This window comes from Lactuca saligna, chromosome 6 (assembly GCF_052625555.1).
Source record: "Lactuca saligna cultivar CGN05327 chromosome 6, ASM5262555v1, whole genome shotgun sequence".
Taxonomy (NCBI): domain Eukaryota; kingdom Viridiplantae; phylum Streptophyta; class Magnoliopsida; order Asterales; family Asteraceae; genus Lactuca; species Lactuca saligna.
The window spans coordinates 21,469,236-21,541,033 of record NC_136422.1 but is presented as its reverse complement, the minus strand read 5'-3'; the positions used below and the strand labels follow the sequence as shown (position 1 = coordinate 21,541,033).

Sequence of the window (71,798 nt, the reverse complement as noted above, 5' to 3'; positions counted from 1 at the left end):
ATGAGTTAGGTTAATTCTTTGTTCACTACTAGCTACAAGAAACACATGTAGGAAAGCACACACGTATCGCATCATTACTTCAGAAGCGAGAAAATCAATTGAAACTTTGGGAAGTTTAAAAAAACGCATCGATTTCTTTGTTGATTGTGTGGATATTAATAATGGCTATTGACTCGTCTCCAATCCTAGATACCAACGGTCTCAATCTTTGAATAAAATCAATCAATTATAGAGGTTTAACACTCATACTTTCGATTTATTTCTTCTTTCTTCTCGAAAATCATAAGCAAAACATACTTACAACCTTCTTAAATAATAGCATTGAGTTCTTACAATCGTAAAATCTTTCTTTTTGTTTATTGAAAATCATATTTTAGAGCTCCAAGTTTCAAAATCATAAGGTAAAGGATTTTCTTATTTTTATTTTTTCGTTCTTTTTTTTTGTAATCTGATTAATGGTTTATTTTTTATGTTTCTTATTTTTTTTTTTTTTTGAAGGGACATATAAATTAAACTTGAAAATCAAAAGGACTAAAGAACAAAGTCAAATTCGAAAATTAGAAGGAATATATTCAATTTCTGGTAAGCTTTTTTGTTTTAAATTTTTGATTCTTTGATTCAAATTCTAATAAGCTTCTTGAAAATCAAACTTTGAAGGTAAAACCAAATTAGATTCAATTCATGGTTCATTTTTTTAAAATATCTGATTCTTTGATTTTAAAAGCTTCAGAGGTTTCAAAATCATAAAGTAAATGATTTTTTGATTTTGTTGATGATTCATTTTTCTAGTTCAGTTGTTCACTTTTGTTTTATTATTTTAGTTCTTTTTAAAAGGACTGTAACATTCAATTAACGATAAATAAATAGAATAAAATAAATAAAAATAAGGATAATAATAATACATTAATAAATAAATAATAAGCCCTAAATCCTCGAGATGTATTTTATATTTTATCTTATTTTAGCCCTAAATCTGTAATAATTTATCAGTGTTAGCGTCAAGGAGTTACATGATATAATTTCCATAATTTAGGGTATGCAGTGTAACATTAAGACTTAAATTGTAATGAAATACGTGTAGCAAGGGTTGTTTGGTAATTATTAGGTTTAAATGGGAAGGATTTATGGGTCAGGGGGCTAATCTTGTACAAATGGAATCAAGTTTAGATGGAGTCAGGTTTTAAACCCGTCACCACTTTTCCCTCACCCCTCGTCGCATGCACTACACCCTAACCCTAAAACTCCAGCCGTCGCCACCTTATCTCTCCCATCCCAACACCGCCATCCCCATCGTTGAAACAGCATCGCTGTGCTCCTGCTGTCAGCGACAACGAGGACCACCGATGAAGGAAACAACCATGATTACAATGTGTGAGTCAGGAAGATCGAGAACACGAAGTTGCAACTGTCACCTCCCTCCGGTAACGACGCAATTGCAACGCTCGTAGATCCGGGCTAGTCAATTTAGAGATAATAGGGGTCGAAAACGAATTTTTGACAAAAGATTATTTAGAATAAATAATTTTAACCAGGTTTTAGAATATATCTCAAGGGTTCCGTACATATAAAGAGCACCGAAATCCGAGTTATAACGAAGAAGTTATTGTTGGATTAGTGTCTAAGTCCATAACTATTTTGGTATGTACTTGACCCGATGGTGCATGGTCCTTTTGGGTTGCCTTCACCATAGCAACTTGATTGGAGAAATGAATAAAGAGAGAAAGGATAATATGATTTATTAATATGTTATAGGAATAATATATTAAAGGAGAAATCATATTTGTTTAATTAATATTGGTCAATAATTAATTAAGAATTAGTTTTGTGATCAAATGTAATTAATTAAACTAGAGGGGCTGATTTTTAATTATGTGATAGTTACAAAATAAGGTAAGGATTATCTTATTTATATGGTGGACGAATTTAAGGTTGGAAAGCCTTAGAATTCGAGTATGATAAGGATTCAAGGATTATCTTATTGGTTGCTTAATGGATAATCAACTAGATAAGGATAATGACTGAAACCCTATCTCTACACCTATATAAACACCCCTAGGGTCATGAATTCGGGTATCCCTTCCCAAGAGGTCCTAGATACGAATTCTAACCTCTCACCTCTCTCTTTATACCTTCTCCACTTGCTTATGGTGTTTGTGAGCCATTAGAGGAGTGACACTTGTGACTCTAAGCATTCCAAAGTCAATACAAGGAGTTTTGGGGTTGTTATTGCTACATAACAATCAAGGTATGATCTTAAACCTAATTACATATTAATATGATTACTTGTATGCTAGAATTAGGGTTTATAGTATTGGATTCAAAGCATGTACAATAGAGAAACCTAGATCCAAGCATTAGGGTTTGTATGAGCACATAGGATGTCTTATGACCAAAACTCATCAGTGGTATCAGAGCCTAGCTTGGTTTCAATTGTATTGATGCATTGTATAACTGGAAAATCGTTTTTTGGGCTTTATGGCTGAGAAACTCGGCGAGTACCACAATGTACTCGGCGAGTACAGTGTGGTACTCGGCGAGTTCGAGCGTCAGATAATGCTTATCTCGAGATTTCTTGCTGTTTTGCATTTGGATAGTTACCTTTGTTGGAATAGTGTCTAAGGCTATAACTATATTCGGTGGTGCATGGTCCTTTTGGGTTGCCTTCACCATAGCAACTTGAAGGATGATTTATTAAGAGAGAGTAAATATTATAAGGAATAATATTTAGCTATTTGATTAATATAAGTCATAAATTAATTGGTATTAATTTGGTGACTTAAAGAGATTAATTAAATAAGAGGGTATAAACTGTCAATTGTTTGATAGTTAGACTTTAGACTGTAAATCCATTAGGATATACCTTGGACGGATTCTAAGAGCTTTAGGATAGCTCAAATCGTCCATAGGGTTATCTATGGAATGGATTTAGATAGCCTTAAGAGAAGATTATCCAATTAGGGTTTAGGGTGAAACCCTTAAGGAGTCTAATAGTATAAATAGACCCTATGGATGAAGGAATTCGACACACACAACCTAAAGCAAGGAACCTCTGGTCGAATTCCTCCCCTCTCCTCTCTCCTAAATCATCTTGCTTGCTATTGGTGTTTGTAAGCCATTAGAGGAGTGACAATTGTGACTCTAGAAGCTCCAAGACGAACAAGATCAACAAGGAATTCAAAGGTATGATTCTAGATCTGTTTTAATATTGTTGTTTAACCTAATTAGCCATTAGAAGTCTTGGATTCAAAAGCATGTTTATTAGAAAGCCTAGATCCAAGCAATAGGGTTTTGCATGCGCACATAGGAAAGTTCTTATGGCTAAAACCCATCAGTGGTATCAGAGCCTAGATTGGTTTTCTTTAAATTGTTGCTTGAATAACTGAAACAAACCTGCAAAATTCGATTTTTTGGGTTTTGAGTCACTGACTCAGCGAGTTCCAAGGTGGACTCGTCGAGTAGGCCTGACTCGGCGAGTCCCCTTGTGCACTCGGCGAGTCCAGGCATCAGGAATGGCCAGATTCGGGATTTTTTCATAATTATCTTATGGAAACTTACCTTAATCATATTAGATCAATCTAAATCCGATTTTTTTGATAAATATGACTATTATCTTGATCTAATTAAAGATATTTATCATCTAATAAAATATTTAATTTCCTTATATGATAATAATTAATTATTTTGGTAATTATCTTCAAAGAAATCAAGATAAATCAAATAAAGATAATTAGAATATTAATTGTTAATTGGAATTATTTGTTATTTGATCCTTCATGTTTTAAATGTTTAAAACCTACCCTAAAGTTTTGAAATTTATATTTGTGATTAAAAGTTTTAATTTAGACAACTTAAATTTCAAACCCTAGATTTTGAAAAGTTTAAAATGCAACCCTATACTTATATGATATTACTAGAATAATATATATATGTATAACTAAATGCTAGTCTTACCACTAGTAGGCCTCATTCACGAAGCCGATCTATAAGGTGGGTATAAGGTTGCGGCCTATAAAATGGCGCTTAATGGGTGTACACTCACACCCACCGCTTGCTTGATTGGTGGAGGGTCGTTAGCCGAACGGGTAGGATAGGGCAACCTCATCCTCTCATTAAAAGTATAATAAGAAATACGAAGTAACTAAACTTTCTTTTAAAATTTCCCAATCTTAGTTACTTTAGGAAAAGTGAATTGATGCAATCCCATGAAATTACACTTTGCACCTTGCTAAGATGTTAGTGGAGCGTGTGTGGTTTACCGGCACACTAATTGGTTCTAAGCGAAGGTGGCAAAGGGTGATTCATTGTTCATCATAGTTCGATGGAGCGTGTGTGGTTTACCGGCACATCGAATAGGTGATCGTTACAATGAAGGCACCATGTGAATTTGCATGGTAATTCACACCCGCTTTGTGATCCTCGGCATCCCAGTCACAAACAAGAGGGGCATATCGAGATTTAAACATGCCATTGAATAGTTCAATGAATCTCATCCGAACCTAGGAATTCTCAAAAACACTTAGGACTAATAGTTTAAGTTTTGTGATGGAGAATTAGTGAATCGCCATTCACTTACCTTCAATTTATTTGCATGTTAGATTACGGCATCCCTTTTTCTAGTATGTAAATGTTATTGTTGGATCCTAGCCCTAATTTTTCTTATTGGGTGATAATTAGGGATTCTTATTCTAATCGATCTTTGTCCTTTCTATAGATGTCAAACGCAAACAACGCTGCTGCTAGTTCTTTCACGTTGATGAGCCTTTGCCAAAAGGTCACCTTCGATGGAACGAACTTTGGCGAATGGATAAGATACATTCGCACCATTGCTCGCTATGAGGATAAAGAGTATGTCCTCGACGAGAAGCTCGATAAAATCAACCCCGAAGTTGCTACTCCCGAAGAAATCACCGCCTTTGAAACTCATGAGCGAGATGCAACGAAGGTACATTGCATCATGATCGCCACCATGAACTCCGAATTCCAAAAGTCCTACGAGGACATGTATCCATACGAGATGCATCAAGACTTGTTGGAGAGGTACCACCAAAACGCGAGACAAGAGCGTTACGAGATTTTCACTAACATGATTTCCGCTAAGATGGGTCATGGAGAATCTCTTACCGTGCACTTGCAAAAGATGCAAAGGTATGTCGACCGCCTTCGCAAGTTAAATGTTGACTTCGGCGAAGACATGGCGATCGACATGGTGCTTCACTCTTTGCCTCCGATGTACAACCAATTTAGGATGACCTACCACATGAACAAAGAGGAGGTCACTCTAAAAAAACTCCAAGGTCTCTTGAGGGTTGCTGAGAGCAACTTCAAGGACAAGTCTGTTGCACCAACTCCCAATCCATCCGCTGCTCCTGTCTTGGCTATTGGTCAAGGGAAGGGAAAGAAGAGGAAAGCTTCTTCAAATAACTATCGAAAGGTGAAAGCCCGAGATGGTTCCTCTTCTAGTGGGACCAAAGTTGATCCCTCTAAGCCTTGCTCTAACCCGAAGGAGGCAGAGTGCCACCACTGCCACAAGATAGGACATTGGAAGAGAAGCTGTCCGGATTACCTGCAAGCCATCAAGGAAGGAAAGATCAAGCCATCTTTCGCAGGTATATATGCAATCAAATCTAACGATTCTAATCATGCTATTTCTTGGGTTCTTGACACCGATTGTGGTTATCACATTTGTTCTAATGTCCAGGGACTAAGAAGAAGTAGGGATATGGAGCAAGGAAGGATCAATCTAATCATGGGGAACAGAAGATCGTCGCCTGTGACCAAGATTGGAGTGTATTCTTTAGTGCTTAAGAATAGTTTAGTTTTAGATTTGAACAATTGTTGCTATTCGCCAGAAATGGCTAGAAACATCATTTCATTTCATGGTTTATATAGACAAGGATTTAGATTTTCTTTTAATAATGAGAATGGTTCTATTTTGGCTTATCTAAATGGTGTCTTTTACTTTGAAGCTATACCATGTAATGGAATATATGAAACTGTTATGATTGTTGATAACTTAGGAAATGATGTTTTGAATATTGATTCTTCCACTAGTATGGATAAAGCATCCTTGTGGCATTGTCGTCTTGGACATGTCAACAAGAAACGCATTGCCCAACTCCAAAAGGATGGAGTGTTGGAGTCATTCGACCTTAGGGAAGATGACACATGCGAGTCTTGTTTACTTGGAAAGATGACTAAGTCACCCTTCACGAGTACTTGTGAAAGGGGTGAGGGGCTATTGGACCTAATACATACCGATGTATGTGGACCCTTTAGATCAACCACGAAGGATGGGAACCGCTTCTATGTGACTTTTACCGATGATTATAGTAGATATGGGTATATCTATTTAATCAAGCAAAAGTCAGAAACCTTTGAAAAGTTCAAAGAATTCAAGAATGAAGTGGAGAATCAACTGGGCAGGAAAATCAAGATGCTTCGATCCGATCGAGGAGGAGAGTACCTAAGTCTTGAATTCCACGATTATCTCAAGGAGTGTGGAATAGTTTCGCAATTGACGCCTCCTAGGACACCGCAGTTGAATGGTGTGGCAGAAAGGCGTAATCGAACCTTATTGGATATGGTTCGCTCTATGATGAGTCGTGCTTCACTACCTATCTTCTTTTGGGGGTATGCCTTAGAGACTGCCGCCCATATCCTTAACCGAGTCCCTACTAAGAAGGTTGCCAAAACACCTTACGAGATGTGGACGGGGAAAGCTCCCTCGTTGGCACATATCAAGGTTTGGGGTTGCGAGGCTTTCGTAAGACGAGATACTCACGACAAGCTTGAACCTCGAAGTGAGCGATGTATTTTCATCGGCTACCCGCAAACTTCCTTTGGATATCTCTTCTATAGACCGAAAGATAATGTTATCTTTGTTGCGAGGAGAGGAGTTTTCCGAGAGCGAGAACTCATGAGCCAAGGAGACAGTGGGAGGCAAATCGAACTTGAAGAGATTCAAGAAGCGATAGATGAAGGAACCTCTACCGCTGGCATTCAACCCGAGGAGGAAACTCCGGTTGAACCGATTGACGAATCCTTACCTCTTAGACGTTCCGATAGAGTTAGAGTTCAACCCCAGTTTTATGGTTTTCATATTACCACCGAAGGGGACACGTATATTAGTGATGGTACACTAGTAAATCTTGATGAACCTAATAGCTATAAGGAAGCCATGGCAGGCCCGGAGTCTGCGAAATGGAAAGAGGCGATGGATAGCGAGATCCAATCCATGTACGATAACCAAGTTTGGAATTTGGTTGATTACGTGCCCGAACGTAAGACCGTAGGGTGCAAGTGGATCTTCAAGAAGAAGACCGACGTGGATGGGAACGTACACACATATAAAGCGCGATTGGTTGCGAAGGGCTTTACTCAAACTCCCGGAGTTGACTATGATGAGACCTTCTCACCAGTTGTGAAGATTAAATCTATTAGAGTGATGCTAGCAATTGCCGCATTTCATGATTATGAGATTTGGCAAATGGATGTCAAGACCGCTTTCCTTAACGGAAAGTTGGCTGAGGATGTTTACATGGCTCAGCCAGAGGGGTTTGTGGATCCGAAGCATCCGAATAGAGTGTGTAAGCTTGAGAAGTCCATTTATGGACTTAAGCAAGCGTCTCGCAGATGGAATCTTTGCTTTGATGAGAAAGTCAAAGAGTTTGGATTTGTACGAAGAGAAGACGAATCTTGTGTATATGTCAAAGCCAGTGGGAGTATAGTAAGCTTCCTCGTTCTATATGTCGATGACATATTACTCGTAGGAAACGACATCCCGACTCTGCAGGAGGTTAAGTCCTGGCTCGGGAAGTGCTTCGCTATGAAGGACCTCGGAGAGGCTTCTTACATTTTGGGAATAAGGATAGTAAGAGATAGAAGTAAGAAACTAATTGGACTTAGTCAGAATACTTACTTGGAGAAGGTACTAAAACGTTTTAGTATGGAAAACTCAAAGAAGGGAGAACTACCGATACAAGGAAATGCCAAGTTGAGTAAGACTCAAAGTCCGAGTACCGAAGCTGAGATAGCAGAAATGAGCCGAGTACCATACGCTTCCGCAGTTGGCTCAATCATGTACGCTATGACTTGTACTCGCCCTGATGTAGCCTTCGCTTTGAGCATGGTTAGCAGATATCAAGGGAACCCTGGCAAAGCACATTGGATTACGGTGAAGAACATCCTTAAGTACCTTCGGAGGACGAAAGAATGGTTCTTAGTCCTTGGAGGGAGTGATGACTTGAAGGTGCGAGGGTATAGTGACGCCAGCTTTCAGACCGATAGGGACAATTACCGTTCGCAGTCGGGCTGGGTCTTTACCCTAAATGGAGGAGCAGTGACATGGAAAAGTTCCAAGCAGGAAACCATAGCTGATTCAACGTGCGAATCAGAGTACATCACAGTGAGCGAAGCGTCGAAGGAGGCAATATGGCTGAAGAACTTCATCGGTGATCTTGGAGTTGTGCCGGCCATAAAGGAGCCCATGGAGATTTTCTGTGATAACGAAGGTGCGGTTGCCTTGACCAAGGAACCGAGGGATCATGGTAGATCTCGACATATCGACAGAAAATATCACTTCATTAGACATCGTGTAGAAGAAGGACAACTCGTAGTGAAGAGGATATCATCAGAAGATAACCCAGCAGATCCGCTTATGAAGGGACTGAGTAGGGTTAAGCACTTGCAGCATGCTAGGAGTATTGGGCTGAAGGATGATATTAGTATAGATTAGATAGTATTAGAAACGTATAATAGATAAATGTAATTAACATTTGATGATTAAATAAAGGAGTTTTATTTATGAGTAAAGTTACTGTCACATGTTAGTTGTTTAACTATTGTTTCACTTTGCATGTTTTGACTTCCAGAATAATTGAGTTTATTAGGAATAATCGAATTATTCAAATGGTCCACAATCGTTCATATGTTGGGAGTAGGTATGAATGAAGATTGTCATGAATTGGTGTGTAGAATGTCTAAATGGTGTTAGACATAGCAAGGGTTGCTGCAACGTTCATGAGTGCTTATGAACTGGTTTTGAGCATTGGAATAAACCCGCGCTTGCTGGAATCACCTTATGGAATACGATATAAAAGGTGATCGCAAGACGATAATATCATATGGTCTTAAAACCTAGATATATGGTTTATTATTTGTTAATTGATTGTGCATTGATAATGCGAAAACGCATCAGTAACTTGATGTTATAAAACGCATTGTTGTGTATAGTTGGTTAATGAATAAGTAAATGCATATAAGTCGAAGTTTATCTGTAAATTTTATCCTAAGAGGATAGAAGAGATATCTTGGCCACTCGATGATTTGATTTGACTTATGTGCCGGGCCCGGTCAGAACTGAATTGATGTGTTCGATTAAGTTCTATGTCAAATAAATCGGAGATCGAGAAATCTAAATGCTAGACTAACCATTCCATAGGATTGTCAGCATGATATCTAACAGAGGACTGTACGATCCCTTATCTAAAGGACAAGATTGATTAGATCAGAGTTGACAGCGTCTTTGAGAGCTACGATTGCAAACCGTATAGTACTTGTATAGTTACTAGACTTATCCAAGTGGGAGACTGTTGGAATAGTGTCTAAGGCTATAACTATATTTGGTGGTGCATGGTCCTTTTGGGTTGCCTTCACCATAGCAACTTGAAGGATGATTTATTAAGAGAGAGTAAATATTATAAGGAATAATATTTAGCTATTTGATTAATATAAGTCATAAATTAATTGGTATTAATTTGGTGACTTAAAGAGATTAATTAAATAAGAGGGTATAAACTGTCAATAGTTTGATAGTTAGACTTTAGACTGTAAATCCATTAGGATATACCTTGGACAGATTCTAAGAGCTTTAGGATAGCTCAAATCGTCCATAGGGTTATCTATGGAATGGATTTGGATAGCCTTAAGAGAAGATTATCCAATTAGGGTTTAGGGTGAAACCCTTAAGGAGTCTAATAGTATAAATAGACCCTATGGATGAGGGAATTTGACACACACAACCTAAAGCAAGGAACCTCTGGTCGAATTCCTCCCTTCTCCTCTCTCCTAAATCATCTTGCTTGCTATTGTGTTTGTAAGCCATTAGAGGAGTGACAATTGTGACTCTAGAAGCTCCAAGACGAACAAGATCAACAAGGAATTCAAAGGTATGATTCTAGATCTGTTTTAATATTGTAGTTTAACCTAATTAGCCATTAGAAGTCTTGGATTCAAAAGCATGTTTATTAGAAAGCCTAGATCCAAGCAATAGGGTTTTGCATACGCACATAGGAAAGTTCTTATGGCTAAAACCCATCAACCTTATCATGTTAGATCAATATAAATCCGATTTTATGATATATATGACTATATTCTTGATCTAATTAAAGATAATTATCAATTAACAAGATAATTATTTCCTTATAAGATAATTGATTAATTATTTTGAGTAAATTGATAAATTGTTTTGCAAGAAATCATTAAATAAATCAAATATGGATAATTATATGATTAAATGTTAATTTAAAATTATTTGTTATTTGATCCTTGTTGTTATGAAAGATTTCATATTTCCCCCTTTAGGTTTTATAGTTTAAATTTGAACCCAAAAGTCTTGGAGTTTTGAAATTTAAATAGTTAAAACCCTAATGTTTTGAAAAAGGTTTCAAAATTTGCCCTCAAGTTTTGGAATTTAAAAGTTGATTAAAGGTTTAATTAGAAATGTTAAATTCTAAAACCCTAGAAATGTTTTGAAAAGTTCAAATCACACCCTTATGGTTTTATTAATTAATTAAGGAGTATAATTAAAAGAGATTTAACAAATCCATAAAGGTTTAGGTTAACCTTTTAATTGAATTAAAAGTGTAATTGTTAAAGTTAACCATATAGTATTTTAAAAGTATAAAATACACCCTATACTATATATAACATTAAAAGTCTAATATTATATATATGTATGAGTAAAAGTCAGTCTTACCGTTAGTAGGCCTCATTCACGAAGCTGGTCTATAAGGGGTGTTTAAGGAAATTGCCTATAAAATGGCGATTGAATGGGTATCCACTCTTACCCACCGCACTCTTGACTAGTGGAGGGTCGTTAGCCGAACGGGTAGGATAGGACGAAACCTTCCATTATAAGTATAATGAAATACAAAGTAACTAAATGTTTTTCAAATTCCCAATCTTAGTTACTTAGGCAAAAGTGAATTGATGCAATTCCATGAAATTACACTTTGTGCCCTTGCGAAGACGTTAGTGGAGCGTGTGTGGTTTACCGGCACACTAAATGGTTCTAAGCAAAGGTAGCAAAGGGTGACTCAATGTTTGTCATAGTTCGGTGGAGCGTGTGTGGTTTACCGGCACATCGAATAGGTGATTGTAACATGTGAGGGCACCATGTAGTTTGCATGGTTATTCACACCTGCTTTGTGATCCTCGGCATCCCAGTCACAAACTAGAGGGACATATCGAGATTTAAACATGCCATTGAAAGTTCAATGAATCTCAAAGGATCTAGGAGTTTTCATAGATTTAAAACTTAAATTTCTTTTTCGTTTTTCATGGTGGAAATTAGTGAATCATCATTCACTTACCTTCAAATGTTCTGCAATTTGGGTTACGGCATCCCTCTCCCGAGTTGTAGGATATTGTGTTGGGTCCTAGCCTTGGAATTTCATTTGGGTGATTTACCAAGGACTCAATCAATCAACTAACTTGAATTCGTTTTTCTCCCGATGTCAAAGTTCGACAACTATGGTCTTCTCAATCCCGTGGAACAAGCATTCCACATGAAAATGATATTCCACGATTCGATCGAGGAACAAGAAATCATGCTTCACTTCCTCCTCCTCCTCTAATTATTCTCCCTAACCCACAAGATTGTAAAATTGAAAAGTTCAATATCACTCAAGCCCTTTTGGAAAGTAAACATAAAGAGGGCAAGTCGGTGTGTGCACACGTCTTAGGGATGAAGTCACACATTGATAGGTTAAGAATGATGGGATCCATTGTCGGTGAAGAGATGGCTGTTGATTGGGTTCTTCAGTCACTTCCTAACTCGTATAGTGAGTTCGTAAGAGAGTACTATATGATGAACCACGACGTGACACTTATAGATCTCACCTACATGCTTATTGCTGCTGAATCAACAATGGTTTGGCGCAATAGAAAAGCAAAGTTGATTGGTGAATCTGCCTTCAAGACCTCTATGAATATAGACAATGGCAATGAAAGACATGCAATGATCAAAAAGTTTGATCATAAGAGAAAGGCGATGTCTGAAGTAGTTCCATGTGTTGTTCCAAATGAGTCAATTTGCTTTTATTGCCAAGAGAAGGGGCATTGGAGACGAAGTTGCCCTATTTACCTAAGAGATCTAAGAGATGGGAGAGTCAAAAGTATGACTACGCTTTAGGTAAGAATCCACTATCTAACTCCATTAAGTTCCTATTCATTGATTCTTAATACATGATGTGATAAGATTACATTTGAATGTTGTGTAGGATCGGTGAAAAGAAAGGAAGCTTGATAAGAGAGCAAGATGAATCTAATCACAAGAGATGGATCTCGATCTCATGGACTTGAAGATTGGATTTTGAGCTTAGATAGTTATGATAGAGTTGTTAGAAATTTTCTTTTTACATAGTTTTCAATAGATTGTGCATTGTAAGGACAAATGCTTTTCCGCTGCTTTTATAAATAAAATAAATTTTGTTTGACTTATTTATTTATTTGTTTACTTCCTTGCAATGAAATCGTTATGTGAAAATTGATGTTTGCATATTTCTACAACGAATGGATATGATTCTTAGTTATGTTATTTATGGAAACATCGAGAATTTACCAAATAGGGAGAGTTTCTCATCGCCCAAAGTTTCAATTGGACAGAAATTTGGAATCACGCAACTTGGTTGCATGATGAATGAGAAACTTCATATTTGGAAATTAGACTAATTCATTGACAAAGTATCAAGTGAAGGATTAGGAGATCGAGTACACAAAGTTGTGTGTTGATCAAGTTCACCATAAGAGTAACAAATATATTCGTCATGATTTACTAAAGGCTTAGTAAATATGATTACACTTACAAGATTAAGTGTAATTTTGAATTGATTAAAGGGTTTAGATCAATAGCAAAACGAATAAGAAGAATCAAGTAGGCAGAAAGATAAGAGTTTCTCCATTCTAAGAAGAAGGGAGAGTAGCTTTTATGCTTTATGATAGGTCTTAATGATTTAGAACCATATCTCAATTGATCCTCTAAGTGAGTCTTGGTACAATTGTATGTCCAAGAAGAGGAATCAAAGATTGAAGAAATGGTCAAATCAAGAAGTCAATCATACTTCATTCCAAAACAAGTCTTAAAGTCAAGATTGTGACATTGAGTGAATAGTATTAAGAAGGTTTATAACATTCATCAATTGTGGAAAGTTGTGATGTCTTGGATAAGACAAAGACCAACTAAGACCATTTTATGAAGTGTTTTGATAAAAGCTACACTAACTCTTGAATATTTGGTTGTCAACAAATGTTTATTGACAAGAGAATCTTATATGTCAAGGAGTCAGTGGGAGTCTTAATGGTCTTGAAAGGTTTCAAGAACAAATCAAATAAACCTTATTGATTATCACTAGCACACGAGTTGAGGTTTACAACCTATCGTGAAGACATTATTTTGTTTCTGTGCCAATCCAATCGAGTTAATTATGCATGTGAGTCCTATGAGTTCTCATTTGAATGCATAAAAGGCAAGGACCTTGATCGATGGAAAGTACATTGATAGGAAAAGGTGAGCTACTTAACTACTTGGAAAACGTGGTGGGCAGTTGTGCTACCATAAGGCAAGAAAATCAAGATTAAGGAAGTTCGATCCATATGAGTTTGAATTTGTTGTAAACTTTGGTTTTAACAAATTCACATGGATAGGAACACATACACCGTTTAAATCTAAGTGTCATAAGATTTCCTCCTTCATGAAAATGATTGTGAGGAAATGCTTTCACTAAGAAAGATTTTAAAAGATAGTGATTGTAAAATTGCATTCTCAAATTCAATCATGGTTACGGCATCCCTTTCCATAATTTGAATTGTGAGGTTTGGCAATTAGTCTTAATTGTTAAGACACACATATGAACTATCTAAGGCAAAAGTGTATAAGTTCAAGAAGCCTTGATAAAGATTATCAAAGCACTAAGTATTAGAAACATGAACTTAAGAAATTCAATAAGTATTGTTTTTCTGAAAGTTAAGATGTTTATGAATACATGTCAAAGCTAGTGGGAGCATAAGTGTTATGTTTTATAATAATCATCATGATAGTGGGAGCATAACTATTATGATTGTATGATTATTAAGGCACGTATTGCATAGTTGACAATATTAATTATAGAAAACAAGAGTCATACTTTGCAAAGTTGTAAGAGTTGAAAGGTTGTTTTGCTATAATTAAGGGAGAGCATATTATGCTTCATTTCAAATCTAAAGGATTAGGTTGTGGAATGTTAATAAATTTAGTCAAGGGTACATAGTGTGTTCTTAAAATTTCGATTATGATTACGGCATTTCTCTTCACAATTCGAATTTTGAGAACATAGCAAATAAAACATTGTGCATCGTGTCCCATACGCTATGGGTATAGGATCGATTGCAAATGCTTTAATGTTTGACCATTCTAAAATTTTCCAAATGTCTAGTGCATTTAGAGGGAAAAGGGACTAGAATTGGTTTTGACTAAAATAATTAAACAACTATCAAAGGACAATCCAAAGTTCGACGAGGATTGGTCGCTTGTGAGTAGTTGGAGGTATAGTATTGGAAATTATGGAAATGTTTCCATATTGGATGGACAATATCGACATCATTACGAATAGATAAGATTCTATTAAGAAATTAGTTGTCATATGGAAAATATGGAAGCGTGTCCATATTGGGAAGTAAATATTGAAAATCTATGTCTAGATTAGAAACCTTTATGCAAAAGGATGTTCAAAGGAATGTACTTTGAGTGAGAGACATCGTATCTAAGGAATTGTCTTGTAACAATCTCCGATAGAGGACTTTGTAATATCATTGGCAATAGTCTTTGTGACCTTGGTGCAGTGACATTACGAAAGGATCATTGCATAAAGTGTTAGAATCTAGCATATTCTATAAGTAGCGAGAATTTCATATTCTTACACTTACGAAAATGGATTTGGAGTTGTAAAATGAGAAGGATTGGAAACGTGTTTAAGTTGTCTATTTCACAAAAGTAAGAACCATAGGTAAACATTGTGTGCATGCTAGGAGCATGGGACAAGTGTTGGAATTCAAGTAAGAAGTTGATTACCCGAAACGACAAATAATGAGTAATCGGTATGGTGATAAATAAAACGTGTTTTGTTTATACTCAAAGGTTTGAGGCCATATGGGATTAGTATTATTCTTATGTTTCACTTTGCATGTTTTGACTTCCAGAATAATTGAGTTTATTAAGAATAATCGAATTATTCAAACGGGCCACAGTCGTTCATATGTGGGAAGTAGATATGAATGAAGACTATCATGAATTGGTGTGTGGATTGTCTAGAAAAGTATTAGACATAAGCAAATGTTTGCTGCAACGTTCATGAGTGCTTATGAATATGATTTGAGCATTGGATTAAACCCACGCTCACTTGGATCACTATCTCGAGTGATTAGTGAGACGATAACATCTTATATTCTTGAAACCGAGATGTGTGAGTTGTATCTTGCGAATCGGTTGCACATTGATAATATGTAAACGCACCAGTAACTTGGTGTTATAAAACATATTGTTGTGTGTAATTCGGTGAGTGAGTGCAAGCGAGCATTGTATCAAAGTTTATCCGTTCCTCTTATCCAAAGTAGGATAAAAGCGATATCTTTGGGCCCCTCGATGGTTTAGTGATGACATACGTAAATGCTCGGCCGGGCTAGGGATAATTTGATTTGTTCAATTAGTCAGTCGTCATAAATCGGAAATCGAGATATAGTACAAAGAGAATGATTAGAAATCATATCTCATACGATATCTAGAATGGAGGAATATATGATCCCTTATCTAAGGACACGCGTATCTGATATGATCAGAGTTGACAGCGGCTTGGAAAGCTACGATTGCAGATCGGGATCTGAAGTCATACGCAGAATAGTTGTTAGACTTATCCAAGTGGGAGACTGTTGGATTAGTGTCTAAGTCCATAACTATTTTGGTATGTACTTGACCCGATGGTGCATGGTCCTTTTGGGTTGCCTTCACCAAAGCAACTTGATTGGAGAAATGAATAAAGAGAGAAACGATAATATGATTTAATAATATGTTATAGGAATAATATATTAAAGGAGAAATCATATTTGTTTAATTAATATTGGTCAATAATTAATTAAGAATTAGTTTTGTGATCAAATGTAATTAATTAAACTAGAGGGGCTGATTTTTAATTATGTGATAGTTACAAAATAAGGTAAGGATTATCTTATTTATATGGTGGACGAATTTAAGGTTGGAAAGCCTTAGAATTCGAGTATGATAAGGATTCAAGGATTATCTTATTGGTTGCTTAATGGATAATCAACTAGATAAGGATAATGACTGAAACCCTATCTCTACACCTATATAAACACCCCTAGGGTCATGAATTCGGGTATCCCTTCCCAGGAGGTCCTAGATACGAATTCTAACCTCTCACCTCTCTCTTTATACCTTCTCCACTTGCTTATGGTGTTTGTGAGCCATTAGAGGAGTGACACTTGTGACTCTAAGCATTCCAAAGTCAATACAAGGAGTTTTGGGGTTGTTATTGCTACATAACAATCAAGGTATGATCTTAAACCTAATTACATATTAATATGATTACTTGTATGCTAGAATTAGGGTTTATAGTCTTAGATTCAAAGCATGTACAATAGAGAAACCTAGATCCAAGCATTAGGGTTTGTATAAGCACATAGGATGTCTTATGACCAAAACCCATCAGTTATGACCCGTCGAAGTTTCGCGACGGAACCGGCACGACACCGGGAAGACATAAATAGTGAGTTTATGATAGAGCGAATTTTAGCCTTAGTAATCTAAATGAAAGTCATAGAATATGTTAACCTGAGAGCATCCATAAAAAGAACGCCCAGATCTGACTTTGTATGAGAAAGTTATGATTTTTCGAAGTTTCATCTTAGCAGTGTACGGCCCGAAACTCGAATTTTAGTTCGAGCGGTTTTTGGCCTATGCGAACTAAATGAGAGTTGAAGATCTCATTAATAGGAACTCAACGATAAAAAGACATACGAAAACGGAGTCTGTATGAAGGAGTTACGAATTCTTCGCGATCATTTAACAATCTAATCTCCTCCTACTGTTAAATTTAAGATTAGTCGAGAATTAGCCGACATAGACTAAATGAAAGTTGTAGATCTTGTTTTTACCTACATGTGGATATAAAGAACGTCGAAAATGGAGTTCGTATGCAAAAGTTATCAATTTTTGAAAATCGACTGATTTCTACCCTTTGTGCGATGCCACGTGTCAACACCAGGTTGTGCTTGGCTGTAGCCAGCCTGGCTCACGATTTGAGTGACCCTCCAGCCTCATATAAATAAGAGGTGAATCCCTCTTCATTCCTCACACCTCCCATCACTTCTCTCTCTCTCTCTCTAGAACTTATATCTAGCCCCGAAACCCCCCTAAAAAGCCTAAGGAACCTCCTGTGACAACCCGAAATTTTCCATCCAGTACAGTCAAACACTTCAATTAAAAGTTAAATGTTTTTCTACTAATTTTTATCCAGTTTAAAGTCTGTTTGAGTATTTTAATTAATTATTCATGAATCGGACGGATAAAAGGAAGTGACTTCTAGTTAATCGGGAATGTAATGGAACGATCAACACCTTGAATTGGTGTTCACGGCCAAACAAAGAGAGTTTGGGCTGTGAACTCTCTTAGGGCTGAAAACTCATGCCTTAAGCATGAGTTTACTCTCCATTCTATCATTTCCCTTTTTCCTAACTCAAGAACCAAAGCCATTCTCTCTCAAGTAGCATACCGTTCTTCACCCAATTTTCCGAAAACATAAGTATTACTTGACTTGATTTGTTGTTATAACCTATCTCCTAGTCATTATACATCATTTCATCCATTAAATTGTTGATTTTCATTAGATCTTCAAAACACCAAGAACACATACTAGTGTTCTTGGACCTTAAACACCCAATTGAGCTCCTATCTTGTAAGTGCACTTGCCCTAGCTTCTTGTATGCTTAGTATGATCTTAATAACACTTGAAAATCATCAAGAAACCATAGAACAAAGGAGTTTACATCCAAGGATGATCTTGGGCCGTAAACCCCTTTCAAGGTGGTAAATTGGACATTAGTTCCTTCCTATGTCTTGGATGCCAACCTTGATCCTTCCTAAAATTGTTTAAGACCTTAAACATCAATCAAAACAACTCCCCATAAGATTTTACGGCCGTAATCACCTAAGGAAAGGGTCCTTAGGCCATAAACTCTAGTAGGTAGTGTTATTGTGTCCTTAATGCTATCCTAAGGCTTGGACTTGATCAATTGATGCCCAATCATGACTTATAAGACCTCAAAACACAATTTGGCACTTAGTACCATGAATTTACGGCCCTAAACTCATGGGGAAATGGTCATGGGCCGTAAACTCCAAAAATGGGTGGTTCATGGGCCATAAACTCCAATGCCATGTTATACAACCCTTAGGTGCAACCCTTTGGTACCTGTAGCACTTGAATCAAAGTGTTTCCATGACCTAGGGTGTCGTAACTTGATTAATTAGTTATTAATTGACTAATTAGATTACATATATGTTTATTATATGATAACTAGGATCATTGTGTGTGTACAAGTCCTCACTTGACACTTAGCATCCTACATCTTCCGATCATCCAAACCACCAACTACAGGTGAGTTCATACCCCTTAATTAACCTTTTAATGTTTTTAAATGTTTATAAATGCTTTATGGGGGGATACAAGTTAAATCATGTTTAGTTATTATATCAATCACATGTGATTAATAACTAGCATGCAAATAGATTTACTATACGTTAATTGTTTTACCAAATAGATTTCTTCAAATGACTTTCTTAAACGTTTTTATATGTTTAAACTCTTTATCAAACCGCTTTATACATTGTATGGTTCTTTTCAAACTCTATTACAAATGTATTTCAAACAAAGGTTTTCTTTATACTTAAATTGTTTATTCAAACAAATTACTTTCAAACCGTTTTAGAAACTGACATCAAGTCGATCTTTTCTTAAGATATTAATATTTTTCAAAGGTTTTACAAAACTCATTTTATGATTTTATATTATCAAATGCATGCCCATATATGTATAGTTATATAAATAATGTTTAAATGACTTAGGAAGGCTAACTCACTCTATTTCCTTTTCCTCATTGGGATGTGGCTATGGGGTATCGGTTACCCGTCTGAACGTTGTCTAAATATTAGTTGTATATCGTATATACATATGTAGACATAAAATTTTTCCTCGGTCAGTTCAGTACCTTTGGCTAGCAAAGGTATACCTTCGTTGATACTTGTACATTACTAGTAACTATTATAGGTATAGTTAGGAGATACTACTTGCTATTCCTATTACAAGGAATTACACCAGAGTCAGTTCATACATGAGTGTATACTAAATGCTAAAGGAAGAGATACACTTACTTGGATACACTTACTTGGATACACTTACATGGATACCTTTACATAGATACCTTGTTAAAAGCATGCCTGTATATGTATAGTTATATAAGTAATGTTTAAAGGACTTAGGAAGGCTAACCCGTTTTATTTCCTTTTCCTCGTTGGGATGTGGTCTGGTAGGGTATCGGGTATCCGTCCGAAGGTCGTTTAAATATATAGTTATATATCATGTGTGCATATACGGATATAATAGTTCTGATCAGTCAGTTCAATACCTTTGGGTAGCAAAGGTATACGTTCATATATCCCTAGTAAACTATTATAGGTGTAGTTTGGGCTTATATATGATTTAGTAATAAATATGGATTTCGACCTAGTGATTCGTTGCGGAAGTCACCTTTAGTTCTAAATGTAGAATAAGGACTACCAATCATATTATTACTTACTTACAACGGGTCTCGTGAGAAGACTACTTACTTACTATATGGGACTAACCATTCTGACACCCAACTGTTAGCAACAGAGGTAATGAACATCTATGGATGCCTACGGTTAATACTTATACTAGGTTACCTTTATAGGATTAACCATTCCTACACCCTGCTATGAGCTACAGAGGAAAATGAACATCTACAGACGTTCAAGGTTAATACTATTTCAGCAATCGCGATGTCGGGTTGATCCTAATACAAAAGGATAACACTTACATGGCTATATTTTCCCTATTACTTTTATTTTGTGATACATTCACATAAACGACGAGGTAGACTATATATATTGTTAATAGTAGTCATACAAGGAAAAAACCAGCTTTGTTACTTTCAAAACAGTCTAGTCTTGGTAGAAGACTACTCTTTATACTAATAGAAATCATTGGGATTTGCTAGGGTATTCAAACTTTTTCAACTACTTTCAAACAGTTCATACTTATACAAACTTTTTTCCAAATGTTCACAAGTCTTTACTTTCCAGTTTTACAAATCTAAGACACATTAATACTTATGAATTCACCAGCTTTATTGCTGATACTCGCTTTCAAAATACTTGTATTCTCAGGTCACAAATTGACAGGTACGACAACCAGGTTTTGTGAAGACGGAGGAATCAAGACTCCTATTTTATTTTGATTGTTCATTATGTTGTCTTATACTATGAAAGAACACTTGTAATTAAACTTATACTATTAATGCAATGGATGATGTTGTTGTTTGTTTACTACTTTGCATTGTTGTGATACATTACATGACGTCCTCCGCCCCAGAACGTTTCCGCCGTTCCAGTTTTGGGATGTGACACCTCCCTAGCACGAGGCGGAAGCCCCGGAGTGCCGACAGCTCTGAGAAAAAAAGTCTTTCAGCTCGGGAACGCTGCTCCAGCGGAGCCTAGTTTTGAGAAAAACCCACTGTAAGTGAGCTACACTTACGCTATTTTTAATATAGCTTTTATTTAATTATAGTAACGTTATTAGAAACTTATAATAAATATTATGGGTTATATAAGTATTGTATAACGCTTATATAATAGTAATAATAGCTAAACTATTAATTAGTCTCGGTGAATATTAAACTAAACCCTAGTGGTAATGATACTAGTTTTTGTCAAGGGAAATTGTTTTAAGTGTAATGAAGTGTAGTCTGAATTCAAAGTCACCACCTTATCAGGTGAGTGCATAGTTACTTTCATCTTACACATAGATATGAAGTATTTTATATAAACTACGTTCTATATGTGCATATTACTTGAATACTTTTGGGCTATTATTATGGGTTATATAAGTATTGTGTAACGCTTATATAATAGTAATAATAGATAGACTATTAATTAGTCTCGGTGAATATTAAACTAAACCCTAGTGGTAATGATACTAGGTTTTCTCAAGGGAAATTGTTTTAAGTGTAATGAAGTGTAGTCTGAATTCAAAGTCACCACCTTATCAGGTGAGTGCATAGTTACTTTCATCTTACACATAGATATGAAGTATTTTATATAAACTATGTTCTATGTGTGCATATTACTTGAATACTTGTTGTTTATGTTGGATGAACGATTATATATATATATATATATATATATATATATATATATATATGTTTCAAATGATTTAAACTGTATACGTATTTTATATTTACAAAATGTGTTGGGTAGAACATGGATAGATTAAAGATGAGATAAATGATGAGGGATGAGAGATGACATGAATGATGAGCGATGATATATCAGTGGTAAAATATGGTGAGAAGCGATGACCTAAGCGATGAGTCAAAGCGATGAGCCAAAACGATGAGCCACACGATGACCAAATCAATGACCCAAGCGATGGCCCCGTCATCTAGCATAGTATGGATGACAACCACAGACTATTCTAGACAGTCCAGTGGAACACTAGCAGGCTCGCAATCTGTAGGTGACTTGAACGATGTGTTCACCGGTGTACTCTAAAACCCATTAACATGTATTGCGAGTGGACTCTCGAAAACGATACTGTCAATAAACGAAATAACCCTAGCAGTTGTGCTTGAAGGACAATATTGGCAGTTGCGCCGCATAGAAAATGTCACAATTATGGTAGTTGCGCCTAAGTGATAGAACTAGTAGTTGTGCTTGACAACTGTGTCATTGACAACGGTGGACTTCGTACCTATACCTTAGGATAATCCTTAGGAATGAATGAATGAGAAATAGCTAATTCTTAGGGTAGATCCTTAAGAGTAAAGAAGATAATGGGGATGGATAATTGGGTTAACTGTTTGATGATTGAACATAATAATTATATTATTGTGGGTTGAAAACCCTATGTACTCATCCGGTTTCCCAACATGACCCACTCAGTTTATTTATATCACAGGTGTTGATATGAAGTCACATTACACTGAGAGATTAAAGGAGATATAAATCACTAGTGATAATGAATATAAGTTCTGTTTATGCTTATGTTTCTGTATTGACGATGACATCCCAAATGTTTTAAAATGAAAACAAATACTTTTCTTCAAAAATGCTTTGATAACGTATTTATCATATTTTAATGGGAACAAATTCCGCAATATTTTTATTAAAAGAGGTACTCTGATTTTTTTAAAGCATAAACAAAATCGGTCTTTTCTGGCCGTGAAAATGAGGATGTCACAGCAACCTGCTATTCTTATTCCCACTTCGTTTCTGCCATTTCTACCCCACGCTGGCCGTTGTCGCCACTTCGGTGGTTGTCCCATCGCAACTCTCATCCGACAGTCGCATGCCACTGTGAATAGGTCGATGCGTTGTGTGTGTATTTCTACACGTTGGTGTACATGTAGACCTGGCAATGGGGCGGGTTTGGAGAGAATCGACCTTGATCCAAACCCTTTTAACAAATTTCAAAATCCGATCCAAACCCGCTCCGTAACATGTAAGGTTTTGAATAGTCAAACCCATACCCTTATCCATCGAATCGTCATATATCCAAACCCGCCCCGTAACCCGTAGGTTTTTTGAAAAATCAAACATATTTTTCATAAATCTTAAAATAACACTTATCAAATAAAACAAATGTTGATTTAGAAAATACATTACGTACTCAAGGACTTTCGATTGGAACTAATCATTACTGTAGTAACTTCTGATTGATTTTTGACCGTCGATTGCATTGATAAAGAATACCAATTACAAACTTTCTTTCGGTTGATAAATGACTTTATTGATATACAAATGAAATTTGTGATTGCTTGATGGAATACAAATGAATGACATCAGGATTCTTAGTAGATGATTGGAAGTCTAGATATCAAGTCCTCGAGACCCATGTAAATACAATCTAGTCTTTGGTCTTTTCTCTTTGGACTTTCGATTGGATTTAAAAGTAAACTTTAGGTGGTATAAAATATAAATATATAATACTAAAATTTATACGGTGTGGGTTATAAATGGAGCGGATCAATGATGATCCATACCCGACCCTTTTAATAAAAGGGTTAGCAGGTACGAGTCGTTAACGGGTAAATGGATCAAAAACTATGCTCCAAACTCATATAATTGTTAAGGGTTTGGATCGGATCAGGGTCAAAACCCGCTCCGTTGTTAGGCCTATGTACATGTTTCAGTGTACATCGGTATGTGTGTGCGTTGTTGGGCCGGAAAAACGAAGAAACACCCCCCCACCACCACCGTGAGGTCGTGGTTGCCACCTCATGTTGCCATTTACCGCCACCATTCGCCATGTTGGGTGATTGTGTATATATATGTGTGCGTGTATGTTTGGACGTGTTTGGAATGTTTTACACTATTTTTCCCTAAAAATCGTAACCACCACCATGGTGGTGGCTGCCGCCATGAACCGCTGCCGACCACCACTGCCCGAGGTGGCAGCGGGTGGTGTCCAATTGATACACACATATATATTTATTTATTAAATTGATTAATTAACTAACTTATGAGTTATAAACCCTAATTAGGGTTTAGTAAACTCTAATTTGGAAGTTAGCGGGACCCGCATTGAAACTATTTATTAGAATTAAAATATTAATTAATAACCCTTTTAAATTAACTTAATGTAATATTGGAATTAATAGATTATGTATTTAATGGGTTAAGTGTTTTTACTTAACCCTAATCATCATTTTATGTGAGAACCCTAATTTGTTTGGGCCTTTCCGTTGGGTTTGGTGATTGGGCTATTGATTGGTCATCCAAGAACAAGAATATGGACTAGAATATTTTGTTAGGCTTTAGGGTAAGGCCCATGCGAGGGGTTTGGGCCCAATTTGGAAAATTAGGCCATAATTGGGCCTTGATGATTATGAGATATTGGACCATAGGAATGCCAAACGTTTGGACTAGAATAAATGGTTGGGCCTTAAGGTAAGGCCATGTAGAGGTTTGGGCACAATTTGGAAAATTAGGCCATAAGTTGGGCCTTGATTTATTATTTGGCTTTTGGGCCTCCATAGTTTGAGTTTGAGCCTTTGCCTTGGATCAACCTAGGTTAGGGGTAAAATGGTCTTTTTACCCCGAGTATAGACTTATGGTTACGCATTGGACTTTAGCAGTGTGAGGTGAGTCTCCTCGTTGTTTGTATGGGTCGAAGGCACCAATGTTGGCCCATTTAGTTAATGCATGGTAGGAAGACCGGGGGGTTAGCCCTAGGCATTATATATGAAAGGCCAGGAGGCGGCTCCTAGCACACTATATGTTATTATGTATGGTAGGAAGACCTGGGGGTTTGCCATAGGCATTATGTATGAAAGACTAGGATGCGGCTCCTAGCACACTGTATGCTAATTGGCTAAGTAGAGTAATATGTATGCTAGTTGTCTTTTGTGATGCTTGCATGGAAGACTAGGAGGTGGCTCTTGGAACTTGTCTGTAAGACCGAGGGGGTGATCCCCGGCTTGTCCCTTATCAGCCTCCACAAAACCCTAACCCCATTGTTGTGTGTTCTTGAGCTTTAAAGGTCCCTTGAGCGCATTTTTGGTGTTTTTGTTCAATTTTCAAGGAAGAGGAGGTTGGAGCAAGGTGGTGGTTCAATGAGAAGCTTTTAGATCCGATTTGTCTGCTTCATTTCAAGCTTGTGCAAGGTATAAAGTCTTGAACTTGATACTTCATAGCTTATATCTATTTTAGTTGAGTTTTAGACCCTTTTTGGTCCTATTAATGAAATCTTGTGAGTTCATGTCATTTCTGAAGCTTTGAGTTGCCACTCTTGGTATTATTTTGTTCCTAAAGTCATAAAATTGCCATCTTTGAGGCTTTAGATCATCCATCATGAGTATTTGTCATTTTTTATGGAAGTTGATTATCATATTTCGAGTTTGGGTTCATTTGGGGCATGCAAGCCACCAAGTTGTCGAATTTATGGTTTGAGAGGATGGATATGGCTCAGATCTGTGATTGGGACTGTTAGACTTAAGTAGTTAAGAACTTAATTGGAGGAAGAGCTTAATGAGTGAGTACGTTAGGCGTACAAGCTCGTACGCACAACGTACAAGCCATGCAACGTGCACACTCAGCGTACAACTGAGTACGCCCCGCTACTCAGGAAGTGGGCTTGGTGTTGCTTTGGGCCTCAGTTTGGACCATTTCTTAGACTTAGTTGTTGTGGGTTTGAATGGGCCACCTGATAGTAGGTTTTTGGGCCAAATGAATGATTGGGCTTTAGAGTAAGGCCTATTGGAGGGATTTAGGTCCAATTTGAAAAATTGGGCCATGAATGGGCCATCTGGACCTTGGTTGATTAGTTAGGATTGGGCATTTTATATTATGAATTTGGGCCTTAATTTATGGATCAAATTAGGCATGGTCATTTTACCCCAAGTATGGGATATTGGATATTGATTGGAACCCAAGTAATAATTGAGGGTTATTTTTGTTTTGATAGCTCGAGGAGTCGTTAGGATAGCAATTAGGGATATCCTTCTGTGAGATTTAGCATTTGAGGTGAGTTTTCCTCATCGAATTTAGCGGGTCTAAGGCACCAAGACCGACCCTTCATGATTATGTTGATATACTTATTGTCTGTGTGATACTTGTATGTGCTTGTATATGTTGGATTAGGTGTCTAATCCCATAACCATATTTGGTATGTACTTGACCCGATAATAGCATGGTCCTTTTAGGTTGCCTTCACCAAAGCAACTTGACTGGATGAATTATGGAGAAAGAGGTTGATTATGATTTATTTTGTAACATCCGGATTTTACCAGGTATCTTGTAAATCTAATTTTGTTTTGTGAGAGGGGACTCGGCGAGTTGGAGCTCAGACTCGCCGAGTAGGGACGCGGGTTTGGGCAATGGAGCGCGCCTGGACTCGGCAAGTCTGCGGTGGGTGATGAAACCCTAAATCTCCGGGTTTGAGGCCTATTTAAAGGGCCTTATGGCCGTCATTTGTGCTCACCCAACCCTCAATGAGTGTCCCTAGAGTTCTTGAGCGATTTGTGAAGAGAAGAGAGCCATTCTTGATCTTGTGTGTGTTGTTTAGCAAGAAGAAGAAGACCCTAGGCAAGAGGAAGCAAAGGAGGTTGCTATTTCGTGGATTTGGAGCTTAGATCATCACTCTAGAGGTATTATCTCGGACCATTTTCTGTTTAATGAAGCATGATGCAATTTAGGGCTTGTGATGGTCATTTATGGGATGATTTGATGCCCATTGGTTCCCTCTTTGAGTTGAGGCCATGGATCTGGATCCATAGAGGTCCAGAGAGCCTCACTCATCAAGCTTTATGAGTGGCAATAGAGTCTTTGACCTTGTGTTGTAATATTTGAGTCATAAACATCATATATAATCATATAGAGGTTGTATGTGCATCAAGATTGTAACTTTACGTGCTAAATGAGCTTGGAGGGACTGGATCTATGGATTAATGAACTGGATCTGACCTTTAGAGCAAGATTGAGTCAGTGCATGGCATGGACTCGCCGAGTCCGAAGAACAGACTCGGCGAGTAGCATGAATGTTGCCCGACCACTCTGTGAGTGGCCTCGCCGAGTTGGGAAAGGTGAACTCAGTGAGTCAAGGGGGAGTCAGAATGGACAGGTGGACCGAGTCAAACCGGACTCGCCGAGTTGTTCTTGAGACTCGGCGAGTTGAGTCGTGGTGGCCCCAAAACTCGTGCCAGGTGGAACTCGTCGAGTTGAGGGAAATGCTTGACGTGTCAGGGGAGGGTTCCAGGGAAATTGGTGCATGCGCTCAGACTCGCCGAGTCGCTATAGTGCACTCGCCGAGTCCGGTCAAAGTTGACCGTTGACCGTTGACCATCGTTGACCTAGATTGACTTGTTATGGTGTGGTCAACCCTAGTTGGGAAAGTGTTAATTAGAGGTGTATTGTGCTATAGGGGGGACGACAGCTCGACAGGTCGAGTGATTAGCGATTTCAGGTTTACGATTTACTGAGACACGCGAGGTGAGTCTTCTCACTATACTTTACCTTGAGTAGGTAATCAGAGTTATGTGATAGAGTATTTGTATGCTATGTGTTGCACTGCATTACTTCTATGTGATTGATGCTGTGCATGTTTACAGAGTTAGAACCGGAAGGTTCACAGAGTTAGAACCTGAGGGTTCACAGAGTTTGGGTGCACGGACCCACAGAGTTATAGCCTCGAGTGGCTAATATGTGTTATATGTAGTATTTAGGGGAACTCACTAAGCCTTGTGCTTACAGTGTTGATGTTATTGTTTCAGGTACTAGTGACGACCGCGGGAAGGCGCCGGCTTGATCCGTACACACACATATTCGGAGCTTGATATCATGATCTTGGGATTTTGTATTGTCTTGTTTGGATAATTAAAATGGTTGTTTTATGAATATCAATGGAATTATGTTTTATATAAATTGAAAATTTTGTTTGAAAATTTTCGGTGTTACAAATTGGTATCAGAGCCTTGGTTTGAGGGATTCGGGTACACCTTCGGGGGTATTTGAACTCAAACTGAGGAATTGAAGAGATGTTTTCAAAATAAAACCAAAATTTTCTAAGAGTAAAAGATTTTCCAGGGAGGAACGTGTGTACGATCAGCCAGCGCCCGAACGGTGAATTCCCAAATACCTTATATTACGTGATAATTATTATTAATGTGATGTGTTTGCATGCTAGAGTATGCTAGGTATTGCTGATAGGACTAGAGTGGCCTGTTTTGTGATGCCTTAGCCTAGGAAAGGGTGAGCTGCTATGAGGTGTTGAGAGTATCTAGGTAGCAGCTAGGACTTTGTGTGAGATCTGTTACAAAGTGATTTAAGAGTATTAGAGTACTTGGGGATTGGGATCCGAAGAGGAAGATTTAGGGTGTGTACTGAGACGGTGCGGACAGTAGTATTGGGCCCGTACTACTGAAAGCATCGGTGCGGTACACAATCCAAATAAGAATCTTGGGATACCAAGAATCAAGGAGGGGTGGATTGTCGAATGTAAGAGTGTTCGAGTAAATTCTAATTATCGCATGTTGTATTTCAAAGGTTGATCATGGTGAGGACACGTCACATGCCGGAGGATGCCGGAACTAGCGATGAGGAGATTCGACAGATCATTCATGAGGAGGTGGCTGCGGTCATCAGAGCTGAGTTACCAGAGATGTTTGGGTCTATTAAGACCGCGTTGATTGAGACATTTGACGAGCGCTATGCCGCTCTTTCTGAGGTTGCGGTTGCAGCAGCTACCGCGGCGATTGCTGCGGCAAGGCCCCAGGGAGGTGATGCGTCATTGTTTAGGGAGTTCAGCAACACCAAACCACCAGAGTTTGATGGTACGCAGGACCCGGTGGCAGCTATGAGGTGGATATCTGATATGGAGGGATGCTTCTTCACTTGCTCGTCCCCTGAGCATTTGAAGGTTCGGTTCGCGCTGAACCAGCTTCGCTTGGGAGCGAAGGACTGGTGGAAGTTTGTGACGGCGCATTTCACACCGACTGAGCTTTCGGCAGTGACCTAGGAGAGGTTCACTACCATGTTCCGAGATGAGTACGTTCCTCAGGTGGAGAGGGAGTGTCTGGCACAGGAGTTTCTGACCCTCAAGCAGGGTACCGAGTCAGTTACAGCGATTACGAGGATGTTTCATGAGAGGGCGATGTTCTGCCCTGAGCACGTGTCCATTGAGCAGGCACGTATGAGCCGTTACCTTAGCATTCTGAGACGGGATATTCGGGAGTTCGCTGCGAACTCCTCGTATCGGACATTTGCCGAGCTTCAGGCAAATGCTCGGAAGAGGGAGATTGAGCTTGAGACTCAGGCCAGGGAGGAGGCGGAGTCTCTGGGGAGGGATCGGCGGCCGGCACAGTCCCAGCCGGCAGCCAAGCGGGCTAAGCCCGCTGATCCCCGACCCGGGAGCCAGAAGGGCCGCACTTGTGGAAAGTGCGGCAAGGGTCACGATGGGGTCTGTCGAGCGGGGTCTTGCTACAAATGTGGCAAGGAGGGGCATATGGCCAAGGACTGCCCCAAGGGGTTTACAGTGTGCTTCCACTGTAACCAGACCGGACACCGGAAGGCAGAGTGTCCGCTGCTGCGCGGAGCATCTCAGGGGTCTGCTCCCGCCGCCATCAGAGCTACTGCTACAGAGAGTCGGCCCGTGAAGGCCGAGGCATCGAGGGCTCGGGGGAGAGCCTTTCAGCTGACTGCGGAAGAGGTCCGCGCTGCACCCGACATTGTGGCTGGTACGTTTCCTTTTTATTATTTATTTATGGTGTTGAGATATTATGCTTATATTAAGCTATGCATAGGTACCTTCCTTGTGAATTCTGTACCTGCTTTAGTGTTATTTGACTCGGGTGCGAGTCGATCTTTTGTATCTTTGACAATTAGTCAGCATATCAGTGCTAGTCGTGGGGCACTGAGTCGTCCCCTGCGGGTTTCCATAGCCGCCGACAGAGTGATTCGTGCCACAGAGGTCCTCCGGGGATGTGTATTGGAGATTTTTGGGGTTGAGTTCCCAATCGACCTGATTCCTATTGCGATGGGTGATGTCTGTGTTATAGTGGGCATGGACTGGTTGAGCCGATTCGGTGCGGTTATCGATTGCGAGCGTCAGCTGGTGACTATACAAGATCCTAGTGGGGGAGTTCTTTCAGTTTACGGCGAGGGTACACGTTCTGGATCAGCCTTTTGTTTGGCTGCTAGGGCGAGGCAGTGTTTACAGCAGGGCTGTAAGGGTTTTGTGGCATATGTAATGGATACGCGAGTGATCTCCGAAAGACCGAGTTCAGTGGATGAAGTTACGGTGGTGCGTGAGTTTCCAGATGTTTTTTCCGAAGAGTTACCAGGTGTGCCTCCCGTGAGGCAGGTGGAGTTCGGTATCGATTTGGTTCCGGGAGCCGCGCCTATCGCTAAGGTGCCGTATCGCCTTGCGCCTCCAGAGATGCAAGAGTTATCCTCGTAGCTTCAGGAGCTGCTGGGGAAGGGGTTTATTCGGCCGAGTAGCTCGCCGTGGGGAGCACCCATCCTGTTTGTGAAGAAGAAAGATGGCTCGCATCGCATGTGTATTGATTATCGGGAACTGAATAAGTTGACGGTCAAGAACCGTTACCCGTTGCCGAGGATCGACGATTTATTCGATCAGTTACAGGGAGCATCTTGGTTCTCCAAGATTGATTTGAGGTCGGGCTATCATCAGGTGAGAGTACGGGACGAGGACGTCCAGAAAACAGCATTCAGGACGCGTTATGGGCATTATGAGTTTGTGGTGATGCCTTTTGGGCTCACCAATGCCCCGGCTGTGTTCATGGACCTCATGAACAGGGTATGTCGGCCGATGTTGGATCGGTCGGTGATTGTGTTCATTGATGATATCCTGGTATATTCAAGATCTAGAGAGCAGCACGAGGAGCATTTGAGGGAGGTTCTTGGAGTTTTGAGATCGGAGAAACTGTATGCAAAGTTTTCCAAGTGCGATTTTTGGTTGCGGGAGGTCCAGTTTCTGGGACATCTCGTTAACCAGAAGGGGATATTGGTCGATCCGGCCAAGGTTGACGCAGTGATGAGGTGGGAGGTGCTAAGGTCACCTTCTGAGATCCGGAGTTTCCTTGGGTTGGCAGGGTATTATCGGAGGTTTATTAAGGATTTCTCCAAGATTGCGGTTCCACTCACCAGATTGACCCGGAAGGGTGTTACATTTCTATGGGGTCCCGAGCAGCAGACCTCCTTTGAGACGCTTCGCCAGAGGTTGTGTGAAGCTCCGGTATTAGCTCTTCCGGAAGGGATGGAGGGTTTTGTGGTATTCTGTGATGCATCAATTTTAGGACTGGGAGCGGTACTGATGCAGAAGGGTCATGTGATAGCATATGCATCGAGGCAGTTAAAGCCTCACGAGACGAGGTACCCCACGCATGATCTGGAGTTGGGGGCAGTGGTGTTCGCCCTCAAGATTTGGCGGCACTACTTGTATGGGGTTCGTTGTACGATTTACACGGACCATAAGAGCTTGAAGTACCTGATGGATCAGCCTAACCTAAACATGCGGCAAAGAAGGTGGTTAGATGTGGTCAAGGATTATGATTGCGAGATTTTGTACCACCCGGGCAAGGCTAATGTGGAAGCCGACGCATTGAGTCGCAGGGCGGAGAGTGCTCCACTGCGAAATGTATGTTTGCGATTGACTGTGATAGCTCCAGTTCTGGACGCCACTCGTGGGGCACAGGCCGAGGTTGTGCGTCCGGAGATGCAGAAGAGAGAGCAGGTCGTTGGGTTGGTTTCGGAGTTCGTATCGGATAGTCGAGGCCTTATGACTTATCAGGGCCGGATCTGGGTACCGTTTGTAGGCGGTACACGTACTACATTGATGGAGGAGGCTCATAGATCGAAATTTTCGATCCATCCCGGGGCTACAAAGATGTATTTGGACCTAAGGAAGGAGTATTGGTGGCCTTGTATGAAGAGGGATGTCGCATGGTTTGTCGAGAGGTGTTTGACCTGTCGAAGGGTAAAGGCCGAACACCAGAGACCGCATGGCAAGTTGCAGCCATTGGAGGTTCCCGAATGGAAGTGGGAACAGATCACTATGGATTTCATCACCAAATTGCCGAGGACTGCCAGAGGATTCGATGCAATTTGGGTGATTGTGGATAGGTTGACGAAGAGCGCTCACTTTCTTGCCATCAGTGAGAGTTCTTCGGCGGAGAAGTTGGCAGAGATTTATGTGAGGGAGGTTGTATCTCGGCATGGGGTGCCGATCTCGATCGTTTCAGACCGCGATGTGCGTTTCACTTCCCGCTTCTGGAAGAAATTTCATGAAGAGTTGGGTACTAAGCTGCATTTTAGTACCGCATACCACCCCCAGACCGACGGCCAGAGTGAGCGGACGATTTAGACACTTGAGGACATGCTTCGGGCATGTGTATTGGACTTTGGGGGTATTTAGGATACGTATTTGCCTTTGGCAGAGTTTTCCTACAATAACAGCCATCATTCGAGCATCGGTATGCCGCCCTTTGAGCTGTTGTATGGTAGGAGGTGTCGGACTCCCATATGTTGGGGAGAGGTTGGGCAAAGGGTAATGGGCAGTACAGAGATCGTGAATCAGACGACAGAGCAGATACAGCTGGTCAGGCAAAGGTTATTGACCGCTCAGAGCCGACAAAAGAGTTACGCGGATAAACGCTGGTCCGAGCTGGAATTTCAGGTCGGCGACTTTGTTCTCCTGAAGGTTTCTCCTTGGAAAGGAGTGATCCGGTTCAGTAAGAGGGGCAAATTGGGGCCCCGGTTTATAGGTCCATTTCGTGTGATCGAAAGGGTAGGCCGGGTAGCCTATCGGCTGGAGTTACCAGCAGAGTTGGGGCAGATTCACAACACTTTTCATGTATCGCAGTTGAGGAAATGTATAGCCGATGATTCGGCAGTGGTTCCATTAGAGGATATTCAGGTAGATGCAAGCCTGAATTATGCTGAGAGACCAGTGGCCATTAGGGATCGGAAGATCAAGGTTTTGAGGAACAAGGAGGTACCTCTGGTACTGGTTCAGTGGCAACATCGGAGGGGATCCGAAATGACCTGGGAGCCGGAGCGTATGATGTGGGAGCAGCATCCGGAGTTGTTTTAGAGCGGGACTTCGAGGGCGAAGTCTAGTTCTAGTGGGGGAGAGTTGTAACATCCGGATTTTACCAGGTATCTTGTAAATCTAATTTTGTTTTGTGAGAGGGGACTCGGCGAGTTGGAGCTCAGACTCGCCGAGTAGGGACGCGGGTTTGGGCAATGGAGCGCGCCTGGACTCGGCAAGTCTGCGGTGGGTGATGAAACCCTAAATCTCCGGGTTTGAGGCCTATTTAAAGGGCCTTATGGCCGTCATTTGTGCTCACCCAACCCTCAGTGAGTGTCCCTAGAGTTCTTGAGCGATTTGTGAAGAGAAGAGAGCTATTCTTGATCTTGTGTGTGTTGTTTAGCAAGAAGAAGAAGACCCTAGGCAAGAGGAAGCAAAGGAGGTTGCTATTTCGTGGATTTGGAGCTTAGATCATCACTCTAGAGGTATTATCTCGGACCATTTTCTGTTTAATGAAGCATGATGCAATTTAGGGCTTGTGATGGTCATTTATGGGATGATTTGATGCCCATTGGTTCCCTCTTTGAGTTGAGGCCATGGATCTGGATCCATAGAGGTCCAGAGAGCCTCACTCATCAAGCTTTATGAGTGGCAATAGAGTCTTTGACCTTGTGTTGTAATATTTGAGTCATAAACATCATATATAATCATATAGAGGTTGTATGTGCATCAAGATTGTAACTTTACGTGCTAAATGAGCTTGGAGGGACTGGATCTATGGATTAATGAACTGGATCTGACCTTTAGAGCAAGATTGAGTTAGTGCATGGCATGGACTCGCCGAGTCCGAAGAACAGACTCAGCGAGTAGCATGAATGTTGCCCGACCACTCTGTGAGTGGCCTCGCCGAGTTGGGAAAGGTGAACTCAGTGAGTCAAGGGGGAGTCAGAATGGACAGGTGGACCGAGTCAAACCGGACTCGCCGAGTTGTTCTTGAGACTCAGCGAGTTGAGTCGTGGTGGCCCCACAACTCGTGCCAGGTGGAACTCGTCGAGTTGAGGGAAATGCTCGACGTGTCAGGGGAGGGTTCCAGGGAAATTGGTGCATGCGCTCAGACTCGCCGAGTCGCTATAGTGCACTCGCCGAGTCCGGTCAAAGTTGACCGTTGACCGTTGACCATCGTTGACCTAGATTGACTTGTTATAGTGTGGTCAACCCTAGTTGGGAAAGTGTTAATTAGAGGTGTATTGTGCTATAGGGGGGACGACAGCTCGACAGGTCGAGTGATTAGCGATTTCAGGTTTACGATTTACCGAGACACGCGAGGTGAGTCTTCTCACTATACTTTACCTTGAGTAGGTAATCAGAGTTATGTGATAGAGTATTTGTATGCTATGTGTTGCACTGCATTACTTCTATGTGATTGATGTTGTGCATGTTTACAGAGTTAGAACCGGAAGGTTCACAGAGTTAGAACCTGAGGGTTCACAGAGTTTGGGTGCACGGACCCACAGAGTTATAGCCTCGAGTGGCTAATATGTGTTATATGTAGTATTTTGGGGAACTCACTAAGCCTTGTGCTTACAGTGTTGATGTTATTGTTTCAGGTACTAGTGACGACCGCGGGAAGGCGCCGGCTTGATCCGTACACACACATATTCGGAGCTTGATATCATGATCTTGGGATTTTGTATTGTCTTGTTTGGATAATTAAAATGGTTGTTTTATGAATATCAATGGAATTATGTTTTATATAAATTGAAAATTTTGTTTGAAAATTTTCGGTGTTACATATTTATATATTATGTGAATAATATATTAAAAGAGAAATCATATTGCTTAATTAATATTGGTTAGAATTAATTTAGAATTAATTTTGTAGCTAAAAGAGATTAATTAAATTAAGGGGACTGATATTGTAATTATGTAATAATTGCAAAATGGGTTGAAGATCCCTAAGGATATGGGTGGACGAAATCTTATGGATAACCCATAGGGATTGCGTCCATGATAAGGATTTTGGAAGTATCTTATGGGCTGCTTAGAGCCTACGCAACCGGATTAGGTCTTTGACTGAAACCCTAATTCTTCAGCTATATAAGGGACCCCTTGGCATCATATTTTCGGCTACCAAAAACCCTAGAAGATCTTAGAGCTGATTTTGAGCCTCCTCCTCCTCCTCTTCCTCCTCTCTCTCTCTCTCTCTCTCATATTCTCCAACTTACTTCTTGGTGTTTGTGATTGATTAGAGGTATTACGCTTGTGATACTAAAGCTCTCAAAGGTTAAAGATCAAGCTACAACTTAAAGGTAACATCCTAACTTTTTTTTAGTTATGATTTTCGATTTTATGTATGCTAGATTAGGGTTTACAAGATTTGGATGATTATTGCATGTACAATTAGAAAAACTATATCCAAAGCTTTAGGGTTTGTATGTGCACCATAGGATTGTTGTTATGCTCAAAACTCATAAGTATAAGTATGCTCATTGGGCGGGGCCCGTATTGCGAGTATAGGTAGGGCCCGTATCTCATTGGGCGGGGGCCGTATTGCGAGTGTGGACGGGGCCCGTTGTTTGATATGTTTGGTAGCCGGTATCTTGGGGAACTCACTAAGCTTTGTGCTTACGATTTTTAGTTTATGTTTCAAGTACTTATAGTTCCAAAGGGAAGAACTCGGGTTGACTACGTCACACACACCATTCGGATTCCGCATATGACATTTACTCTAATTTTTATAACATTTGATACATTGGTTTTGTTGGGATGTATGAATGATATTGAAAACTCTGTCTTATCTATTTTTAAAACAAATTTTTTTGGGACCATATTTTTGGTTGTTCAGTTAGAGCCATTTGGAAGAATCAAGGAAAGATTGAGAGCCAATGGACTAAAGTACAATGTTTAAGGTGTTGTTCTTTTTGATTTTGTTTTGTTGTTCTTTTTTTTTTTTTTTTTTTTTTTTTTTGTTTTTTTTCTAAAAGCTCTTCCTAGTCTCTTTTGTCGACGGACAAGAAGATCTTTTCTCTGCAAACTTTTTGTTTTTTACAAGTTCGTGGATCTAAAAATTAGGTATGCGCATACACTTCTTTCAAAAGAAACAACACTAGCTCTTCCAAAACTCATAGACATTTGCATGTTCTATTTAAGTGGCATTTGATATATTTAATATTATTACATAATTTAACGTTTCATTTACTAATGCAAAATATGGTATATTTACGATATGATTTGTTGAGTTGTTAATGCAAAATATGAAATAAATCTTTTAAAAAACATTTAAATTTCAATGTTGTTAAACTAGAATTGCCAAAAAGAAATTCTTTTAAATTTAAAAAATCAATTTATTTAACTTCAAAATTTTAACAGCTTGCAACCTTAAAAAAAACTGTCCTTAAAAAAAATTATCCTTCCGTTTTAATTTACCTCTTATTTTGTAGATGTAATCAGCATAGTAGAGACATTTTACCTTTTTAAAAAACAAACAATACCTAAATTAATGAAAAACATCCTTTTTGGGGATTCTAAATACACCATATTAAAACCATTGTCAACTCAAAACCAGTAAAATAAAAATCAAAGTAAAAAAATATTAATAATGTTAATAATCAGGGTGAAAACAATAATATGAATGATAAGTTTAAGATTGTCTCGACAACCGTTAAAATCATTTTCCCTTTTTTGTTGAAGATAATTATTTTTTATATTAATATTTATGATTATATAATTTCAATTTTTTTTTGTCATAGTACAAGTTCACATAGCGTAATTGATAATGTAATACGTCATAAACTATAAACTATTGTACATATTTTATGTTTCTATTTATTTATATTATAATATTTAAAAAAATCCTATGATAAAAAAATAGATTTGTTATAAACTATCCAATTATCTCTTTATTTATCTTTTGATTAGTTTAATATTCTTATTTTGTTTTTATTTTCTATATTGTTTAAGGTTGTATTACTATTTAATTATTTCTTAGGCGATAGGTGTTTTGGTCTCAATTAGTTGATTAATCTCTGTATAGATAATTATTAAATTATGATATTCATCATATGCCTAGTCTTTTTTTATTATTATTAATGTCAAGCAAAAACATAATAAAAAACACAATTACAATTATATTTGACGAAACACTACAATAAATAAAAATTATAATTTTTATTTAATATTGTTTTTTTCAAACACTATCATATTTTAATTTTATTAGAAATACGTTAAATTTGACAATAAAATATGTAATATTAATAATGTATAAATTAATTTAATTAATTATTAGAGATATCAACTATATTAAAATTACAACTATTATGTGGTCCATTCGGTGGAATATATGCATTCAGTCCATAATTATACATTATTTCTCATCCAGCAGACGCCCTAATCTGTAGTAACGCCAAAGTGGCAAAAATGTAGGCATTGGATGCAATTCATGTAGATCAATTTTCACATAATGACTATTTTGAATGTATGCGATAACAATAGATTTATGATGTGATATTTCTTGTGGACCATGTTAAAATGGAAAATAAGTCAACAAACCTTGCTTATCTAAAAAATAGACGATTACACCATATATGTTAGTGATGTGACCTCGCTATCGTTCCTCTCCAAGCTCTTCTAATGGATTCCGTGTGACTTCTTCAAGATCACAAGAAAGAAAGGCAGTCAACTATTTCCCGGGAGGAGGCTCCCGGAAAGACGCTCCGACGGTCAAGTTAGATAGGGTTTAGGGTTTATGGGCAAACACCCAAACATTGGCAGGACAAGTGGTTGTGGGTGAACCAGGGCTTGGCCGGTAGCGGTCGTTACTGTGCTAACACCTTCGCTGACACTACTCTTAAGTTGTTTACCCATATTCAGGGTGTTGCTGATTTCCAAAAGAAATTCCAGATATCTCCCGAGGATTACTCTAAAGCTCTGTTGTCCGGTGTGGGGATGAGCCCTTCCTGGAGGCGTCGTAGCAAGATGGTGGTTTTCTTCTACGTCGTCGATGGTAAGTACCTGCGTTTTCTTCCTCTTTGTTGTTGTGATCCCTAACGAAGACTTTCAACAGTCCGAAGGGGTCAGTGGGGCGTCTAAACAACCCGTTGTTCCTGCTCAAGTTGCTTCTTCTGTTCCTATTAACTCCTCACCTTCAAAGGGTCCTAGTGACCCAGGACAAACTCCCATTTCTCCAGGCGGGGGCACTGGTGAAGGTTCTTCTGGGCCTTCCCTTTTTGTTTCCACCTGGAGTATTCATAACGAGTCCCGCCTCTCCGTGCGTGCCATTGCCGTGGAGTTCGCCCGACATGCCTTCCCTCCAGCTGCCGTTGCAGACATGGAAACCATGGGCAGCCCTGCCCTTTCTCCTAATATGTCTGATGCTGCCGTGCAGGCCATGGTTTATCTCGTTGTAGGTGCGCGGCGTATCCAGTTTCTTGGTGAAATGGAGGCTGCACATGCTGGGTGTGGTTCTTGCGTGGCTGAATTAGAGCGTTGTGTTTCTGAGCTTGGCGATGACCTTCAGCGTTCAAAACAGAAGTATCAGCTTCTTGTTTCCGAGAAAGTTGTTGTCTCTTTCCTCGCCCAGAGTTTCTGCTTCCGCCTAGTACCTCCGTGTGAGTTGGGCTATGACGCTTGGTCGGCATGGCGATTAGATATGCTTGCTTCGTTGCTTCTCCCTCCTCCTGTCTCAAGTATCGTTCCACCTTTTCCTTTAGTTTAGCTCTCGTCTGCGGTTTTTTGCCCATGAGCTTTTGCGACAAGGGGCCTGGTAGGAGTCCACACGTGAAGGCCCTGGTTATGAGGCCCTCTTCGTGATAGACAGTCTTGGTTTGGGATGGCTAGCGGTCCCTGCATGTTATATTAGTGGGATGTGTTGTTTGCCTGCGCCCTCTTCGTTGATGTGTTGTTTGCTGGGAGGAATGTGTTGAGATTGGGTTAGAGGATGGCTTGCTGGAGTTTGTTGTTGGCTGGTGTTGGTAATAATTATAGGTTCGCCCCATATGCCTATTGCAGGGTAGAAAACCGGTGATGGGGTTATCATGGTTTGCGCGGGCGGTGGTAACGGGAGCATCGGATGTGAGCTCATCAGTGGTTCGGCAATGAAATATGGGGTGACGGTTGGGCATTTGGTATTTGGTTTACCGACATCATCGTTGAGGGGATTGGTACTTGGTGTTGCATTATCGGTGTGAAGAATGTTGGCATTTGGGGTGCTGGAGATTGTGTCGATGTTGGCTAGAATGTTAGTGGCGTCTGAAGGGGTGTGACTAATGGTACCGTCACCTGAGTTGGCCCTGGATGCTGGGATGAAGGTTGTGTGGTAGTACCAATGCTTGTTTTTGACGATGTGGGCAGCGGCGGAGGTGGCTGTTGACTCCTCGGTGTTACCGCAGTTACTATAGAGCTTCCTTCGCCTGTGGCTTCTCTATTGGCCGTCATAGGTGGCGGTGTTTTGTCCAACGGTGTCATGGACCGTATGGGACTGGTTTGGGCTCCTCCAGCTCAATCGTTACTATCGGACGCCATTGATTTTGCTAAACGGTGCTTTTGGTTTCGTTCTTCGTCACAATGATGAAAACAATTGTAACAACCCGAAAATTTATATAATTTTTTTCATTTAATATTTAGAAATTACAACCATATTTGTTTTTTTCTAGAATCACATTAAATAAGTTTATGTTTTAATCCCAAAATTTGTGGTTTAATCCCAAAATTTAATTTTTTAAACAAGAAAAAAGTCTTCATTATCTAATTTTATACGATAATCTATCATTTTATGTTAAAAAAAATAAGAATTTTTTCGTTAATTTGAGCAAAATAAAATAATCGAAACTTTTCTATTTAAAAAATAAAAATTAGGATTAAACTGTATTATTACCCAAAATATTAGGACTTTATTATATATATATATATATATATATATATATATATATATATATATATATATATATATATATATATATATATGAAAGGAAAATGCTGTTAAAAACAGTGTTTTAAAACCCGGGTCGACCCTGCCGGTTGGACCGTGACCCGGTGTAGAAGGCGGGTCAATTGAGACCGGTTTTTTGTAAAAATACGAACCGGATCGAACCGGCCGGGTTTCCCCTAAACCGCGGTTCGACCGCCTATGTCGAACCGGTTAAAACCGGATTGACCCGTTTTAATAGGGTTTTGATAGTTGGATACAAGTATCGAATGTCAAAACAACGAGCCGTTTGCGATTTCTTTAATGTTTTTCAATGTTTAAACTTTGTGGACATCAAATTATTGGTTTTATATGTTTATGGATTATGCATGAAAATAAAAATATATAAAAATAGAAAAAGATCATAAACCGGGTTGACTTGACGGTTCAACCGGTTGAACCGGTTGACCCGTGAACCGGTCATCACACCGGATCAACTAAAAACCCGGGTTTTAAAACATTGGTTAAAAATAATAATAAGTAAAAAAAAAACGTAAACTAAAAGACTTTTCATTTCATTTTAAGTAAGACATAAAATACAATTTAATATATAATTGTTTAATAGATTAAGTAGGCCGTCATTTCAATTTGGGTTTTAATCAAGGGATAATGACTTGAAAGGGTAACGAACTTTTGACTTTTGTTACATTTAGTCACTAAACTTTTTTTCGTTATCTATTTGTCATTGAACTATTGAAACTGTTCACATTTTACCCTTATGACCGGCTGTTACCGGTCATAAGGGTAAAATGTGAACAGTATCAATAGTTTAGTGGCAAATAGATAATGAAAAAAAGTTTAGTGACTAAATGTGAACAAAATCGAAAGTTCATTTCCCTCTAAAAAGTTCAATGACTAAATGTGAAGAAACTTCCTATTGTATTATGTTTTAGCAAAATTATTTATTTTTGTTTAATTGTAGCAATATTTGTTGATGAAGAAATCTATGAAATAAAAAAATAAAATGTAACATCCGGATTTCCAGGTATCATCACTTAAGTATTTTTCTTTTGAGTTAAGAAGAGAGACTCGACGAGTTGACGCCTCAACTCGTCGAGTAAGGTCACGACTGATGACTCGAATTAATGTATGGACTCGACGAGTCGGTGAGGCGACTCGACGAGTTCGTGCTATTGGCAGAAACCCTAAATCTTTGGGCTCGAGCCAAATTTAAAGGCATTTATGGCCTTCAATTGTGACTACCTTTCCCATAAGTGAGAACCCTAGCGAGCTTGAGTGTGTAGAGTGAGAGGAAGAGCTATCTTTTAGCTTTTTGGTGTGATAGATGTGAACCCTTCTAGGTTCAGAGAGCCGAGAATATGAAGCTTTAGTAGAGTAAACCTTGGGGTTCAAAGTTAGGAATCATTTATGGTATATATAATTACTTTCATCTTACACATAAATATGAAGTATTTTATATCAATTACGTGCTATGTGTGTATATTATTTGAATATTTGCTGTCTATACTGGATGAACGATTTTATACATGTTTTAAAAGATTTAAATGGTATATTTATTTTATATCTACAAATATGTTGCGGATGAAACATGGGTAGATGAAATAGTTGGTGTGTGATGAAATAAAATGATGAGAGATAGGTGATGATAGAAAGGTGGTGATAATTAGGTAAATAGATGATGATGAATATGTGATGTAGGATGAAAGGAGATACCATAACCTTTACCAACAATGTGGCGATGTAGTCATCTACCAGAGTATAGATGGCGACCACAGACTATTCTAGATAACCCAGTGGAAACACCAGCAGACCAATAACCTGTAGGTGATGAATTACGAGTTCATGCGATGTTGTAACTACGTATTCATGTGGTGATACTCTAACCCCTTACTATGAATTACGATTTCAGACGATGTTGTAACTACATATTCATGGGATGTCACAAATTTCGCATGCCAAACCAATGGTCATAATTCACATCAGTGAGAATGGTTCATTTTTTTTTTGTAAAACCAAAATCAGATTGGAAATTTTGATTTTTTATTTCGGAAAATGTCAAACCATTGGTTTTTTATTTCGGTTTTGGTTTTTTGTTTTTTTTTAAATATATTTTCAGGGTTTTGTTTTGTTTTTTTTTTATTTCATAGTTTTCTTCATCAACTAATTTTGCTACAATTTAACAAAAATAAATAATTTGCTAAAACATAATACAAGAGAAGGTTTGTTCACATTTAGTCATTGAACTTTTTAGAGGGAAACGAACTTTCGATTTTGTTCATATTTAGTCACTAAACTTTTTTTCGTTATCTGTTTGTCATTGAACTATTGAAACTGTTCACATTTTACCCTTATGACCGGCAAGGGTAAAATGTGAACAGTTTCAATAGTTCAATGGCAAATAGATAACGAAAAAAAGTTTAGTGACTAAATGTGACAAAAGTCGAAAGTTTGTTACCCTTTCAAGTCATTATCCCTTTAATCAATGGTGGTTTTGAGTCAATGGTTTTGACCATTTAATTAGGTGTCAATAGCAACACCCCACATAAATATAATGTACTTTGAATTTAAAATAAATAAATAAAATAAAAAAAATCCATTTCTAAGAACATAGTTACAAAATTAACAACCTATATTATACGTTTATAACCAATCAAACAAAAAAATCGAGTTAACAAATAACCTCATTTTATATGCACTAAACTATGAGAACCTTTATGCAACAATTTTCATTTAGAAACACGAGTCAAAAAACTACACTTTCAAAACTCCTAGTTTCATAATTGCTTCATTTACTTGATTCTTGTTGCATTCCTCAACTTGAATGATATTAGGACCTTCACATGTAATTACATGTTCAAGAGGATAGCTTCTATTGCTATGAAGCTTTTTAGCTTCATTGCAAACTCCTTTTAGTACCAACGTTTTATGTATTCCACCACGTAAACATTCATAATCAGTATCCCCATATTCTCCCACAATAACCACTGTGTTTGACAAATTTACCCCCCATCTAACGTACAAATACCTGAAAACAAAACGACAATTATAAATTTATAACAACATTAACAAAGCTTATACTAAATTGTAAACCAAATACATACCTTAGGGCTTGGGCTCGAGAAGCAACTAAAGGTATGACGTTCAATTTGGTACCATTTTGGCAATAAATAGCCTGGCAACGAAGAACTTGCTTTCTTAAAAACTCACGAAGGTCTTTTATTGGTGGTAACTGTAAAAAAAACAAAAAATAAAATAAAATAATGAGATATAAAAATTTGTAAAATCTGATTAGAGAATGATAACTTACTGGATCGGAATCTTTGATACTGAATGTAAAACAATGTATGGATCCTGAATCGCTTGGGACAACCAGTTCTTTATCTTTCTTTCGTTCACTAATGGTGGAAGCCCAATGAAGTAAAGTGTTCATTAACTGTTCTCCTCCCCAACGATAATCAATATGCGAAGTGTATTCAGAATCCAACTCAAATGGAAGCTCCTTAGGACTCCCTTCAAATCCCGATGACGATAATGGATAGTAGATCTCGCTACCACTGTTGCAGATAAAAGCATCGAATTCCAATGGATCAATTTTACCAGATTGCAGAAAAGAATGGATCTCGGATATCGATGCAGCTGTTGATAATATCAACCCTACAAATTCCCGCTTCTCCACTCTCGCAATCTCAATCACCATCTTTATAATCTCCAGAAATTCTTTAGTCATACCGGAATCTACAGCCACAACGATGAACGATTTCTTCCTTCTTAATCCTGGAAACTCGAGTTTGTCTTGAGACGCGAATTTTGCTAGGGTTTCGGCTTTATGTGCAGCGGATTTCTCGAGTTTGGCTGATAATTTGGTCAAACTTTCTAGTTTTTTCCCGATGCTTAATTTCCGCTTGAATGTTGGGGAATTCACGTCGGCTTTCTGATAGATGTCGATGATTCCTTGATCGTTTATCACTCCGTCTAATGAAATCTTCAAATCGTTTAGATCTCGTAGTGAATCTTCAGGTGATTGTGATTCTGAGTATTCGTATCCTACTGAACAGCTTTCCCATTGTGGATGCCTTGGTCTGCAACAAGCGATTCGAGCTAGATAATTCTTGCAATGCTCCGGCCATGAGAAGAGATGAATGTTTTTGAGTCCGTTGTGTTTGCATCTCGCCCATAGATGTTTATCTGCTACAAGCTTCAAAAGCGCGTCTGCTATGGATTGCTGATTGTGTGGATCGATTAACAATCCGTTATCAAGAACCTTCTGGATATCAACAGGACCTCCATTCTTAGTCGCTACCATTGGTAAACCATACGCTGCTGCCTCTATCAGAGTGAGACCAAATGGTTCGATGAACGCTGGATTGATGAACACACCCTAAAATCGAATACACGGAAGCGAACAATGTGAGATACAAGTAGAAGTTTCATAATCGTATGTATGATCATAGAAAGTAGAAGCACAATACCTTGGTTCTTGCAGCTAGGCGATATATATCAGGAACTTCGGATTGCTTATGGTGTTTTGGATATGAAACTTGACCATACATATCGTATTTGTCAATCAACTTCAAAATCGAAAGTAAAACCGCTGAATTTGTGGGAGACATTTCATCGATACCATCACGATTTCCCATTATCAATGTCTGCAAAATAGTCGTAAAATAAATGAAAGTGAAACCAACGTCGTCATGTAAACAGAGAGCTAAACAGAGAAAACATACAAGATTTGCGAGCTCCCTCAATGAACGATTTTCCCCAAAAGCTTTCACCAAAGTGGTCAAGTTCTTTTTCGGGTCGGGTCGGGCTAGAGCGAGGATAATCGGTTTGCGTGGATTACTAAAGAACCTCGTTATCTGTCAAATTGAAAACCAGACATTCATATTTCATCATCTTCTTCACAAATCACAGTCGCATAAGAAATTGATTCCGACTGTTAACCATTAACAAACCTCCGACCAAACAGGTGGATCTGGAGTTCCGACTGGATCATCTTTGTGTGAAACAATATGCTTGAACTCCATTCCCGGAGGTATTACCTGTGACATTAATCAGCAAAATTCGAGTTAATCACGCAAAATTAATCAACAAAAATCGAGTTAGTTAATCAGAATCGTTTCGAGTAATAAGAAACTTACGACTGGACGAGGCATGAATCTACCAAAACAACTCACATTCCGTCTGTTCCTAGCTCTTAATTTTCTCTCCAAAACAGGGTCAAACCCATCGTACAAACCCCATTGTTCGTCAATCTCTTGTCTAGTGCTCGTAATAATCACTTCCGATGAATCAACAGCTATCTCCTCCGCTTCAATCCGTCTCATTATCCTATAAGTAGTATTGATATCATCCTTCGATTGTCGTCCTTGTTTCAAAATCTGCTCAAGTTTATCGCGACCAAGTGAATGACCAGTAAACAGCATCGGAACATTCAAAGTGCCTGATAAAAGAGCAGCAGCGTTTCCGGCGTCGGCATAATGACCGTGAATAGACGCCGGCCAGACTGGTTTTCCGTCGCCGATTTGGTCAGCTAAAACTTTTGACATCTGCAAGATGTAGGCTAAAGCGCCATCGACGAATTCGGGAATGTGGGGCCAGAGGTGCTCTTTTGGGATGTATTTCTCTTTTGGACCAAAGGGTATTCGGATTATGTAGGCCCCACTGCTCTCGCCGGTTTCATAGTCGTCGGCGTTGAGTGGAGTTAGCATTTCTGTTGGTTCGCCGTATGACCAGTCAACGCCTGGTGCTGACACTTGTCTTGTTAGTAAATCTACTCGATAAATCCCTTGCATTGCCCCTAATGCCCTTGCCAATTCTACTACATACTTAACCTAACAAATCAAAATTTTTATTACAACATAAAATTACTTATCAGTAAAAAGTTAAGTTGTTAACTGTTAAAAAATTTATTAAATTTTACCTGACCACCTGTATCAGAGTCACGACCGAGCTCCATGTTTTCACCACGAATGAGACCATGGAGACTGTAAAAATTTTTGTTCTTAGTTAAGAAAATAGATGCAATAAACTAGAACGAAAAATATGAGTTTTATATTTTAGATAAAAATAATAATAAATACATACCTTATTAATACGATGTAGAGTTTCTTTTCCTTTTGTTGAGTAGCAAAGTTTTTCAACACATCGACCGAATTAATTCTTTTCATTCCACCCTTAGTGCTAACGCCTTTTGGTGTAAGTTCGGTTATTGTATCTCCTTTCTCTCCTTCTGATAATTCTTCCGAAATATCAGCAAGCAACGGTTTGAGAATTACATTTGTTTGTCCCTTTTCTTGTTTCATTCTATTTTGAGATTCTTCACCTAGCTACACAAAGAGAAAATTAAACAATCCTCTTTTAGAATTTAGTTTTTAAGAGTTACAAGGAAATGTTGTGTTGCATATTTGTATATGCAACAGAACATTTCTTCGGGTAGACATTGATCTAAAAATATCAGATAATGATTGATAAAGAAAACCTGTTTCTTCCTACGTGCTAAGTTCCAAATCCTCCAAGACATATTCTCTAATCTTGTGTTTCGTTCTTGTGAATCCCGGATGGACGAAGCCTATGAATATTTGGAACATAGGGTTATGATATTTGACAAAATAATATCGGGTTAAAATCAACAAAATACAACTATCATCTCCATAATAAATAAACTTTGTGAATTGTGATTTTAAATAATATATTTTGCAAAGAGCTTAGCTAGTATTATTGTATTAAACCAAATTATTGATGATATGACTAAAGGTTATCAAATTGTTGTTTAACAAATGACATAAATTAGGTATTTATTAGAAATGTATAAATACTAACTTATTTTATGACTTTATCCATTCATAAAATGATAAAATTATTGGGTTATTTATGTCAAATAATTAATTAAATTTGGTATCAAAACTTTAGTAACATTACTATGCACTCGTATTATCAAAATTTATCAAACAGATAAGATCATCAAAGATAAATCATTAAAACTTCAAACGATAAAGGTGGCACTATTCATAGCAACATAGTATTAAAGCTGATATATTAAAACTGATCGAATTGAGCATTACATAATCGCTGTAAAATATACATCTTCAGCCAAGAAATCACCTTTTTTTTTATTTGTATTAAAATTAGGATAATGATAAATTCTTCCAACTTACATGTTCAAATGTTTAAAGAACAGTCTAGAAATATCTCGATTAATCTTAAACATATCTGCCCTTGGTTAATACTGTATCAAGTTTCTGTGAAACCAGAGATTATATGCAAAATCGGATCAAATCGAGAAGATTAACCATTACGCAAACTTGAATTCTTATCATGCGGAATTAAATGATGGAATTAGGTTACATTACCACGGCCCAAGAACGACGAAGATCGGTCTCATCAAATTTCGTGATAACCTCTTCAACAAAGTACCGAGTGGGGCTGAATTTCCCTCTTTCCCTCAACATCAACGACGAATTCTTGTCTTCAAGCCCTGGACCTACATCCAGGATCGCTTCCAGGTAACTGTTGATCCAATCGTTTCCCGCCATTTTTAAATTTCAATCACCTGAATCCTCAATTACACATCGATTGATGTATATGAATTCGATGCGTTAGGTTTTTTGTAAATTTCTTCTTCGTTTGAGGTTTGATGAGGAGAATTCGTTACGAAAATGTGTGAACCGAGACAATATTCAGATCTCGTTTTTGTCTGTTTTTAGATGAATGACTAACGTTTAGCGAAGAATTGGGAGGAATCATGAGTAATGGAGCAGAGAGAGAGGGAGAAAGTTTCGCAGGTGTACGGAGAACTCGCCATGGGAGTTGCTTGTGCATGATAACATATCTGGTTTAACAGAACTTTTCTAAATGGGTCGGGACCGGGTGGGTCGGGTCGGTTCGATTTCATATCCTATACAGTTTTTTTTTTTGAAAATATTAAATATTATTAGCAATAAATAACTATTGTTGAGAGTTGAGACAATCTTATCAATATTTGTAATAAGTCAACATCAGAATTAAATAATAATTTAAAGATGTATAACAAATACAAACTTACAAATATATTGTGCATTAAAAAAAACTTAGAATAAAAAAACAAATTTAGTGTAATCTTTTAATCATTTGACAAAAATAACAAAAAAAAAAAAAAAAGTTAAAAATAATCCAAATAGCCATTGAAATTGTATATGCCCTTATTGAGTTGTAATTCTAGGCATGCCATTTCATCGTGGCTCAAGTCATGCACTTATTGTATTTAAGGCGGGAAAAAAATTATCCTCAATTTTATAATTTCAGTTAAAAATCAAATAAAAATAATCATCTGCATCAACAATGTTTATGTAATGGTGTTTAATATTTATGAAACGATCTAATTTTAATCTCAAATGAGTTAGAGGAAAGCATTTGTGATTTTTCTAAATTCTTTGTTTTCCTCTAATTTATCTGAGATTTCCTCTACTTCATTCTGGATTTCTTCTAACTCATCCGAAATTTTCAAGATTAATACATAACCTTATGCATAGACCATGTACAATCATAGATAAGGTGATTTCCTCTAACTTTAAAGAAGAATGTATCAAACAAAATTTACACATAACTTATCTGTGATTATCATAGATAAATATTAAGAAAATTACAAATTAAGAGTTTTTGTCCGCTATAATATGATTATTTTTTGTTTGACTCTCAACTGAAAATGTAAAAATGAAGATAATCTTTCTCCTACCTTAAATCTTATGGGTTTGGCCCACGATAAAATTGCAACACATAAGCTGAAATCTCAGCCCAATAAGGTTTCATATGCCATTTAAGTGGTTATTTGGGTCTTTTTTTTTTTTTTTTTTTTTTGCTATTTTTTGGCAAATGATTAGAAGATTATGCTAATTTTCATTTCCTCTAAAAAATCATTCTTCGTCTAATATGAGTTTTCGAAGACCTTTGTTTTAGTATAGAGGCAAACTATCCCAAGTTACAGACTTCCTTTCCGATCTTAAATGTTATGGGTTTGGCCCACATTAAAATCGCGACATATAAGCTAAAATCCAGCCCAATAAGGGTCATCCGCAAGCTTAGTGTTTATTTGGGTCCCCTTTTTTTTTTTTTTTTTTTTTTGGCAAATGATTTAAAGATGAGAAAATACCATAAATAGTCAAAAAAAAAAAAAATGGGGGTGTTTTCAAAAAATAGACTTTTCCGGATATAGACATGCATTCCGCGGAGGTAGCTCCGCGGAATCCACTGTAGCTTCACGGAATGGCAAAATCGTAAATAAATCAATGTATTAAAAAAAAAAAAAAAAAACTAAAGATCCATTCCGTGGAGCTACCTCCGAGGAATGAACTCATTCCGCGGAGGTAGCTCCGAGGAATGGATCTCTAGTGTTTTTTTTTTTTTTTTACATCGATTCTTCGGGATTTATATTCATTTCCCAAACAAATTATTTTTAAGAAAATATTATCATACTATTATAATCTTTACTTGAAAATAATTAGTTGGAAAATTATTATAAACCCCGAGTTATCGATGTAAAAAAAAAAAAAAAAAAAAAAAAAAAAAAAAAAAAACTATTCCGCGGAATGCATGTCTATAGCTGGAAAAGTCCATTTTTATGTCTATTTTTTGAAAACACCCCCTATTTTTTTGACTATTTACGGTATTTTCTCAGGATAAATTTTTAATTTCCTTTTAAAAATCATTCTCGATCCAATATAAGTTCTCGAAGATCTTCGTTTCCATGTAGAAGCAAACTCTTCCGATTTAGGACCTCCTTTAGTGGTCTTGGGCACACGCATTTTTGAGAATCAAAAAGGTAATTATGGAAATAAATCATCATTGCTAAAGGCCAACTTGTCGAGTTTAGGGAATGAAACTCAACCTGTTGGACACCTTGGGCATGTGCATTTTTGAGAATCAATTCGACGAGTTGGTGAAGGCCAACTCGTCTAGTTGGACGCTAGTTGAGAAACCTTAATTTCAGAGTTTTACACCCTATTTAAACACCTTAAGTTCTAAGTGTTGGCCTCTGTCACACCCCTGGACCAGACGACAGAAACGTCCGGAGGCGGGTGACTTCATTGTGCAGTATTATAACGATTGAATATATATGAAACATAGCAATCCAAACATCATACATTGAGATAACAAACTTACATTCTTTACATATTGTATTTGTTCTTCGAATTACACAAAAGAGACATAAGCAGAAAAATTCCAAACTACAGCTAAATAGTCCAGCATCAGCGTCCTTTGATACCTGCTTATAATATCCCAAAGAATACAAGTCGTTTTGAAAAGCGTCAACTAAAAAGTTGGTGAGTTAATAAGCATTTTTGTATAAAATCGTTTACACTTTATTAGAATCGTTCTCATTGTACTTTCAAAAAATCCGATATTTTCTATGAAATCATTTGAGGTATTGCCTTGAAAATCATGGATATATGTGTGCATGTCATTACTTTTGTTCATCCTTACAAGGAGCGATTTTGAAAAGTAGTATGATTTATAAAAGCGATGTGTGTATGAAAATAGTCCTTTTGAATAGTAATAGTCAACCGTTTAAATAAAATCCCTTATGTTCAAAAGGAAAATATGGTTGAGAATCGTGTTCCTCTTATCGAGTAAAATTGAGTGTGCGTTCTAGTTTATCGTTATCGAAATCATAAAAGAATCGTTTTCTCCATAAAATCTTATATTTTCTATTATAAAATATTCGAAATTCCAGTTTCCGACTATGTATATGTGTAGGCTAGATTATCGTTTTCAAATGTTTCCGATAGATTCCTACGCTTTTTAATTTGTAAAATAGCAAGATTTCGACTCTATACTTGTTAGGAGAAAGAGTCAACATGGCAATTGTGGACATTCTACGCGATGAAAAAGGACAATCAACACAACAAATATGGACCATCACCTGTCTCATGTAGGGCAGTCAACACAACAAATGCGGACATTCACCTATCTCATGTAGGACAGTCAACACAACGTGCCAAAAGTTATTTATGAGGTTTTCCTTGCATAAATTTCTAGTTGATAAAACATATTCTAGTGAGTCATTATAACCATACTAATCATGACGAGGCATGTGTTGGTGTTTCTCAAGCGCCTTTGGTTTGATAAAGACATTTGTCACCCTAGACTGGCCGGTCTAGCTGTAGCGAACGACAAAGGTGCAGGGTGTCAACCCCGTATAGATCTATACACAAATTCCCGCTCTCCCTCCAAGAAACTTTGGCTATAACTCCTTACAGGACTTTAGACGTACACTAATATTTTCATATTTAGGTACTTTTGAGATTTGTCTGACTATAATATAAACAATCTTTTGACCAATCGTTAGAGATCCATTATTTGTTAGATAAATAATGAAATTCGTACTCATTGAATAAAAATATCGTTCTCGTTCCATATCGTTGATTATGCTCATTAACTGGGTGCTCATGTTTATTCCTTTTCATTTATTGAAAAATATGTCATTTTAGTCAAGAGAAAAAGTGTCAAGTTATAATTTGTATAAAATTTATAACAGCCGGTTATGACACGCATTTTCATTTTATGACATATAGAACATTACTTATGTTCTCGGAGGTTTTACGACAACAGCTTATGACATGCAAATATTTCTGTCATAAAGGCTCTTTTTGTATATTATTTTGACGCAAACTTTATATTGAATATTTATAAAATACTCCCTGATAGTTTGCAAATAGTCACAAAGTTTCCATTTTCGAAAATTATTAGATATGGTGTCCGTTTATCAAGGTCCATTTTTATAACTTCTATCTTTAGACATGAAGGCATAGATAAATGGTTTAGGTTGGACACACCCAATAGTTGGGAGGCTCTTTTGTCCTCTGCTCTTTATGAAATTGAGAATTCATACGTTCATAAGTATATTACTAAAATATTCATTTAATAATATTTCACACACACACATAAACATACGTATATATGCAATCATTTAAGAATTTAGGTAAGATTTGACTTGTACTCTCCCATAAAAACATTAAAACATTAAAACATTGAAAAAGATGGGGTATGAAGCTCACCTTGAGTTATTTAAGGAGTTGTTTGGAGTTATGGAGTGAAGATCTCAAGCTTAAACTTTTGGCTGAGATGAGGAACTTCCCTAGGAGGGATGCTTTCCTAAGGATGATCATCACGTATTATTATGAATAAAATAATATGGATTCATCTTGAAATATTATAAAATATTAGATGAGTGGAGAACTTACTTTAGAATTTCCAGGAAGAATTTTGAGAATTTTGCTTCCATCAAGATCCTTAACTTTGTTTGTGGGATGAGTATTTGAGAGAAAATGAGAGGAGTGAGAGGAAATGGAAAGTCTAAAATCCTTACTGACGTTGCTTTGAGGATGTAAAAATGGAGGGAATCTTTGGTGCATGGGGATCTGATGGTCCACGCATGGATATTTGGTGGGTAAAGCATTGAATACTATGATTTTCATGGGAAATGAAGATTCCATCAACTCATAAAGTCAACCTCTTTTTCCTTTTCTAGATTTAGGATAAGGTTTTCCAAAATCCTAAACATTTTTTTATGAAAAATATGCTTAAAATAATTAATTTTAGCATTAAATAGAGGTTTTAGGGGTCTCAGTTAAGAAAAACACGAGTTTGGTGGGGTTCCCTGTAACATCCCAAAATTCAAGACCAAAAATTTCATTTTTGAATTAATAATTTTTAAAACATTTTACCATAACATTGTCAATAAAGCAACACATTACAAAATCATAATGTTGTGTCCCAGACCATGATATCAAAAGTAATGAAAATCATAGTACAATCCCAGAAAGTCTGATACGGAATCATGTGTGCGTGTATGATGCGATGCTACGCCGCCGACTCGTTCCCCTTAGACGAAGAGGTACCTTAAACCAAATCTGAAACCGTAAGCACACATCTTAGTGAGTTCCCCCATCATACCGCATACCATACAATATCGTCGATATCTTTCAACCGGTGATCATCATCGGTATCTTTCAACCGGTAACTGTCATCGGTATCTTTCAACCGGTAATCATCATCGGTATCTTTCAACCGATAACTATCACCGGTGTCTTTGAACCGGCAGCTGGGGACTATTCCACCCCCTACCACTAGCATACAACAACAAGATATGACTTACAGTCAGGCATATCCGGGTACTGACCTACCCTTCGATCCTAAGGACCGTTATCAGGGAAACTGATCCCTACTATACACATAACATATTTTCACAAAACCATACCAAGATAATTATCACAAAGACAATCATCTTCTAAATACTCCTCTTTGGTGGGACGACATTGTGGCCTTAGACCCACCCCTATTGGAAGGTAACTCACCTCGAACGTGTAGTTGTTGATAATCTTCACGGGAAACCTCTGTCTGTTGCTGCTCCGGAAATCCTCCAGCTATAATCCCCACAAAACACTCAATCAGAATTTTATATCTACTCTTAGGGTAAAATGGCTATTTTACCCCCAACCAAGTCCAAGTCAAAGTCAACTTCCAATTGATCCGACTCACCGAGTTGGGTCGTCAACTCGTCGAGTCCCTACCCTTTACTCGTCCTTATCCATGACTCGACTCGTTGATTTTGGCAACGACTCAACGAGTTCCCCTTCTATACGAACATCGATGAACCTTCATCCGACTCACCGAGTTATATGAACAACTCGTCGAGTTCACATTCATTAGATGAACAAGTCCTGACCTTGACTCGCCGAGTTGTATGAACAACTCGTCGAGTTCATCTTTAAACATAAGGAAATTGTCTTGGACTCGCCGAGTTTATTCTAGCACTTGTTGAGTCCCATGAACTCAAGGTCTAAAACTAAGTCCAAAGCGTTGGGTCACTCCTTCTGACATCCTACAACCCTTCTAACACCCAACTGAGTTCTTTTGACCCTCAACAGATATGGGACTAAATGCCTTGGACTCGTCGAGTCCCAAGAACGGACTCGCCGAGTCGATAGCGTCCACACCCTAAATCCTCGATTTCTGATGTTCAACACTTGTCCAAATGATATATCCAAGCCCCTAAGCTCGATCTAGCACGTAAAGTTACGAACTTTACGTGCATGAATGGGACTTTTGAGCCAAAAAGGCTCTAAAATAGCTCTTTTGCTGCATGGGACCTTCCTTGGGTGCAAAAGCAACCCAAATCTGCCTTGTGACTCTTTCCAAGTGCTAGATCCAAAGTTTTGACCCCCAACCATGTTTGCAAACCATGGGTGGTCACCTCATATGGCATAAAAACCCTAAATCTTCCCCCAAAAAGGGATCTAACAAGCAAGCAAGCAAGGTACATACTTTATACCTTTCAAAGACTGCAAATGATGAACCAAACTCGAATCCCGTAGTCTCCTCTTGATCCTTCTATGCTCTTCCTTCTACCTTAAGGTCAAAACCCACAAAAATCACTCAAAAGCCTTAGTTCTTGCACCAAAACACTTAGGGTTTGCTATGAAGGGTCTTTGGGAGCAATAGGGACGAGTGGTGGCTAAAAGAGATGATTAAATTGGGTGAAAACCCTCAGATTAGGGTTTTGTCTAGTCAGAGCCTACTTGTCAAGTCTGGTCGCCGACTCGACGAGTCCGCTACTTAAATCTTGTGTCCAAACCCACTCCTACTCGACGAGTTGGGCCTTCAACTCGCCGAGTCCGAGGCCAAAAATGAAAAATACAAAAATAAATTACATACCAGGAACCGGGTGCTACATTCCCGACCTCAAAATACCTCAAAATGGAGATAAGGTCTGGAATGGTCCAAAATCTGGAGCTAAGAGGTTCAGGAGCAAGATGTTTAGGAGCAAGAGGGTTCCTTTTGGGGTTTCCTCTTCCGATTTTGAGTTGTTTTGGACTAAGGAAGGTACTTAGGGAGATTCAAGAGAGAGATTTGAGATACGTTGAGAGATTTGGGAGAGATTTCACATACTTGGAGAGATTTGGGAGAGATTTCACATACTTGGAGAGATTTGGGATAGATTTCACATACTTGGAGATATTTGGGAGAGATTCACTATTCTTTGAGAGATTTTGCATACTAATACTTCATGGCTCCCTAGGAACTCATATTGTACACTTAGGTGTGCTAGCACAAGTCTCACAATAGTCATTGCTTACTTGAGGACAAAATTTCCTTAGTTAAAAAGGCTAGTTGTGACAGACTCATTTCCATCCTCCATTACCCCTTACTCTAATCTCGAAACCCTAGAACCTCCTTGAGTGTTGTGATCCCATTATGAGTGCATTTCGGGTGTGTTTGAAGCTTATTGAAAGAAAGAGAGCTTAGTGCAAGGTGGTGATTCAAGAGGAGCTTTCAGGTCTTGATTCATTGCTCTATTTCCAGCATTTTTTTGATATAAAGTCTCAACCTTGTTTATTATATGCTTTGATCTCTTTGTTAAGGTTGGTTCCCATGGTTTAGCTAAGTTTGAGTGGTTGATGGGGTGTTGGTCGTCCCAAAGGAGTTATTATTTCAGATCCATGGTTCTTGGGAGCTCTTGTGGCATAAATGTGCCAACTTTATGGTCTTAAGGGCTCCATGCATCCATTAAGCCCTTCTTTTGGCCTATTTTGAGCTTTTGAGCTTCTTCTAGCCTTGCATGAAAGTAAAGTTGGAAACTTTACATGACCTTTCAGCCTTTAAGGTCCATATCTGCATCCATAAGCTTTGTTTGGATGATTTGGTTAAGCTAAGGGTTTGGGTTTTTGACCCATTAGAATGGTTCTTAAGGGTAAAGTTAGAAACTTTACCCTACCAGGAGATATTTCAGATTGAGATCTGAGTGGTGGAGCATTTAGTTTCAAGATTGGTGACTTAATGGGTTAAATGGTTTTGCTGAATGAAGAACTCGGTGAGTTCATGGATGAACTCGGCGAGTTGGAATATTTTTTCCCGATTCTGCTGTCTAAAGAGGAAACTCAGCGAGTTTGGGGTGAACTCGACGAGTTGGACCGACTTTTTGTGATTTTGATGATTAATGGGGGAACTCGGTGAGTTGAGTCAACTCGGAGCGTTAACTTTGACTTTTGACTTATGCCTTGACCAAGTTGTCCTAATGGTTGTTTAAGATAATCTAAATTGTATTTAAGGAAAATATGAGCTTAGGATAAGACTCATGTGGGATTGGCCCCAATTTTTAAATAATGTTTGAGAACACTAATTTTGTAAACATTTTTATTAGTAAAAAGGTCATTTTGAAAAGTTTAAAATTGTTGAAAATTTTGGGATGTTACATATTCCCATGTCCAAGACTTGCTCACCACTTCCTTCTTCTTGCTAACACACCTAAAAGGGTTACTTTAGGCACCTTTAAGCTCAAGGATCACTCTCAAAGGTAACTAGGGTTTTGGGGACGCTTGAAAGCAATGGAGGCTAGTGAAGAAAAAGGCCCAAGGTCATAAATGAGCTTAAATAGGGCTCAAGTCCGAGAATTAGGGTTTTTAGCCTTTCGCCTCGTACGCCTCGCATACGAGTCTCAGCTACCCGATGCACATACTTGTGTACGCTAAACGTACATACATGTATGCTGATCGTACGGTGGATCCTCATTAGCCATATTTTAAATACATCAAGGGCTTAAAATGAAATACCTGGATTCTGGATGTTACATGAAATGGTCCGGTTTTTAGGGGGTTGGTCTCGGAACCGTTCGGTCCTTGACCGGTCTCTTTTCAGTCCGGTCTCTTTTTTTTTTGGGGCCGGTCTCGATCTTTTTGGTTCGGGTTTTGTGGTCTTTTCGTGCGCCTTTTCAGTTCGCTTTCGGCATTTTATGGTTTTTTGGTTTCGGTTTCAAGTTTTACGTTAACAAATATATGATTAACACTAAAATGGTAGATTAAAAGTTATTAAAAATGATACGTTTAAGTTCAATAAAAGGAAAAAAAAAGTGTGATAATTTGTCATTAAAAATTATGTAATTAAGAAAAAAATGGTATGTCTGTAAACTTTTGTTACCGGTCTTTTTTTAGACCGATCTTGTGTTGGTTTCGAAAAGGTTTTGTCTTTTTTGGGACTAGTCTCATAATGGGCTTTTTTTTTCAAGCTGGTCTTGGATCGGTCTTTTTCAGTCCGGTCTTATTTTAAATAAGTTCAATCTGGTTCGGTGAAAGTGATATTTTGTGTAGTTCTATAGTTGCAAAGTGACGGTGGATGTACAAAAAACCCCGTTATAATCATTGGGCCAACTTGTGAAATCCTTCCATCTTTCGAACCGAAATCACAAATTCATTCCACTTAAACTTGGAATCTCGGGTCCATCATGGAAGACGATCACTAACATCAATTTTGATTTTGTGGAGCTTGGACTCTTGGTGTGGATTTAAAAGTCTTGTTCCTGTTAAAACATGCTATGGAAATGAAGTTGTTTTTTTGGCATGGACTGAACGAGCTGTGGCCCATTAAGATTACTTTGTTTGGACTTTGAAGATAGGTTGGAACTTTGAAGTTGGATGTAATTCGTATATAACTAAGTGGTTGTTTGGTAGGATCTGAATTTTTAAAATCTGAATTTTCAAGATGTCTGAATTTCTAAGAGGGTCTGAATTTTAACATACTGATTGGTTGGAACATTTGAATTGTTGTGCAGAATTGTAAAAATGACAATTATACCCTCCTGTTTAATTTTTTGTTGAATTTAAAAGTAAACACATATCCAAATCGAGCATAAATATGCATGTATTTTACATCGACTAAAATGTACAATTTAAGCTTGTTTTGACCATAGAAAAAAGATGACAAATGATATGCATAAATTACCAATACCAAAGTAAACACAAATCCAAATCAAACCATGCCTATCAGTTTCATCTCGTTATTTAATTCTATCACGTAACTTTTAAAAGTTTAAAAAATTCATGACTTGACAGTAATATAAGTATCAAGAAGAAGAAAAAAGATCAAACTCAGCTCCAAAGTATGATCTTGGAATCCAATGTTGACCCCTTAAGATTTCGACCATGGATTTACCAATTTGATTGTAGATTATTGATATCAATATGCTATTAACAGAACCTGTAAACTACCACAAATACCTATTAAAACACTTTGATGTTATAACACAACTTCTATTCCCCAACCCTATTCATCCACCCCATCAAATTGAAGCAAAGAAAGTGTGGATTTTGGTTGATTGCCTCTACTAAGCCCACCATATACAAAAATTGCCATCATTAATTCCATCCATCATCTCGATCACAGAAATCCCTGTTGATCCGTCTCTTTGATTAAAAACACAACAGAGGGGCAAGAATGAGAAGAAGAGTATCCATGTTCTTGTTCTATTTTTGACCTGCAATTTCGATTAGGGTAGATGGGGGCTAGAGGACGACTATTTCAAGAAGAAAAGTGAAAAAGAACACCAATTTTCTGAATATGATTACCAAGAACAGAAGGCGGAGACGATGGTGTGCTCTACGAGTGCTGCTCCGGCAATATACGACGTCGGCGTGCTAGCGCTCACAGTGTGCGAATCCGATAGGGCTAGCAGTAAGAGATGTCGATGAGGGAAGAGGCAAGAAGAGGGAGGATTAATATTTAGTAGTCACGAGAAGAGAGAAATAATACAGGGTGTTTGATGAGTAGGTTTGGGGTAAAAAGGGAATGCGTGTCCATTTTTTCTTTACAGACTTGCTCAATAGTCTGACCAAATGAGAGGTCATTTTCAGATTAAGATATAAAAATAAGAGGTAAACAAACACTTTTAAATGGACATATTCAAATTAGGCTATTATTAAGAGGTATTAAAAGGTAAACAAAATAAAACTTCATTTGTTCGGTTAAACATAAGGTACATTTTTTTTATATAAAATAATTTATGAGATTTTTATTGTCTAGGTCGTCTATTTATTTTGAGGGCAGCAATATTAAATAATAATTATGAAATAAACTTGAAAAAAAAAATTGAAATTAGCTATAAAAAGTTACATGTTTTTCTCTACAATATCCCAAATAATTAACATAACATATTTACTTTTTTTTTTTTTTTTTTCAACTGGTTAGCCCCAGTTTAAACTACAAAGTACAAATACAGGCCTAAAGCCGAACTCCACTTTCTAAACCGTGGAATCTCCGCTCTCTCTTCGTCATGGCTGTTCAACGGAGATCCGAACTGAATTCATTCTCACTGCTATTACTTCTCCTGCAAGTCTGCTTTCTATGTCTTTCCTGTTCTTCTTCAGTAGCAATCGCAACTGGGTACGTTGATTTTTCTTTTCTTACACTTTTTCTGTACGAGCCCTAAATTGAATAATCGCTAACTTGTTGTTTTCTTACACATGATCTAAGGACACTCTATAACCTCTAGTGCTTTAATCGTTACTCTCTATGCAACAATTAAATCATGGAATGTCTTCGTCTGTGTCGATACATCTCTAATTAGGTCGTCGGATTAGATATCAGTTCCATTATTATATTGTTAAATGTTACTGTTGTTGATGTTCATTTGATTTGAAGATCTGATTGTGTATAATTTCCATATTGTATCCTCTTGAATCGGGAGAAAGCTATTCGATAAACTAATCTGAATGGGAAACTGGTTGCATTCTCATATCCTTCTGATATGCTTAACGATCTGTTTAATATAGAGCGTTAATATATTTTACAACGTCAATTTTCAATTATTGTAATTAAAATTCTATGTAATTCAATTCCCAATCTCAGTCAATTTTATTGGTAAAGTTCCTGTCACACAGTCATCTTCCTGTTTTTTTTTTTGCATTTATCTCCCTTAATACTTTTAAACCAAAGTTGCATGTTCTTCAAGGTTTGCTACTCCAACATTATCTTCCTTCTTGCTCAAAAATCTACACCATGATTGTAGAAATTACACATCAATACTCTGTGTATGTGTGTGTAGAAGAACATATACTGTTGATTCATGTAACAAACTTGTAATTTGCTCTAAAATATAACTTTATTAATGTTTGCTTATCTTGATTTACAGGAATGGAGGTGGTTATACCATCAATGGCAGAGTGAAAATCCCTGGTATGTAAATTCCTCATAAAATACAGTTTCCAATTAAATAAACTTTTATTTATAAATTTTAGTAAAATTTAATTCCACAGGTCTCATGGCAAAAGGCTTTGGTCTACCAGTTAAGGCTAACAATGCCAAAGTCATACTGAATGGTGGTCAACATGTTACCTTTCTAAAGCCTGATGGTTACTTCTCATTGTATCCTTTAAAAATATTTAATTTCACAAAATTATTATAATTATAAATTTATAATAAAACATTAAAATGTATCTTTTATTTATGACTACTGAAATAAATTCCTTAATAATACACTCAAAAGCCATAACGTGCCAGCTGGAACCCACCTCATTGAAGTCGATGCCATCGGTTATTTATTTTCACCGGTTAGTCTTCTCTCCTTTCTCTTATGTTTTTTGTTTAAATTACCATTTTACCCTTGTGGCTTAATGTTTTTTACTGATTTGAGTTCAGGTGCGTGTAGATGTGAGTGCTAGAAACCCAGGGAAGGTTCAAGCAGCACTCACAGAGACCAGAAGAGGTCTGAATGAGCTGGTTTTTGAGCCACTGAGAGAGGAAAATTATTACGAGGTTAGTTTCGTAACTTGCTAAAAAAATATCAACCAACTTTATTTATTTATTTATTTATTTTTAAATGGTGTAGGTAAGGGAGCCTTTTAATGTAATGTCTATTGTGAAAAGTCCAATGGGTTTGATGATTGGGTTTATGGTTGTGGTGGTGTTCTTGATGCCTAAACTAGTTGAGAACATGGGTAAGTGTATTCCATGTCTAATTTCGTCATTTTACTTATATTGGAATATTATATTTGATATTGATGTTTTAATTTTAATTGGGGGCAGATCCGGAAGAAATTAGAAAAGCTCAAGAAGAGATGAGAAACCAAGGAGTTCCTTCTATTGCAAATTTGATGCCTGGAAGTGGAAGGAGCAATTAAATCATTTATTCGAATAGATATTTTATTTGTGGGACCCACTAAAAATACGGAAGTACACTGTTATCGTTTATGTAGGATTGTTTTATTTAGGGGTAAGGTGGTTTTTGTATGTTTAATCATGAATATTGGATGATTGTTTATATGTTTAATCTTAAGAACTATATGTCATTTTCATGTTTTTTTTTTTTTTTTTTTAAAAAGAAAAAAAGATTTTATAAATAGTTATCTACCAAAGAAAGAAAGTGTTTGGTTAGGATACATGTAACATGTTATTTACGTGTTGTGTTTGTTTTCTTGATTCCATATAGATATCATGTCAACATGTATCTTACATGTTGAAAGCTATAGTATCGTGTTTTGTAATCTAGGACACAACTTTTAGCAACATGTATAATGAGATGGATTTTTTATTTATTTATTTTTTTGGTTTAAAGTTTTGATTCTGCAACTCTGTCTAAAAATTGAAATGTAATTAAGTAAAAGAATAGAATTTGTCATAATTCTTGATTTTTCTTTGTTAAAAAATCTGTGTTTCACAACTAATTTTGAAGAATGAAAAATGCAAAAGTATTGATATTTTGAATTTAATTATGGTCGTATTTGTATTTTGGGTTTAATATTTATAATACGTAAAGATCTATTTGTGTTTTTTACATAATCAAAAGATCAGAATTTTAGATTAAAAAAAAATGATTCTTCAAATATATAAAATGTAACTATGTAAAATATGGAGAAAAAAAAATTATATTGCTTTGTTCAAATGACACTTCACCAAATATTATAGAGGACAGTTTGGAAGTTGTAACTTGTAAGGATTAATAATAGATAATTAATAAATTTAAATTAAGAGCTTGTTAAAAAAAAACAAATATTTCATTTTAATCTAAGCTAATTGAAAAAATATGTTACACATACTTTAAAATATAAATTACAATATTTAAAGAATGACTTAATAATAAACTGCCAAGCATTTAATATGGTAGTTCCATTATATTTCCGTTACAAGTTCCATAATAAGCATTTTATTAAAAAAATTAACAAAATCCATTAACAAATTAAATAGTGTCTCACAAATTGCACCCCACAACAATATTTTCGTACCTACTAATTGATATGTTTATTTTTCATACGTATTTTCCTCTTATGCTTGAAAAAGACACTTTATGGATAGAATAAATTCAAAAAAATCCTTATTTTATCATTAAAAATAAATGGTTTAGTTATTGTTGTTGTACCAAAGTTTTAAATCATTTAAAAGAATTGTTGGGTTTATATTAAAAAATTATTAAAATAGGGGATGAGGACATTCTTTTCATAATGTTCAGAAAATATTAAAATAGAATTTAATTTAATTTTTAGATTTGCTTTACGATTTTGAAATTATAATAATTAAATGATTTAATAGTTTCGTTTTCACAACAAGTAAGCGAAAAGAAAATATAAAAGGGCAATTTCAAATACAGCCCAAAACAGATCTCCATTGTTGTTCACCATCAGGTTGTTAAGCAGTCTCTTCCCTTAGAAGCAAGCTTTAGATTCTCTCTACAGAGACTTGATTGTGTGTGTGTGTGTGTGTTTCGATCGATTAAACAAACGAATTCGTAATTAATCATCGATACCACTATTTTTCTCATCGTTCTTTCGTAATTCAATTGAAAATTTTGAATTTGTTCACATAAACCAAGGATTTGGGAGGAAATTATGGATAGCGGCCCTCCGTTCCACAGGGAGGGCTTGCCAACGACGATATCTAAAGCAGAAAAGCAACGTTGGAGATCATCATCGTCATCATCAAAAAGTTCTTCTAGACCTTCAATTCTATTGGCTTTCTTCTCTTGTCTCGCTTGGCTTTACATCGCCGGAAGGTATCCGCTCTATTTAGTATTGTATTTGTTTGATCAATTTACGTTTTTGTGATTTGATAAATCAGTACGATTTTTGTGCAAGTGTGTCTGTGTGTGCATTTATGACTGGACTTCCATGTTTTCTGCGATTTGATGATTGCAATGAACTGAAACTACAGAACTCTAGGATTTGCTGACATGTTCCTTTTGTTTGCTTCTGAATTTTATAATGATCGTATTTTATCCTGAAGGTGTGCTATAACTAATAACTGTGAATGCAATTTTACCTTTGTCCACTGAAATTTGAATTTAGGGCTTGCTGATTGGATTCTACTGTGGTCAACGGACTTTTATGCTATCTGTGATTTGATGATTGAGATGAACTGAAACTACAGAATTTTATGATTTGTAGACAAGTTCCTTCTGTTTACTTCTGATAGTTTCTCTGATCATCTTATTTTCTGTCTATGTGTATGTAATTTTGCTTTTGTCAGCTGAAATCATAATTTAGGGCTTTAATGATTGGTATGAACTTATATAAATTACTTCAGGATAGTTGTTGTAGATGTGTTTTCATTTTCCATCTGTTAAATCAAAGATTACTAATTACATAATAATTAGTAATTGACAATGGATATGAGAAATGTTCATTCTTGATCTTACCAGGTTGTGGCAAGATGCTGAGAACAGAACATTATTGGCTAATCTGCTCATTAAGAATTCTTCCCAGGTTTGTTTTTATAACTTATGACTCTTGATAATTCATCATTAACTCACAAAAATTATTAACAAAATACCTTATATCCTTTTTTTTACTATGTTTTTGTGTTTTTTCAATAATGGCAGAGACCAAAGGTTCTTACTGTTGAAGACAAGCTAATGGTCCTAGGATGCAAGTAAATTTTGGGTCTTCCTATTTCTCTTTTGCATTATGTTCTAGAATTAATTTGATGAGTTAAAGTTAAACTATCTTATGGGTACAATCGTCTTTTTCAGGGATTTAGAGAGAAGAATTGTGGAAACTGAGATGGAAATAACACTAGCAAAAAGTCAAGGTTTTCTTAGTAACCAATTGAAATCATCTTCTAACAAAAAGTTTCTTGCTGTGATTGGCATTTACACTGGATTTGGTAACAAATTAAGAAGAAATTCTTTCAGAGGATCATGGATGCCTGAAGGTCAGTTCATAACAAAATAATATTCTAAATTTCTTTCTAATGTTACTCTATGTTTAACTTAATACCTATAAAAATACAATCTTTATATTATAATATGAAAAATTAACTTACAAAGCCACTTGAATTTAACAGGTGATTCCTTAAAGAAGCTTGAAGAAAGAGGAATAGTCATACGTTTTATCATTGGCAGAAGGTTTTCCAATTCACTCCTGTTTTTATATTCATTTTCTTTTATTTACTTTTTAACAATGTTAAACTTAATATTTAATATTTGTTATTAAAATTAATATCTTAACAATGAACTTTCTAAAATTTCAGTCCTAATCGTGGTGATAGCTTGGATCGCAACATTGATGAAGAAAATCGCACAACAAAAGATTTCTTGATTCTTGTAAGTTTATAAAAATTTTATTTTAATTCTAATCAAGTATTTCATGAAAAAATATTTAATTACATAAGTTTTCAGGATGCTCATGAGGAGGCTGAGGAAGAATCACCTAAAAAAGCCAAGTTTTTCTTCAGTACAGCTGTCCAAAATTGGGATGCTGAGTTTTATGTAAAAGTTGATAACAATATTAACCTTGATCTTGGTAACAAAAATACAATATATATTTAATATTTTCATTCTAAAATGTACATTTTATATAATCATTTTTTTTTTTGGGTTTTCAGAGGGTTTAATTGAGCTTCTAGAAAGTCGTCAGGGGCAAGATAGTCTTTACATTGGATGCATGAAATCCGGTGAAGTAGTTTCTGAAGAGTAAGTACCCTTTATTGTTTACTTTAATATAATTAACTTCAATTTTAAAAAATAAAATATAATAAAAAATCTTTTTCTTTTTTCTCAATTCAGAGGAAAGCAATGGTATGAACCTGATTGGTGGAAGTTTGGTGATGCAAAATCGTAAGTAATTTCCTCTTTCTTTTTTTAAAATCATGTCAAATAACAGATCTACAACGTACATACATACATGTATGCATACATACATAATATTTTTATAAAAATGTTTATTGGGCAGGTATTTTCGGCATGCAGGTGGCTCACTTTATATCATATCAAGAAATTTTGCTCAGTATATTAACATTAACAGGTTAGTTATTACTTATTAGTATAATTAAAAAAGTCACATTTATGTTTTAATTCGATTCATAAAAAGAATAATATGTATATTTATATATATATATATATATATATATATATATATATATATATTTTTATTCTGTTAGTGTATCTTTGAAGACATATGCTCATGAAGATACATCAGTTGGTTCATGGATGATGGGGATACAAGCAACATACATAGATGACACCCGTGTGTGTTGTGGCACTTCTCGACAAGGTAAACTCATGTTTAATTTTTATTTTTATTTTTTATAATTTTTTTTGCATAGTATTATAGTAATGTATTTTGGTGGTTTTTTTTTTAACCAGATAAAGTATGCTCTTTGGCTTGATAAAAGGAGGGTTATAACTTTTTAGGATTTTTGTTACATAGTTAGATGTAGAGAAAAGGTTTAGCAAATCATTTTTGGATGTAGGTTTTGACTACATGTTTTTAGAAAAAAAAAAAGTTGTTCCTTTTTTAATATGGTAAAACTTTTATAACTTTCTTGATAGTTTTAGTGCATTGAAATCATGATTCATGAGGTTATACATCATCTCTCTAAAAAGTCATTCGTTTTCTTATTATGATGTCTCTTTGGATAAAGTTGTACTTTACAAAGTTATAAATAAAGTATGTATCTTTTCTAAACCGAATAAACGCCTGATATGAGAGGAAAAAGCAATGCAAATAGGTAAATAGTTAGTGTCTTAATACATTAAGTTCGATTTTTATTTTGGCTTAAGTAAAAAAGATACAATCATATATAATATATAACTGTTGAGATTACGTACTTAACGGATTAGGATCATTGAATAAAAAAGAAATAGCCACCAAGCTTTGCTTTGATGCACATGTATGAAACTAGATTAGATGAATATATAATTAATTAATCATACACGTTCCAACTTATCTGCAAGCTGGAACGTGTACGTTAGGTATATGTACAAATACAATAGAGAAAGGAGCAACCATGATCGGACTTCCAAGCTTTACTTGTATAGGATCTAGAGATGGAATAATCCCCGTTGTTGAATTTACAGATAATTCTTTTCCATTTAGAAGTACCGTGTTACTGTTTAATTTTCCATTTTTTGCTGTTAGGTGATACTCCTCTCTTCTAAACAACTCTCCTTCGCGATTCCGTGAGGATTTTGTCTCTTGTGTTGGTTTTAAATCTGGTGTTGACGCCATTATAATTGTCACATTTTCAATTGAAACGCCAACTTTAGCTTTTATAGATCCGTCAAGATTGATCAATAACAAAGTCAACCCATCCCGCTAAATATTATATGGATACATAAATAATTAGATACTAGTAATACAAAGTCAAAGTAAAAAGATAACAATATAATAAAGTGAAAAAGAAGAATCCACTTAAACACTACTCTTATATTACCATGTTGCTTTGATTTACTTTAAAGGGAAATTTTCATAAATAAAAACCACAGTAGTTTGGTTTTTTTTGGTTTAACCATCGAAATAATTTTTTCTATTTTAACCATTAAAAATTTTCTTTTATTTTCCAAAAAATAAAAAAACACTTTTTAAAACTTTGAATTCTATAAAAACCATGAGAGTTTGAATATAGTTTGATTTAACCGCTTCAAGAAATTTTTATTTTCAACCTAACCATTAATAGTTTGAACTTTTTTTAACAAAAGCATCATTAACTAAACAAAATAATTTTCTGTTTGTTATTTGCAACTCGCTAAAAGAAAAAAAAAATGTGGATTGTTTTTTTTTTGAAAAAAGAAACAACAAACAAACAAACTTTCAATTGTTAAACTATAAAAAAAATTTGATGGTTAAATAAAAAGAATAATCAGACTATTGTAGTTTTTATAGAATTTGACCAATTTTAAATATCAATATAATTTAGGGTAAACTACAAAAGAGAAGTTTTTGCTTACTTCTATGGATTTTTCCGAAATGAAAGTACATGCTTACCGAATGTTTAGCGCAATGAGCGTAAGAGCGTATCTTCTTTATGCCATTAAAACTTGCCGAAAGAACACGTCTCCCCATAAGTCGATGCCAAAGCAGTGCACTATAGTAATCAGGATTTGGCACAAATGTCGCAGTATTAAGAAGTCCATAATTTCCTCCTATTAATGTTTGTCTACAATAAGTTTTGGTATCATATAAAGATGCCATTCCCATTTGATCCAAATACCAAAAGCTAAACACGAAAGCATTTGACACTCGATTATGACCACTATTATAAGCACCTCCTGCTTCACCTACCCAAGCAACCGTTTGACTTCCCGATTCCTTCAAAATATTTTGAACATCTTTAAGTGATTGTGATCCTCCATCTAGATACCACGGGTTTAGTATTTTCTTAACCAAGTGAGTATCAACTCCTGATAGACATAATTGTATTAATTATATTCATCAATATATAACTTAAAGTATATTGTAATTTATGATCATGTATAATAATACCTGGTCCAAGATTATAGATGTGTTGGGTGAGAACTTGAAGTGAATTGTTTGATTTCGCTACATATTCTGTGAACCAATTTTCATCAAAGAATCCTCCTGGTCCAAGAACTATTGGTTTAACTGCAAAATTCATGTACATTTTTTGCACTAAATTTTGGAGAGATATCGTATCCGATGCGTATTGATCCGCTTTGATACTTGCTCCAATTGCATTAAACCCGCATAATTCATTTCCTATTCGTACATAATTATTAAAAAGTAAGAGTAAATTATAGACTTTGGATAGTCTATGTTGACTTTTTGGATGCGTCAGGTTTTGAACCCTAAAGATTCATATACTTTACAACATCTCAACAACTAGGTTTCCATTAGAAGACAAAAGAAATATATATAAATGATACAACTTTTATCTATATGATTGTTCTTACCAAGTTCCCAACCATGAATGGTGAAACCTTTATCGATGGTGTATTTCATGAGGGCTTCTGCATTTCTCGAGTTCCATGGTCCTATGATTGAACCATCCATGTTTGTATTTCTATGACTTAATGCATTCAGCCCGAATATAACCTTCGCTCTTTGAAAATTAAGAGAAACAAAAAATCAAAACCCTGTTACAAAAAATGTCAATATGGTAATGGAAAATATAAAAATATGAAGTGATGATGGTTTAATTAAAAAAAATGTTGTTACCCTGATTTTTGAAAGAAATGGTTGAGTTCATCCCATCTTGACATGGGTAAGCAACCTTGGGTGTAGCCAAGAAATTCACTAGTGTTTATGGTGAATTGGGAACATGGTTCTTGGTTGCCTTGAGTTTGATACAAAACCTTGTTTTGAAGAGTGCCTCCCAATCGAAGTTTCAAAGGAGAAAAGGCTGCAAAAGACCAAATTATCCCTTGTAAGAGAAAGTTATTTATCTGATATAGATTGTGTTCGACGGACCATCTGAAAAGTTAATTAGTAGTTGATAAGCCAATATTAAATTAATAATGTTTAGTAAAAACTAGCTGATAAACTAGATAAGAAATATACTGACATAAAATAATGTGTTTGGAAAACTTATGGAATGATATATTTGAAAAAATTTGTGGAAAAAAAAAAACTTTATGAGCTTATCTATAAGATATCTCAAATAACTTTTTAAAAAACAATTTGAAATATCTTCTTGAGTAGTTTTCTAAAAAACGATTTGAGATATCTTATTGATAAGATCATAAACTAAAGCAAAGGAAGAACTTTATTGCAATAAGCTCAAAATTTAAGTTAGTTTATGTACAAACAAATCCATAAAATTTAATTAAAGCCTTTGTTCAACGTTGGCCTTTCGGTTAGCCTTAAAAAGGCATTTCATGTACATGAACATCAATTTTGCATTATAAATATATATATATATATTCAATCTGTTCATTTTCTTGTACTCACCTTTGATTGCATTAAACAGGATTCTGTTGTTAAGATCCTGTCAAGAAGTTTAAAAACCAAATAAGATTGTAATCAATATACAAAAACTGTATCTAAAGATTGTATTATTTTGAACAAAATATTAAAGTCTTTCGCAAATAACACGAATACAAAAAAGTGAAATAAATGATTATGTTCTCATGTTTTTGAACCGTTGGTGGATGCAAGATTTTAAATTACTATCCTAACAAAAGTTTATAAGTGATACGCTAAAACAAATTTTTTCTTACTTTAGATTTTATTCCTTTATTAAATTAAAGGATTGTAACCTTAGATTTATAATATTATTTGTCACAGATAATTATTAAATGGCATTTGGATTATTAAAATAGAATAGAAGTTAAAGTCAATGTTCATGTTTCTGAATTTAAATTCTTCTTTCTTTCTTTTTTTATTTAATAAAAGGAATACTTAAATACTTAAATAACAGTCGACACATTTAGGAATGAGTGGACCATGTAAGTGCGCCACTACTTAACACCTTTAGATTTTTGGTATTTGTCATCATTGACGGTTAGATACTGCCAATTTAATGGCAACCAAAATATTATCATATTTTTAACATCTTCTTACATATCTAAAAGAAAACAATTAATTCATCAATCACATATTTATTATTTATATTTAATATTAATATAAATTATTTGTTTTTTTCATATTTAAGCAAATTATATGATATGAATGTTCAAATTAGAAAATCGTAGATAAATAAAAAATTATATGATAGTTACTGATTAAATCAGATTTGGTTTAGTTAAGGTTCGATCGATTAGAATTAGCATCAAATAAATTAATATTTTAATATAATATAATGATTATAAAAAATATATATATTATTTACCCTCACTATGTGATATTAATTAGAATGTTGGATTTTGTTTTTGAAGGTTGCTGTGTATTGGAAAAAATCAAAGAAACAACAACTTGAATTTTCTAAGTCAACTCTAATGTCAAACAAAAGGTTACATTGAGTTTTTTCTTTTGGTGGCAGACATAGAATTGTGGACAATTGGTCTATTAGTTAATGTAGTCCATGATAACTCCAATAGATACTTTTCTAGAAACGAAAAAGATGGAAAAAAAATCATTCTTAAATTTGTATTTAATACTCACAATTAACTTGTTACTACTTGCTATATATAGTTATTTAACTGATAAGAACCTAGTCAAAATGTTATTTAAATTCTGAGTTCGAATTTTTTGTTTATTACTTGCCCAATAAATACTCAATGGAATATCTCAATATCTCCCCACTTGGTACTATCCAATGAATAGTTAACGAAAGATGACAAATAATTTACGTCATATATATATAATCTTCTTTCATCATGTAAATGGATTACATGTTTAAAAAATCAATGATGAAAGTATTTTATTTAATAATATAATATAATATAAACAATACCCATAAACTAAAGAGCAATGAAAAGTGAAAAAGGAAACAAAATAAATTACTAACCAAATTGAGAAGAGAAGAGTCTCCCCAACTACAAGTTCCATAATCGCATTTTTGAGGTGGCCACCAATCCAAAGTTGCACAGACGAAGTCTTCATCGATGTAGGCGACGGATGTTGTTCCATTTACATACACGTTCCCCACAGCGAATCCTATCTTTTCTGAGAATAAACTCGTTTTGATTAATATGATCATCACCACACACAACCCAAATATGCCGATAAGTAGACCAATCTCAGCTGCAAGCAACTTTGGTCTGAGCTCATCGTTTCGCAACTTGATGATCATCTAAATATCTAATGCTCTAAAAGTTGGCAGAGAGAGAGAGAGAGAGAGAGAGAGCGAGAGAGAGGACAAGAGACTTTGTAAAGACTTTGTAAAGCTATTGTTTCTTGGGCCACTCGTCATATTGTATACAAGGTTTATATAGAAAAATCATATAGCTTTGAATGAATCGAATAGATTATCCAAGATTTTAGATAGAGCTATTCACTAAAATCTAAAGTCTAAAATGATCATAAATGGTGAGAGCGTGACATTTTTGGCATATAACAAATGAAATGACCATTAAATTAAAATCGTCAACCATATATATGTCCTAGTTAACTTTTTTTGAACGTACATGTGAGGTTGAATCGGTGCATTCGCGAGTTCATTTTTTGTGACATAAAATGAACTCACACGCAAATATTTGCTTAGGACTACATATTGAATCATTGGTCATCCACATGTAACGGTTTTAGCGTACAATACTAAGAGCATCCATAATATTTAAAAAAAAAAAAAAAAAAAAAAAAACTTTTTAATGAAAAAAACTTAAATGAAAAAGTTCTGTGTGATCTTATGAAAGGTGTTTAATTTGATTATCTATGTTTTATCATGTAAAGTTGTATATTTATTATTTGTTGAAAATATATAAGTCCCACCACATCATTGAAAAAAATAAAGAGAAGAGCTTGCCAATTAGCAAGCTTCTTAAAAACCTCTAGTTTGGAATTAAAAGCTTCTCCGATAGCATTTTCATTTTTAATTTTTTTTTTTTTTTTTTTTTTTTTTTTTTTTTTTTTTTTTTTGTGGATGCTCTAAATAAATTACTTGTATGGCAATGTATATTTATCTTTTTTTTTTGAACCGGCAAATATAAATATATATATATATAATCTACTCATAAACTAACACTTAATTCCACATATATCCACCACAAGACTTGAACACTCGATCTCAAAAAGGGAGAATTAAACCTGACTTAATCAATTAAGGTGTTGGATTTCTACCGCATGGACCACACTACTTATCATGTCGATCTATATGTTTACGGTTTATTAAATGATGCATACATTTCGAACTATTAAGAA

General features: G+C 36.5%; 4 protein-coding genes and 1 long non-coding RNA gene across 7 annotated transcripts; 2 read left to right on the top strand and 3 right to left on the bottom strand.

The window, feature by feature from the left end:
• Nucleotides 1–42,630: 42,630 nt before the first annotated feature.
• LOC145000208 (putative sucrose-phosphate synthase 1) lies at nt 42,631–47,763 on the bottom strand. Its single transcript, XM_078959402.1, has 11 exons — nt 47,379–47,763; nt 46,508–46,597; nt 46,114–46,355; nt 45,950–46,013; nt 45,168–45,860; nt 44,982–45,068; nt 44,754–44,885; nt 44,499–44,675; nt 43,337–44,407; nt 43,131–43,258; nt 42,631–43,054 (listed from the first exon to the last, which is right to left on the bottom strand). Exons 1-11 carry the CDS (start codon nt 47,559–47,561, stop codon nt 42,781–42,783), a joined length of 3,141 nt encoding a protein of 1,046 aa, XP_078815528.1. The 5' UTR covers nt 47,562–47,763; the 3' UTR covers nt 42,631–42,780.
• A 9,915-nt stretch (nt 47,764–57,678) lies between these two features.
• On the bottom strand, nt 57,679–58,647 carry LOC145000014 (uncharacterized). The gene is made up of 2 exons (XR_013661087.1): nt 58,401–58,647; nt 57,679–58,309 (listed from the first exon to the last, which is right to left on the bottom strand). It is a non-coding gene; the product is annotated as an uncharacterized LOC145000014 (long non-coding RNA).
• A 404-nt stretch (nt 58,648–59,051) lies between these two features.
• On the top strand, nt 59,052–61,124 carry LOC145003488 (ER membrane protein complex subunit 7 homolog). The gene is made up of 7 exons (XM_078962614.1): nt 59,052–59,214; nt 59,963–60,006; nt 60,087–60,195; nt 60,317–60,380; nt 60,469–60,585; nt 60,659–60,767; nt 60,856–61,124. Exons 1-7 carry the CDS (start codon nt 59,105–59,107, stop codon nt 60,948–60,950), a joined length of 648 nt encoding a protein of 215 aa, XP_078818740.1. The 5' UTR covers nt 59,052–59,104; the 3' UTR covers nt 60,951–61,124.
• A 1,269-nt stretch (nt 61,125–62,393) lies between these two features.
• LOC145000153 (hydroxyproline O-galactosyltransferase HPGT3-like) lies at nt 62,394–65,628 on the top strand. Its single transcript, XM_078959322.1, has 12 exons — nt 62,394–62,815; nt 63,461–63,524; nt 63,641–63,690; nt 63,791–63,972; nt 64,105–64,165; nt 64,291–64,363; nt 64,439–64,562; nt 64,645–64,732; nt 64,826–64,876; nt 64,992–65,063; nt 65,200–65,312; nt 65,405–65,628. The coding sequence occupies exons 1-12, from the start codon at nt 62,652–62,654 to the stop codon at nt 65,425–65,427; spliced, it is 1,065 nt and encodes a 354-aa protein (XP_078815448.1). The 5' UTR covers nt 62,394–62,651; the 3' UTR covers nt 65,428–65,628.
• A 304-nt stretch (nt 65,629–65,932) lies between these two features.
• Nucleotides 65,933–70,877, bottom strand: LOC145000152 (heparanase-like protein 3). 3 transcript variants are annotated; one of them, XM_078959318.1, is made up of 7 exons: nt 70,447–70,877; nt 68,949–68,985; nt 68,217–68,400; nt 67,952–68,100; nt 67,524–67,757; nt 67,026–67,441; nt 65,933–66,356 (listed from the first exon to the last, which is right to left on the bottom strand). In XM_078959318.1, exons 1-7 carry the CDS (start codon nt 70,729–70,731, stop codon nt 65,985–65,987), a joined length of 1,677 nt encoding a protein of 558 aa, XP_078815444.1. In that variant the 5' UTR covers nt 70,732–70,877; the 3' UTR covers nt 65,933–65,984. The 3 variants fall into 3 exon arrangements, with proteins under 3 accessions (XP_078815444.1, XP_078815446.1, XP_078815445.1); XM_078959320.1 differs by lacking the exon at nt 68,949–68,985 and having other exon boundaries at nt 67,952–68,134; nt 70,447–70,579; XM_078959319.1 differs by lacking the exon at nt 68,949–68,985 and having other exon boundaries at nt 70,447–70,579.
• Between the last annotated feature and the right edge of the window lie 921 nt (nt 70,878–71,798).

Excerpts from the sequence above, each read along its gene's own strand:
- LOC145003488 (XM_078962614.1), top strand. The coding sequence starts at position 59,105 with ATGGCTGTTCAACGGAGATCCGAACTGAATTCATTCTCACTGCTATTA. Across the intron at positions 59,215-59,962 it reads TCAGTAGCAATCGCAACTGG|GAATGGAGGTGGTTATACCA; the intron begins GTACGTTGATTT and ends CTTGATTTACAG. Across the intron at positions 60,586-60,658 it reads GAGAGGAAAATTATTACGAG|GTAAGGGAGCCTTTTAATGT; the intron begins GTTAGTTTCGTA and ends TAAATGGTGTAG.
- LOC145000152 (XM_078959318.1), bottom strand. The coding sequence starts at position 70,731 with ATGATCATCAAGTTGCGAAACGATGAGCTCAGACCAAAGTTGCTTGCA. Across the intron at positions 68,986-70,446 it reads ACTCTTCTCTTCTCAATTTG|GATCTTAACAACAGAATCCT; the intron begins GTTAGTAATTTA and ends ACTTCTTGACAG. Across the intron at positions 68,101-68,216 it reads CATTTCTTTCAAAAATCAGG|AGCGAAGGTTATATTCGGGC; the intron begins GTAACAACATTT and ends TAATTTTCAAAG.
- LOC145000153 (XM_078959322.1), top strand. The coding sequence starts at position 62,652 with ATGGATAGCGGCCCTCCGTTCCACAGGGAGGGCTTGCCAACGACGATA. Across the intron at positions 62,816-63,460 it reads TGGCTTTACATCGCCGGAAG|GTTGTGGCAAGATGCTGAGA; the intron begins GTATCCGCTCTA and ends TGATCTTACCAG. Across the intron at positions 65,064-65,199 it reads CAGTATATTAACATTAACAG|TGTATCTTTGAAGACATATG; the intron begins GTTAGTTATTAC and ends TTATTCTGTTAG.
- LOC145000208 (XM_078959402.1), bottom strand. The coding sequence starts at position 47,561 with ATGGCGGGAAACGATTGGATCAACAGTTACCTGGAAGCGATCCTGGAT. Across the intron at positions 46,598-47,378 it reads TTCGTCGTTCTTGGGCCGTG|GCTTCGTCCATCCGGGATTC; the intron begins GTAATGTAACCT and ends AAATATTCATAG. Across the intron at positions 45,069-45,167 it reads GATTCATGCCTCGTCCAGTC|GTAATACCTCCGGGAATGGA; the intron begins GTAAGTTTCTTA and ends TTAATGTCACAG.